This window comes from Vicia villosa, linkage group LG2 (assembly GCF_029867415.1).
Source record: "Vicia villosa cultivar HV-30 ecotype Madison, WI linkage group LG2, Vvil1.0, whole genome shotgun sequence".
NCBI classification, from domain to species: Eukaryota; Viridiplantae; Streptophyta; class Magnoliopsida; order Fabales; family Fabaceae; genus Vicia; species Vicia villosa.
In genome coordinates, this window is record NC_081181.1 from 128,092,917 (window position 1) to 128,165,005 (window position 72,089).

At 37.2% G+C, this 72,089-nt stretch overlaps 1 protein-coding gene across 2 annotated transcripts; it reads right to left on the reverse strand.

The window, feature by feature from the left end:
- Positions 1–22,120: 22,120 nt before the first annotated feature.
- Positions 22,121–23,757, reverse strand: LOC131652051 (agamous-like MADS-box protein TM6). 2 transcript variants are annotated; one of them, XM_058921826.1, is made up of 6 exons: positions 23,241–23,757; positions 23,103–23,164; positions 22,913–23,021; positions 22,756–22,797; positions 22,619–22,663; positions 22,121–22,522 (listed from the first exon to the last, which is right to left on the reverse strand). In XM_058921826.1, exons 1-6 carry the CDS (start codon positions 23,496–23,498, stop codon positions 22,340–22,342), a joined length of 699 nt encoding a protein of 232 aa, XP_058777809.1. In that variant the 5' UTR covers positions 23,499–23,757; the 3' UTR covers positions 22,121–22,339. The 2 variants fall into 2 exon arrangements, with proteins under 2 accessions (XP_058777809.1, XP_058777810.1); XM_058921827.1 differs by having other exon boundaries at positions 22,121–22,519; positions 23,241–23,753.
- Between the last annotated feature and the right edge of the window lie 48,332 nt (positions 23,758–72,089).

A 72,089-nucleotide genomic window follows, 5' to 3' on the forward strand; every position in this document is an offset into this window, starting at 1 on the left:
AAGCAGATCTAAATTTGCTGCTGACTCTGATGCACAGGTTAATTTGACTTATGAGCAATTCATTGCTATGATCACTAAAGTTAACATGGTTGGTGGATAGATATTGGTGCCTCTCGTCATGTTTGTTATGATCGTGTTATGTTCAAGACATACATGAATGCTGAAGATAAGAGAGTGTTGTTGGGGGATGTTCACACCACTAATGTTGCTGGAATTGGAGACGTGGAGCTAAAATTTACCTCCGGAAAGACTTTGATCCTCAAGGACGTCATGCACGTTCCTAAAATTTGGAAGTATCTTGTTTCTGGTTTACTTTAAAATAAGGTTTAGTGAAACTATAGGGTCTGGTTTGTACACCATCACTAAAAATAGTATTTTTTGTTGGGAAAGGGTACGCCACTCATGGCATGTTTAAGTTGAGTTTTGATTTCGGTCAAAAAAAAAGTTGAGTTTTGATTTGAATAAAATGTCTCCTTCTGTTTACTCTTTGGGTGATTTTAATATTTGTCATGCTAGACTTTGTCACATTAATAAGCGAGTTATTTCTAATGTAGTCAACTTAGGCCTAATTCCTAAATTAAATGTCAATGATTCAAATAAATGTGAATATTGTAGTCAGGCTAAAATAACTAGGACCTCGCATAAATCAATTATTAAGGAATTTGACCCCCTAGATGTGAATTAACTTTAACTAGAAATATTAAACGTTATTTTATCACTTTTATCGACGATTGTTCTGATTATACTTATGTATACTTAATAAAGAATAAAAATAAAATGTTTGACATGTTTAAGATGTATATATAACTAAAATTGAAAATCAACTTAGTAAAAAGATTAAGAGACTTCGTAGTGATAAGAAAATTGAATACAATTTTAAATTATTTATTGATTTTTATAAAACAAAACATAAAATTGTATATGAAACGCCTGCTATATATTCTCTTGAAATAAATTATAAAGCAGAAATTAATATTTTTACGATTAAAAAAAACACTGGTGGAAGTTTAAACCCCGATAAATATTTGTGATATATGCAAGTGCTTTAATAAAAAATTGGCAACAATTATATTGTATGTGGGGTTTTAAAGGTAATTTATGGGATATTGATCGAACCCTGTTTTATAGTTTAAGTTATATCTAATTGTGTTCTGGTTTCTATTTCAATGCAATTCATGCTCCTCTACTCTTAACTTCCAAAAAATACGAAAAAATGTCAACTACACAGTAATCCATAAGCTGTTCTAATAGAGAAATCTCAGGTTGCTTTGTCAACACATAAAAACTTCACTCTTTTCAACTCCTAAGCAATGTGTAGTATACACATCCTCGATATTAAACCATGAAATATTTTATAAAATAGATTATTATGCAGTGGTTGATGTAGATGATAGTTTTCTGAAATGATCCTTTGACATTACTCTTTTTCTACTTTACTATTTTACAACATGTTTTTTAATTTTCAAAAGCATAATCAATCCTAAAATTAAATAGATAACATAAATTGAAACGAACTTTCTTAATTATTATTCTATTACGGATCCAAAGTCAAAGAGATAATAGGGGATAATGGAGGATTACAGCGGATCATAACTTCCGATGCAGTGGAAAAATGACTGACCTGCAATATTAGCATTCTAACGTTCAAGTCAGTATGTGAGGAAAAAAAGTGAATGAAAATTGAATTTAAAATTGTATACCACAAACTAGCACGCTTTATATATATATATATATATATATATATATATATATATATATATATATATATATATATATATATATATATATATATATATATATATATATATATATATATATAGTCCCTTGGTCCCTGTAAGTTAGTGAGTTTTTGAATTTAGTCTCTGTATCTTTTTTTTGGGTCTGAATCCTTATATCTCATTTTCACGTTGGCGTTAGTCCCTGGGGTTAGAATTCTGTTAAAAAAAAGCTGACCGAACTAACGTTGCTGATGTGGAAATGATTTATATTTATTTTTTAGCTTAATACGTTGCACACGTGTATATATATTAGTTTCCCACCAAATATGTCAAATATTCAGAAATGTACATTTGCTTTTAGTCCCTGTAAATTAGGGTTATGTGTGTTGGATGAAATTAGAATTTCTGTGTCTGGGTTGGAGGAGACGAACGAATGAAGATGGAGAAATGCTCGACTTCATGATCAAGTAACGCAATCGCTTCAGTTCTTTGTTCTTTGTTATTTGTTCTTCGTTCTATAGGTGAGTTCACTGTGATTGTTCATTACGGGGGTAGATTTTTTAGGGACTGTATTGTATATTAGAGTGGGGGGAATGGGCATGCATTAGAAATCGATCCGGATAGATGGAGCTTATTTGAAGCAACGGGGATTGTGAAAGAGATAACTGGTCTTGAGCAGTCAGAATATTAGTTATGGTGGTATAACAATGATGCTGATAGGTATAGTAGAATGGCCAGTGATGTGAATGCTTACAATATATATCAACATGCTTTAGAAATGAAATTTGTAGTCAACATATATGTCGAGCTTAAAGGCAATGCAGTAGAAGTAAGCAATGATGTTGGTGGAGTTGAAGATGTTCAAGTAGGAAATGATATAGGTGGAGGTGATGATGTACAAGTAGGCAATGATGTAGGTGGAGGTGAACATGTTCAAGTAGGAAATGATGTTGGTGGAGGTGATGATGTTCAAGTAGGCAATGATGTTGAAGTATGTGATGAAACTGAGGATAGTGAGGACAGTGAGGATAATGACTTTGAAGCTGATGGTTTATCATTTGATGACAGCGATAATGAGAAGGCTCTTGGGTTTGATGACTGCTTTGATGAAGACTCAGCAAATAGCAAAAAATGTAGGGTCAAAGTTCCAGCAAAGAAGCACAAGCTTACTCCAAAGAAAGTTCAAATTAGTGTTGACAATGCAGTGTCAACAATTGGTGTGGATAAGGAGATGGAGACAAACTATGCTAGTGATGAGCTTGATAGTAGTGACCCTAATGCATCTGATAGAGAGAAGGACCCAAAATATCCAAGGTTTAAGAAGGAGGATCTGAGCAAGAATTACATATTCAAAGTGGGGTTGGAGTTTGTATCACTAAATGAGTTTAAAGAAGCAATTATTGAATGGTCTGTATTAAATGGGAGGGAGATCAAGTTTGTAAAAAATGACAAAGTCAGAGTAAGGGTAATTTGCAAGGGCAAATGTGGATTTTTAGCACTAGTAAGTAAAGTTGGGAATAAGCACACGTATAGAATGAAGAAGTGGGTTGGAAGTCACATGTGTGGTAGGGTATTGAATAATGTACCAAGTGGGTTGCTAAAACTGTGGCGGCTAGAATGGCATCTTCTGATGGTGTGAAGATTCGTGATATTGTCTCTGAAATAAGGAGTAACTTTGCTGTTGGTATAACTGTGAGCAAGGCATGGAAGGCTAAACAAATTGCAAAGGCATTGATTGAAGGTGATGCAGTGAATCACTACAACCTTTTATGGAGATACTCTGCAGAATTAAGGAGAGTTAACATGGGGAACACTTGTAAAATTGATCTGGCAAGAATTGCACCACACTCCAACCAAGGTTTGACAATTTCTATTTTTGCTTTGATGGGCTTAAGAAGGGATTCACAACATCTTGTAGGCCATTCATTGGTGTTGATAGATGTCATCTCAAGACCAAGTATAGAGAGACTCTTCTTATAGCAGTTGGTAGAGATCCAAATGACCAATACCATCCCATAGCATTTGGTGTATGTGAAACTGAGACAAAGGAGTCATGGAGGTGGTTTCTTACATTGATTTTGGAGGATATTGGTCAAGATAAGAGATGGGTTTTCATCTCTGACCAACAAAAGGTAATTTGAAATTTTTTAGATCTCATCCCTAACTATGTATCTCTTTTTGGATATGATCCTTGAATGAAGATTTTTTTGTATCTCATCCATGACTATTTATATATGGCTTGCAGGGTTTGATACTTGCCTTTGAAGAACTGTTTGAAAGGGTTGAACACAGACTTTGTCTTAGGCATTTATATGTCAATTTCAAAAAGAAGTTTGGGGGAGGGAAACAGATCAGAGACTTAATGATGGCAGCTGCAAAAGCCACATATATCCAAGCTTTGGAGGTGAAGATAAAAGAATTGAAGGAGCTAAATATTAAGGCTTGGGAGTGGTTGTCAGCCATACCTACTAAATCTTGGTGTAAACATGCATTTTCTTTTTATCCTAGATGTGATGTGCTTATGAATAATGTGTCTGAGGCTTTTAATAGCACTATATTAGTGGCTAGAGATTAACCAATATTAACTATGTGTGAATGGATAAGAAACTACCTCATGAATAGGAATGCAAGCTTAAGAGAAAGGGTTGAGAGATGGAAACATAGGATAATGCCTAGGCCTAGAATAAGGTTGGATAAAGAGGTGGAACATGCAGGGAATTGGATACCAAATTGATCTGGTGACAATTTGTGGCAAGTTGAACATATCCATACCAAGAATAGTTTCATTGTGGATACATCTAAAAAACATGTACTTGTAACTTTTGGGAATTAGTGGGCATCCCTTGTAGACATGCAGTAGCTGCACTAGGGTTTAAGAACCAAAGGCTTGAGGATTTTGTGGATGATTATTATTCCAAAGTTGCTTATGCGAAATGTTATAGCTATAGTGTAAGTCCAAATAATGGACAAGACATGTGGCCAGAGGTTGACATGGAAGAGATGTTGCCTCCATCATATAAAAGAGGACCTGGAAGGCCAAAAAAGCTAAGGAGGAAGGAACCTGATGAGGACCCTAATAAGGTGAGGACAAAAAAAAACTTACTGCTGCACAAGGTGTGGTGTACATGACCATAATGCAAGAAGTTGTACAAGTAAAGAAGCTTACCCTAAGGCTCAAAAAAAGAAAGGTACTGATGTTGTCTATAATTGGCATATGTTATTATTAAGGTTACTGATGTGTTATGTGATGAAGCTGAATTTTTTGTACAGAGAAAGCCAAAGAAGACTGATGTTCAAAGTCATCCAAGTAATTCTCAAACTGCAACAAATGACCAAAGTCAGGCTACCAATGCTGAAACTACAACAAATGACCAAAGTCAGGCTACCAATGCTGAAGCTTCAACACATGACCAAAGTCAGGCTACCAATGCCAAAACTGTAAGAGTTGAACCTCAACATAATGTAACACAAACTGATGTTGACCCTAAGTTTGAAATGCTTGTTGTAGATCCTGCAGCAGCATTTAAGGCAACTCAATCTCAACTAAAACTATTTGAAACTGGCCCTGATACGCATGCACAAACTGCAGCAACATCATCACTTGCAAGTGCACCTGCTGATGATGTACAAGTTTCTGCCCCAGACTATATTTTGACTGCACCTGCTGATGATGTGCCACTTGCAACTGTTTCTACTACTCCAACAGTTCATAAACCAGTTGAGTTTATTATAGATGCTAATCATAATTTGGAATAATTCTTTGGCGTGGTTGTATATCTAATATTCTATAATTTGCAGAAAAAGAAGACACCAAAACCAAAAGTTGCAAGAAAGTTGGAGTTAAGAAGAAGTGAGAGGACAAGGGTGCTTAAAACCAAAAAACTCAAAGGAGCAGGAAGTGATCCATCACAACCTATGGAACTGTCTTGATTAAGAAACTTTTTATGGAACTGTCTTGATGCCTTTTGACTTTGTTGGCCAATGTATGGCTTTGTTGACTTTATGTAATTTTGAGATATGTACCATCAAACTGGTTTATGCATGGTGTATCTTTGTTGTATTTTGAGACATAATTATATGCCATTTTTGGCTTTATGTAAGTTTGAGATATCAAACATCATTATGGTTTAAGTATTTGAGACATAATTATGTGCCATTTTTGTCTTTTTTGTGTTTTGTAAGCCTTTATGTTCTACATTAAAATGTACTACAAACAAACCATTTACAAACAAATATGTACTTCAAACAAATCATTAGTAAATAGGGATGAAATATAAATTTCTCCAAACATATAGGGGCGATAAACAAAACTATTTCAAGTACTGATTGAGTCAATAATTGATTCTAACAGGGACGAAATAAACACATTTATTCTTCCTCTAGGCACTAAAACAGAAAAATATTACAGACAACAAACAACTTGAATCTCACTACCATTTCTGGTAAACAAGGAACAAACACCATGAAAGAGTCAACAAAAGCTTGAGCAGTTTGGCCTTCTTCCTTTCGTTTTCCAACTTCAATTTCATCTTCTCTTTTTTCCTAGCTTCAACTTCTTTAATGATGCAACCTAGTTCCTGAACTACCACTACGCCAAATATGATTTTTAGCAGCACCCCTACGAGAGCGCTTTTAGGGAAAAGCGCTCTTACAGATTTCGCTAAAAACAAAACAAAAAAACAAGGGAAAAAAGCGCTGGTAAATGGTGGGGGTACGAGAGCGCTTTCTAGAAAGCGTTGGTAAAGGGGGGGGTACGAGAGCGCTTTCAAAAAGCGCTGGTAAAGGTGGGGGTACGAGAGCGCTTTCTAAAAGCGCTGGTATAGGGCATTTTAAGAAAGCGCTTTCAAAAGCGCTGCTATAAGTGTAGGATACGAAAGCGCTTTTATTCTAAAAGCGCTGGTATAGGGGGGGATAAAAAGGCGCTTTTGAAAAGCGCTCTCGTAGCTAATTTAAAATTAAAATTTCTAAAACAAAATTAACAAAACACGCTATTTTCCTTCAGTACTGTTCTTCTCTAAGCTAACGAAACCCATATCTCCCTTCGCAACACTGCTACTGTTCATCACTATTTCTCGCCCAAAATCGCCGTCGTAGAGCCTTACAATCATCTCCTTCTCTTCACTGCAACCACATTCATCCTACAATCATCTTCTTCTCTTCTCCACCGTAGCTCAGCAACAAAGTTCACACGCGAAGATAACAAATCTTGTTCGCCACCGTAGCTGAGCAACCCATATCTTCCCATTCTGCATAGCTGAGTTCGAATCGATTTTGATTTTCACATCAGGTATCTTTGATTTCTAATGAATCTTGTTCGGTTAGCTGGGTTTTATATATGCTCGAATTTTGAATACAATCATTGCAATTGGCGTTAGGGTTTGTTTAATCAGAAAAGGTTTTATCAGTCATTGCAATTGGCGTTAGGGTTTGTCAAATAGCAATGGTACAAGGCTATAGTGTTGCGAAATTTGAACAAATCATTGTTGCTTTCTGATACGGATGTTGTTGAAACTAATGAATGGGTTTTCTGTAAATTGAGTTGGAATAAATTTAGTTTTCTGGTTATGGTAATCTTTCCTCCCCCTCAAAATCTCACGCATCATTTGTTACTGTAGGGAGAACTTGTATCATAGTTAATGTTTTTGAAGTAGTAGTTACTTCCTTCCATGTAACTTATGAGATAGACTAAGGATTACCAGTTCCAGCGAAACTAAGCTTCACTTGTCACATTTGCAGTAGAAAAATATATAAAAGGGCATGATTGTTATTTTGAGGAAAGAAATAGAGGAGAAATATAAAACCCACCAAAGCATATATTAAGCAGCCAGTGTTTTTACTTATTCTATGTGGACTTTACTTTTCTAATTTATAATATGCTCTTGTAGAATTTGTTAGATAATTTTAAATGATGAGTTGTCATATTAACTTGGAATATACTTGAGAGTTGAGAGATGTACAAAGGAAATGGATATAATCTTAACTTTCTTTATGCATTCATTCTGCTGAAGTTATCAAAAGTAAATAATTTAATTAAAAAGTTTACCAAAAAGAAAAATATCACGAACAAGTAGAGTTAAATATCAATCAAAAAGAAGAGTTAGAAGTGAAAAACAATAGTTACCAACTTATCTGCCTTGGATGTGTCATACTGGTTTCATTGGTTTTAACCATTTGATATAGGTACCTGTGGTCTCCCTTATTGTTTTATTTTTGTGTTGCAAATGTTAGGAGTTCCTAAATAGTTTATTCAGTAAATTCCTAAATTGTTGAATCTGGCTTATTAGTAAATTTCTTTCTCAAATTACTGGTATTATGATGAATTTTGCAGTATAGAAACTAACTTTAATATGTTCAATCTAGATTGGGTTTTTTTTGATATTGTGTTAGTAGTGGTGTATTTAACTGCATCGTGTGTGTTTAATTTTACAGTTACTTTGAAGGCTCTGGTTTCTACTTGTACAACGCCGATTCAAACCTACCCGTCTCTCACATCATGTCCAACTCAGGTTACTAGCCCTTTCTTCTTGCTCATAGTTTGTTGTTTTCTGCTTATAGTTTATTGTTTATGGTTCTATTTAATTTCAATTTAGTGTCTCTCAACCAGTTTTTTGGTTTGTGGACTTATATTACCTTGAAATAAGGTAATGTCTTCTTTAAGAAATTGGGGGTAGGCTGAAATAAGGTACTGTCTTCTTTTAGAGACTCAAACAATCGAGACAACTGTAACTTCCTATCTTTAGCTAACTACCAACTTAACCAATATGAAAGCTATAGGATCTCATTAAGTATTGCTTAAGTGTTGCTTATTCACAGTAGTATATTTTTGTACTATAGTTGCATAACATTCTATTTCAAGACTTGAGTGGTTTGACAAGATTTATTTCTATTATTCACACTTTATAGGATCTCATTAGGTATTCTGATCAAGACATAATGATGATAGCTATTTCTTATCTTGACAGAATTCCTTAGTACCTGATAGAGAAACCACGAAGCAAAAGCATTTGTTTAGCTTAATTAAGACATGGATAAAACATGGATGAATTCAAACTGATTGTCGAAAGAGTACGAGAAAGGGGTATGGGAATTCGTTAAGTTTGCGGTTGCGCACTCCGAAGACCCGATTCGAATGCCGTGTCCTTGCTTGGGTTGCTGTTATGGGGGTAAGGTTGACGGGAATAAGTTGGCATCGCATTTACTACGGTTTGAAATTGATAGAAGTTATACATGTTGGACAATGCATGGTGAGAAAAGTAACGGGAATGTTGAGTCGAGGTGTAATACGAAGTATGCTTCAAACGACGATTGCACAGACACATATGATTATGATCGAGTCGAAGAGATTACAGAAGCGCTTGAAGAAGATCTTGAGGATTGTCCCAAAATGTTCGAGAGGTTGGTAAGCGATGCAGAGAAACCGTTGTATGAGGGTTGTACAAAATTTACAAGATTGTCTGCGGTGTTAAAGTTGTACAACTTAAAGGTGGACAATGGATGGTCGGATAAAAGTTTCACAGAGTTATTAGCCCTTATGAAATATATGCTACCAGATGATAATGTTCTTCCCAATCGAACGTATGAGGCCAAAAAGATGTTGTCCTCTATTGGCATGAGCTATGATAAGATACATGCATGTCCAAACGATTGCGTTTTGTTTCGAAACGAGTATGCAGCGTTGAATGAGTGTCCTAAATGCGGTGCCCCTCGATATAAGAAAAGGTTGTCTCCGGCAAAAGTCTTATGGTATTTTCCTATAATTCCGAGATTTAGACGCATGTATCATAGTGAAACCGATTCAAGACACTTGACTTGGCATGCAGATGAAAGAATTATTGATGGAAAGTTGCGACATCCGGCAGACTCACCACAATGGATGAAAGTTGATACTGATTATCCTGAATTTGGAAAAGAAGCAAGAAACCTTCGCTTGTCATTGTCTACTGATGGAATGAACCCGCATGGTATTCAAAGTATCTCGCATAGCACATGGCCTGTGATTCTTATGATTTATAACCTACCTCCGTGGCTATGTATGTAGCGTAAGTACATGATGTTATCTATGCTAATTTCTGGGCCTAAACAACCAGGGAATGACATAGACGTATACTTGGCACCCTTAATCGAAGATTTAAAGTTTTTGTGGGAGAACGGTGTAGAGGTTTACGATGGGTATAGGAAAGAAAGTTTCAACTTGAGGGCGATGTTGTTTGGAACAATTAATGATTTTCCAGCATACGGAAATCTATCCGGGTACAGCAATAAAGGTCAAAAGGCGTGTCCTGTTTGTGAAGATGAAACCGATACGACACGATTGGAGCTTTGTCAGAAGAATGTCTTTCTCGGCCATCGTAGATTCTTAAATTCTAATCATCACTACCGTGGGTGGAGAAAAGCATTCAATGGAAAGGCCGAACATCGTACAACCCCGCCTTTTTTGTTAGGTGATCAAATTTTTGAAAAGGTGAAAGATGTGAGCACTCAGTTTGGCAAGCCTTTTGCACATTTACTTGTCAAAGGTGGGTGGAAGAAGAAGTCAATTTTTTTTTGAACTTCCATATTGGAAGTCGTTGTACATAAGACATTTCCTGGATGTTATGCATATTAAAAAAATGTATTTGACAGCGTCATAGGTACGTTACTCAATATACAAGGAAAGTCTAAGGATGGCCTTAACATAAGGAAGGACATGGTAAACATGGGAATGAGAACTGAATTGGGACCCGTGACGAAAGGAAGACGAACATATCTGCCACCTGCTGTTTACACTCTATCTAGAAAGGAGAAGAAAACATTGTGTAAGTTCCTTAGTGAAGTTAAAGTTCCAGACGGCTACTCTTAAGATATTAGAAGACTTGTGTCCATGAAAGACCTCAAGTTAAAGAGTTTGAAGACGCATGATTGCCATGTTATAATGGAACATTTTTTACCAATAGGTATGCGTTATATTCTGCCAGAAAAAGTAAGAAGCGCAATAACTAAGCTGTGTTTCTTCTTCAGGTCAATTTGCAGTAAGGTGGTCGATCTCGCGATCTTACCAACATTGCAAAAAGAGATAGTTGTTACTTTATGTGATCTTGAAATGTATTTTCCTCCCTCGTTTTTTGACATAATGGTTCATCTAGTCGTTCATCTTGTGAAAGAGACTAAATTGTGCGGACCAGCTTATATGAGATGGATGTACCCTGCTGAACGTTATATGAAAATATTAAAAGGGTACGTGAAAAACAGAAGTCGACCAGAGGGTTGTATTGCCGAACGATACGTTGTTGAAGAAGCGGTTGAGTTTTGTACTGAATATTTGTCAAATGTTCAATCAATTGGACTCCCCAAATCTCATATTGTCGAAAAAAAAGAAGGAAAAAGGCTAATTGGAAATAAAGTTGTGACAGTATCAATGGTCGAACGGGATCAAGCGCACTTGTATGTTCTGCACAATGAGATTGAGGTTGAGCCGTATGTTGAAATGCACAAGGTTGTTCTCCGAGATTTAAATCCGAATAGAAATGAGAACTGGATAGTACGAGAGCACAATCGAAGTTTCATACCGTGGTTTAGGGAACATATTTATTAAAAGTATCGTTCAGATCCTGCTTCAGTAACAGAAAGGTTGAGATGTTTAGCCTATGGTCCAAGTATAATTGTGTTTTCTTATAGCGCATACGCAATTAATGGATACACATTTTATACCAAAGAACAGGATGATAAAAGTACTATGCAAAATAGTGGTGTTACCTTGGTAGCTGAAGCAATGCACATATCAAGTGCGAATGACTTAAATCCGAAATTTGCAAATTTGTCATATTTTGGGGTTATCGAGCGCATTTTGGTGTTTGATTACGCAAAGTTTCAAATTCCTGTATTTGGTTGCAAGTGGGTTGAAAATAATAGTGGCATACGAATGGATAAGTCAGGATTTTTGCAAGTGGATCTCAACAGGGTGGGGTACAAAGATGAGCCTTTCATTCTAGCCTCTCAAGCTAAACAAGTGTTCTATGTCAATGATCCGACAAGTACGAAATGGTCTATAGTGCTTTATCAAACAAAATAGTTGATGAAAACATTGGAGATCAAGGTGATATTGGTGTTGGCATTGAATCTTGTACAAGAAACGATCAAGATGAGAACGAATCTTGTACTATAAATGATCATAATGAGGGTATTTGGATCAATCCAACCGTCTGCGTTGTTAAGAGACGCGTAGCACACAATCCTACCAAGAAAAGAAAGAGACGTTAGTGAAAAAGGTAATAGTATACATATTCCGACTAATGTGCGTTATTCAATTTGTACCGATTGTTATATATTCAATTTGTATAGTTTTTTCAATTTGTATTCCGATTGTTACAATACTTATTCAATTTTGGTGCATATTTTCGTTTTGTACATAACTTTTGAACCATGTATCCGTTTGTCGACTTCTTTACATGTAACTATACTATCTTGACAATTCCGGAGCTGCTCATTCACTTATCTTTACATTTCGGGACTGTTTTTTTATCGGTTTTGGTTCTGCCCGTGATCAAAAGTCGGGCTTAGGGTCTGAATTTCGGAAAACCGACTTCATTTTTGAGTCCGTGAGGACGTTTTACCATAGCCATGTAAATTTCGTTCAATTCCGACAACTTTCTTTTTTTGACGCTTATTCTGATTTCACCGATTTCGATTCCGATTTACTTGTACATGCATGGTTTGACTTCCATTTGACTTGTATAGATTGTTAGCTTATTAATAGTGTACTAATGTGCTTTAGTTTGTTTGATACAGGTTCAATGGCTAGTAATCAAGAAAACCCACAAGAGAACCCACAAGATAAGCCACAAGAAAACTCACAAGATATAGATGCTCCGGATACATCATCAAAAGAAATTGCACGAGGTGTGTCCCTTATGAAGGGAATCATTCGACATAGAGACCAAGGATTGATATATAATTTGGAATGAAATTCTGATAACCAACCAATTGGTCCTAATTCTGCAAAATTGACAAGCTATATTGGTACACTTGTTCGTTTGCATATTCCAGTCTCCGTAGCTAAATGGAATCTGAAAAGCAAAGAGTTGGACGAGAAAAAAGACATGATTTGGGACGAGCTTAAGGTATCATATATGGTTGTTGTTATTATCTTGACGATAATTTGATTAAATTACTTATACTAACACACTCTATGCGTATGTTTGTTTGCAGAGGTCTTTTACCATACCAGATGAGCGTAAACGCTTCATTCTTAGTTTGGCCGAAAAAAGATATAGAGGGTGGAAAGCTTATCTAACAAACAGCTATCTTAAGGATAAAGAAGGAAACTTTCTTGAAGAGGCCCCGGGACGTCCAAAAAAGTATGAGATGTTCATTAATGATAATGATTGGGCTAAGTTTGTAGAGCAAAGAGATGTATCTTTTCGGAAAAGGAGTGCCACAAATAGTGCGAGAGCATCAAAAGCCGCGTATCCATACAAAAAAAGGCGTTTGGGATATGCACGCTTAGAGGAAAAAATTGTAAGTAAATAGAAATGCGTTTTAATTAATTGTCTAAATGTGTTTTATTTGACGATTTTATTTGTGTCAATGCATAGTTAGAGGAGACGAAAAGTGAGGAAACCTCACTTCCAGTACATGTGTTGTGGAAGGAAGCTCGTGTGGGCAAGAATCAAGTTGTCGATCCCGATGTTCAAAGAGTTTATGCTGAATATGTAAGTATAACACTGTGTCTTTAATTAAATCAAATGTTTTTTAATATATAAATGATTTTTTATCTCAACTAATAATTATTGAAATGTAAATGAATTACAGGAGACCTTGTCGCAATCGGTATCCACCGGTGAGGACCAGGATGATAGGAGCGTACTTAGTAGAGCACTAGATGCTCCTGAGTATCCCGGTCGGGTGAGGGGTAAAGGTCATGGTGTAACTCCAACCTCTTTTTACAAGCATCCTAGGAGAAGATCAAATCCTACCAATGAAGAAGTGTTGCAAAAATTGCAGGAATTGCAAGCACAAGTCTCTGAATTGCAAAGAGATTAAGATATGTATATGAGAGAAAAGTGCAACACTTCATCGGTGAAAGAAACTAGTGATAAGGCTAGTATCAACTGTCAAAGGAAATTTCCCGAGGTAATTATAAATTTTTTTCCTTACAAATTGTTCTATTTTATTAATGATAATGACTTTATATTTACTATTGGTTTAGGGCATTTCATCTTGCCAACTATACTTATCGTCACCGAATTATCGCCTAGTTGGCAAGGGAAAATTGCACAACACTTTGGGAGATTTACTTCACCATAGACCGCTCCCGGATGGACACCTGAAAGTATCGGTGGATGTTGTATTAGATCATGATGCGATGCTACCGGTACCTGACATGGTCTCAGAGACGACATTGCTGCGAGATGCAATAGGATCATTTGTTGCATGGCCCTCAGAGCTCATTACCATTAGTGATGAGGTATATTGAAAACGATTATGAATCATTTAGTTTTGGAATGTCAATTCTGCACCGTTTATTAATTATTTTTTACATTTTAATTTTAGACTGCTCATACAAAACCCGCAATTAAGGGTAAAGGGATTTTACAGGAGGAGGAGTCTGTTGCATCACTAAAAGAGGTACATTTAAAGTGTTAATATATAATCTGAATCTAAAACTGCATGATTTTATATTTTACCTAACTTATATGATTTTTAGGCATCTGCTCGGGGGTCACAACAAGTGACGCAGCCAGTTCGTAGCGTACCACCCACTGGTCCTCCGAAGCCAGCGGCAAAAAAAGGCAGTGCTTTTGTGCCTCGATACCGGACGACGCTCGGAACAATTGTTGATATGTCCGATTTGAAGGATGGTGCTTTACGTGAAATCAATATGGATGAAGGTGTCTTCGGTATTGAATTCATGTCAAATATTGGAATTGATGACTTGGAAGAGATTTTTACGCATGAACAACTAGGCGTCGGTAATATGCACTCATACATCCGGTAATATTCACTCATCCGATATATTATTTAATTAGTCCCACAATTTATTTACACATTTCAATGAAAATAATCTAATGTTTATTATGTTTTTATTTAAGGTTGTTGTATGACAGAGTGTTGCGCGGGACTCCATTGTCAAACAGATTCCGTTTCGTGTCTTCCGCCCATTGCAGCGGAATGGCAATTGCTTCGGAACCGGAATCAGTTAGACAGCGCTTAGTCGATAGATTCATGTCCACCGGCAATACAGAAAGTATGCATCTTTGGGCGTATAATACCCGACCAGTAGGGTTAGTTTCTCATTCTTGGTTCATCTAATCTCTGTTTCTTTTGTGTATAGCAAAATTTTCATATAACCTATTGTTTTAATTTATAGAGCACACTGGTTGTTGCTTGCTATCAACCCTATAAGAGAAGTGGTGTATTATCTGAATTCGGTAAATGGTGACTGGACCAATTATCCGGCTATGAAGGAAATCATTGATTTGTAAGTGGGATCGTTCTAAATATTCGTGTATATTTATATATTTAATTATTTGTGAGATTGATCTAAACATATGCTTTTATATATTTGTTAGATCAATACAAGTGTTCCGAAGTCAACGAGACGCATAGGTATCCCGGACTAAATCAAACAACATTACTTGGATCAAAGTGCAGGTACATTATTTTTCACAATTTTGCTTATAAAATTAATGCTACTTGATAAAACAAGACAACTATAAAATCTTATTTGTTTTTCTATGTAGTGTCCGCAACAGCGAAACAGTTCAGATTGCGGATACTATGTTTTGAGGTTTATGAAAGAAATCCTTCAGGCGAATCAATTAGAGACTCCGCTCACGGTATGAATTTATAACTTAAGATAATTTCATATAATTTATTACATTTAACTAAATCATTCATATTATGTTTTTGTTTTGTAGTACTTTGACGAATTCCGTGCTGCTTCGTACCCGAGACTTAAGTTGGAAGAAATCAAAGAGGATTTGTGTCAATTTTATATTCAACAACTTTTCATGTAGGATTTGTGTCGATTTGAAGTATAATATTGTTGATGTTACTGATTTAGTTTGTAATGATGTATATATATAATTTTGGATATTATAATGGTATTATATTAGTATATATATTGTCCTACCTATGGTTGAAAATATATCGTCGAAAATATATTACAGGTCGAAAATATTACAGGTTGAAAACATATTACAGGTCGAAAATATTACAGGTCGACTGGGAGGCTTAAATTACAGGCTGCACATTAAAATACCTCATTTAGCAACGACGGCGCTTTTAAAAAGCGCTCTTAAAGGTCCACCTACGAAAGCGCTTTTTAGTAAAAGCGCTGCCAAAGATTAAAAAAAAAGCATAAAAAAAAAAACGCAACCTACGAAAGCGCTTTTCCAAAAGCGCTCTTATAGGGGGGCTATCAGAGCGCTTTTTCTAGAAAAAGCGCTCTCATAGGGGGGATACCAGAGCGCTTTTCTGGAAAAAGCGCTCTTATAGGGTGAGCTACCAGAGCGCTTTTTCCAGAAAAGCGCTCTTATAGGGGGGTCTACCAGAGCGCTTTTTCCAGAAAAGCGCTCTTATAGGGGGGGTCTACCAGAGCGCTTTCAGAAGCGCTTTTGTTACCTACGCCAACGCTGGCTTTCACAGCGCTTTTAAGCGCTTTTAAAGCCCAAAATAAGCGCTTTCGTAGGCCTTCCGTGTTGTAGTGTACCTCTGAGCAATTGCATCCAATTAATTTTCTGGGTTCAGTTGATGTGCTGCGTTCAAGTTCATCATCCCATATGAATAGCTTGCAACCTAATCCCAAATTTGAACATTTTTCAGAATCTTCTTTTAGGGTTTTCGGTTGAATTTGAGATGAACATCCTCATTGATTTATTGCAACCACAAATTGGGATTTGAGTCTCAGTGTAATTACCTATGCTCGATGTTGCCATTCAAAATTTGAGAAGATGAGGAAATCTCTAAAAAGATAGGAAGAAGATAGAAGGAAGATGAGAAAATGAGCCCTTTTTGATTTCTTCCTCCTTATAATGGCCACATCACTAGGTTTCCACGTATTAAGCTAAAAAATAAATATAAATCATGTCCACATCAGTAACGTTAGCCCAGTCAACTTTTTTTAACAGAATTCTAACCCCAGGGACTAACACCAACATGAAAATGAGATATAATGATTCAGACCCAAAAAAAAAGATACAGGGACTAAATTCAAAAACTCGCTAACTTACAGGGACCAAGGGACTATTTAAGCCATATAATGGAGAGTTTATAACAACTTGCTATTTGTTAGACGTGTAGTGCGGGGAGCCGTTGAATGTATCTGAGACATAGATCGTCTATGTTCTCCGGTAGGGTAATTCTCATGCGTTACGAGTTGCAACTCCTTCCTAGTAATCGGTCAAGGACCATTATAGTCGGTCCAGAACAATTTCCCTCTAAGCCCTTGTTTTTGCATGATAGCGTAAGGGTTCGACTATCGACGCTCATTTAGCTGCTCTTAAAAGTCAAGAGAAGACGTTACGATTTCTTAAGAATCCGCATATTTAATGTGACTCATGCTTCTAATGTCTTTTTAGAGGTATCCTCATAATGACCCTTGGGAACTAGAACATTTGAGTGTTGGGTGTAAGTGACTTGAAGCGTTGATAATGTCTATTATGCCATCACATGATTTGTGAAGAGTCGGTTTCTCATTCTTTTTGGAGTGTCTTTCTTGTTTCTTTACTATCTCTTTTCCTTGGGTATTTTCATTTTCTGTGCTTGGAGAAAATTACATATATCATGTGTCAAAATTCAAAGGAAGATGTTCGTGCTTCATGGACAAACTGTGTTTACTCTTCAACTATTTATGTCTTTGCCTCAAAGGGTAATCTTGATGGGGGCCTTTCTTGATGTCGGTCCATCTTTGAATTGGGGTGTCTTGACCCTTGGTGAAAATGAAAGAATATACAATGAGTATGGTGTTCGCGTCATTCCTTTCTATGAGTGCATTTTCTCGATCCTAGATCTTCGACTACCCTTTAATGGCTTTGAAGTGGAAGTTGTAACACCCCCAATTCCACACTAAACAAATAAGGCATACATTTGCATAAATCAGAGTAAAGAAGCATGCATCTCACGAGGGTGTTACACATATTTCAAAATAAAACAAACACTTTATCTTTAAACATGCAATGGTCATGTCCAAATAACACGGGATATAAAACAACATGCAAAATCACAACGAAATAATCATCTCATCAAATATATGGTAAAATCGGATGATTCCCATACATCATCCACCATGTCTCTACATCTCGGCTCAAGGCCACTTATCAACAAAATGACATAATCAAATATGGAATAGGGGTGTAATCGGATCAGCTTGGACCGGTTTTTGGTCAAAAAAAGGTCCGAACCAATGATATTATCATTGGTTTGGTTTGGTTCGGTTTTCAACATTTTTCAAAAATGGAACCGAACCAAACTAACCGGTTTGGTTCGGATTGGTTTGGTTTGGTTGATCGGTTTACAATGTTTATTTTTTAAAACATTATATTCATCAATATATTCTCCATTATCGGATTTTTTGGTGTATTTTATGCTATTATTTTTTAAAATAATACATTTCATGTTATTTATTTCATGCTATATTTTTTTAAACAAATTACAAGTTGTGCTAATTCCATACGAAATAGTGACATGATTTTCATTGCATCATGAAATAAGTTCACTATCAAATATAAAAGTTAACACTTAGCATAAGAATGTTGGAAAGGGATTTCAAAGCTTAACATATAGAATATGACAAAACACGCATCCATTAACATGTTTCACACCTCAAACACGCAACAAAACTATTTTGTAACAAGACTTGAATGAATTTTGTTGAAGAAGAAGAAAAAGGTACAAAAATATATGAAAATTAACAAAGAGAACTTGAACACGAAGAAGACAACCATAACATATTAGAATGACGGTAGTGAAAGGAACAATGGTTGTGGGCAACAAGAGCAGCAGTTCTGTGAAAGCATATTTTTTGTTGTTAGAACAAGAAATGTTCTGATCAATATTCTTAGTTTTGATGATAACATTATATATGAATTTTGGTTTTAGCCTCTAATAAAGTTTTTTTAAACGCCCCCTTATGTTATGTAGACTCCCTTATACAACCCCCAATTGTCTGGTGGAATGGAATATTTTCCTACATTTTAACGCATGGCATTTTGTTTTATATGTATTATACACATGTTAATTTGGTTTATTATTTGAATTAGCTTAGATGGCATAATACAATATATACTTCTCAAATACCCCCTTCAAAAATTAGGGTTCATGTTAAGTTCCAAAAATCTACGAAGACGAAGACGTGCAGCAATCGAGACTATGAAGATGAAGACACACTGAATATTACGGTCATAATCGAGGAAGAAGACCAATACGATTCTTAGTAGCGACTAATGTCTCAGGTAACTTGATTTATGAACTTCAACAATGGTAATCGTAAATATTTGTGTTTCTGGGTTTTATGTTGAGTGAAATATTGCATGTTTGATATGTGGGTATGATTTATTCCCATGTTTCGTAACATTTTAGTGTTACATTTCACCATGGGGGTGAATTCGTTAGGGTAAATCAGGATGGCATTATTTATAGAGGGAGGTTGATACGACTGTAAATGGGATTCATGTTGCAAATTGGACAATGGATAGCATTGGTAAGGTGGTGAGTAGGTTGGGGTATAAGGATGGTAGTTTTAGGTTATGGACAAAAGTCTTAGAAATTGAAGAAGGATATATGTTTCTAAAAAGGGATGATGATGCTTCCGATTATGCTTCTTACTTTAGTGCAATGAATGTTATTGGAGATTTATTTGTGGAACATTTGCTGGGAAGCATGGACCCTGATGATAGGGAACCTAACTGTGTTAATGAGGAAAAGGAATTGGATGGTTTAGAAGAGGAGGTTGTTGAAGGTTTAGAAGAGGAGATTGTTGAAGGATTAGACGACAGTGAAGATGATAGAGCTACTGCTCTTGTTAATGGATTTTAAGGAATAGATGTAACATTGCCTATCAATGAAGATGCAAGTCTTAGTGGGCTTTTGTGTAAGCCCAATAAAAGTATGGATGAAGATGGTTACTACAGTGATGAATTGAATAGTTCTGACCCAGATGATTCTTGTGATGATGAAAGGCCTAAGTATGAGAGGTTTAGGAAAGAGCATCTCAATAAGGACTTTAAATTCAAGTAGGGCATGTAATTTAATTCTCTTAAAGATTTTAGGTAAGCAATCCGTGAGTGGTCGGTACTAAATGGGAGAGAAATAAATTTTGTGAAAAATGAGGCCCATAGGGTAAGGATAGTGTGTAAGGCTAAATATGGGTTTTTAGTCTTATGTTCTAAGGTGGGACAGTAACAAACCTTTGCTATAAAAACACTTGTAGACACCCACACATGTGATAGGGTTTTGAACAAGAAGTCTGCAAGATCAAAGTGGGAGGCCAAGCATGTGGTAAAGAGGATGCAAACATCTGATATACACTACAATGCCTACTAAAGCAAATTCAAAAATGCCTACTCTGATGCAGATTGAGACTGATATGCCAACTGGTGGTGGGCAGACTGAACTGAGACTGCAGAGCCCTCAATACCAACTATTATAAGTCAAACATGATCTTGTATGGTTGACTCAAGCAAAAAGCAATCAAGAAAGAAGGAAGGAAAAAAAAACAGTCATGGGGAGAAGGCAAAGTGAGAGGGTAAAATTGAATTGGTTCAAAAAACCAATTACAGGTCAGGAAAGTTCTAGTGACCAGCCAACTACCATACCATAAATAGAAGAGAAACCATGTTCAAAAGATGTCAAGCTTGGAGTTTCAACAAGGTCTTTGAAGAAATGGAAGACCAAGAAAATGAGAGATTAACTTTCATGTTATGTTTTGTTGTAATAAACCTATGTATCGTACTTTGTACATCTGTAATGTTCCTATGTTCCTTTTGTAATATGTTCATTTTGTAGTATGTTCATATTGTAACAAAATTATGCACCAAGTGGACTTGTATCAGACATATGCACCAAGTGTGCTTCTAATATCATTATGCACCAATGTTTCCTTTTTTAATCTAAATTGCATTTCACTTTCATTTTGTACTTCTACTTTCAAGGTTATATTGAAATGGTACATAATATTACAACTGGAATGACATTTCATTCATAACATAACTTAACATTTCATTAAGAACAAACCAATTACAAACATCTCATTCAGAACTTAACATTTCATTCATAACAAACCGATTACAAACATCAATTACATCCATGACAGACCAATTACATTTCTCATGGATCACATAACAACTACACTAACTTAACCACAATTGCAAACACAATCCATGATAGACCAAGGACAAACATCAACCAAATTTTTTTTCTCTTTTCCATTACAATCTTTCTCTTGAGTTTTTAAAATTTGTTAAGCCTTCCTACTCTGCAATAAATCTCATCAACAATCTCTTTCGCGAATTCTTTCAAATAAGCCTTGTTCATTTCACACTGGGGACATCGGGACAGATTATTTCCGTTCACTTCAAGCTCTCTGACGAAATCGTCTCACAAGAACAGATCACAACCATTATGCAATTTAAATGTTCTATGATTAACACATGAAATCGAAAAATGTAAGTTCACAATGATTACATGATTATAAATGATTAACTCACCATGGTATTCATACATTTCCAAAATTTTCTACCTGGGTTTTCAACTGACTTGGAGACCCACATTTTCATGGTTGAGTTGCACCCGCATATTGACAGACTCTTTCCAACATCAATCGTTGAGGAAGACTTGCTTCCACCCATCTCAAATGACGGTGGACGACGACGAGGATGAAGGGGATGGCGGACAAAGATGAAGGGGATGACGGACGAAGATGAAAGGGATGATGGCAATAGATGAAGGGGATAAGAATGAAGGCAGGGAGAATGGGGGAATAAAAACCCTGGATTTGAAGAATTATTTGAACTAATGTCATGATGTCATGAAATGGGGAATACAAATAAAACAAATTGCCACAAGTGAAAATGTAGACAAATATTCCATTCCACCTAACAATTGGGGGGTTATATGAGGGAATCTACATAACTTATAACATAAGGGGCGTTAAAAAAAAACTTTACCAGAAACTAAACTCACTAACATTATAGAGAGTTTATAAGCCATTATTGCATTAAGTTAACTCATAAGTACAAACTCTAGAAGAATCTCTTATTTATTGATGCATCCCACTGCCACAACACATGCACTCTGCACTCAATTCTTGTCCTTGATGCTAAACTTCTCTTTAATATTACCTGTCAGAAACTTACCTATCCATGAAAAAATATCTTGTAGTATAAACACATTTCACAAACCAACCAAAAATTATATAGCAAGCAATATACATAACTTACTCACACATCAACATAAACTTATAGATAAAATTAAATACATTCATTCAGTTTTTCTTACCACACTTCTGGCAAATAAATTCAACACAATAAGCTAGATGGAGAGTTTGGAACCAACTTTAAGTTTTAAGCAATAATATTACAAACCAATTAACAAGTACTAGCTAGCTGATTACAAACTAATCTTGGTTCCATCAATTAATATACTAATCAAGCGAGGCGCAAATCGTCTTTAAATCCGCCTTCTCCTCCATGGTGGTGAGGAATATTCATATGAGAATGGTGTTGACAGAATGCATACAAGGTGGAAGCACCATTGGCCAATGCAACTGCTGATTCCTCATCTCCTTCATCATGGAAAAGAAACTGTGGATGGATCACACACTTTTCCTTCTTGGTGTTATTCCATTCACAAAAAAGTGAAACAAAAAATCATTAGAAATCAGCACTAATAATCAACTTTTTTAGCTTATGAGAAAAAGTTCTTACTAGTTCAAGAAGTAGGTTTCCATTCATCTGCTCCAAACTTCTAACCTGCATATTAGTTAATTTGTTTCATCAAATTCACAAAAACAAACACAACAAGAATCATAGATTTGGAAAAGCTAAACTGAAATATTGCTAACCTTTTTCCTACATGTATCAGTCCTAGTTTTGATCACATGAAACTGTGAAACAGTAAGCAAATTAAATTCACATCAAATTTCATAGCTAAGTATTGTTATAAAGTGTTATGAAGCTTCAAAATTTCAAGATCCATAAGATTAAGCATTATTATTATACCTTCCTCTCGCGAATTTTGGCAATGGAAGAAACCATATCTTCTTCAAGACTTCTCAGTTGCTGGAAACTCAGATCATCCAATTCCAAACCACCTTCACCTATTCTATGCCTTTTCAAAGATTTTTCATAAATCAAAAGTAGCAAAAAAATTAATCAATAGCATATATAGTTGCATCAACCATTAATTTACCTGATCTGTCTTCTAAGTTTATTGTTAATATCCTTCAGTTTCTTCAAGTTCTCAAGCATTTTCTGCAACCACAAACCACACAAATTCTCACAATAATGAAAACTTCAAAAAACAAACCACAAAGCACAAAATCTTTACCTCATAGTGAGAACGCCACAGATCAATATCCCCCAAAGTCTTCTGATACTGATCAATGATCTTCTTTGTACTGAGACCAGGGGTGATGTATTCATGCATCTTGTTGTTTTTGGAGAACATGATGAGTGAGACCTTAGCATCACAAAGAACACTGAGTTCATGAGCTTTCTTGAATATACCATTCCTTCTCTTTGAGTATGTCACTTGCCTGTTTGTTGGATTCTCAATCAACTTTATCTCTATCTTCCCACGACCCATTTTCAATGAGTACTTGCTATGTTTCTTCTCTTCTCTTCACTACTTTTCTCTTTCCCTTTTTCAAAGAGAGAGACTATAGAACTAGATTTCAATGAAAGTAAAGATTATTATTATTATGATCTGAGTCTATAGTTATCAGTAGTAGTACTATATCACTGAGTGGTGTGACTCGTAAACATTATTATAAAAAAGAAGGGTTTCTTAAAATGGAAATGTGGTGTATGCTGAGAAAGGAAAAGTAGGGCTGGAATGTAACTGCAAATAGATTCTAAATTGGTGTGAAAGTGAAAGTAGTGTGTGATTTGAAGCAAACTCCAACACTGTTATTATTGGACAGCTGCCACAATCTAATTACTTTCTATCTACCTCTATTTATTAGGCCAAGTACACTGTACAATAAATAACCTTCATCATCATATATATATATATATATATATATATATATATATATATATATATATATATATATATATATATATATATATATATATATATATATATATATATATATATATATATATATATATATATATATATATATTTTGTTTACATGTTAACTAAATGTTGTTTTGATTAGTCTTCATGTGTTAGGTTGCTTGCACTTGCACCCTTGGAGGATACACATAGTTATGATTATTTATGGAACCTAAATCAAGGTTTAGATGGTGCATGCTTATGTTTAGATGATTATGTTGGTTAAAGGGATAATCTTGGTTTACTTGAATTGATTGTGTACTTGAGGTTGAGGGCTATTGGTTTTGTTTGTTTGTCGTTACTCATTTACTCAAAGAAACCTAACTACTATATTGGTTAATTGCCTGCTTTGTTTCAGTCATGATGATGACAGTCTCCACTGGATGTTTTATTTACTCCAAACATAGTACTAGTATCATAAATTAACCATCAACAATGTGCTTTTACAAGTTAGTGAGATTTACTAGTGATGATGAATTATTGAATTAGTGTGACTCATTTATCTCTAGCGTCTATCTCTCTCAGGTAAATGAAGCAAACTCGGAAATGGATCACTTGCTGCCTCTTTCTGCAGCTATCCCCCCACTGCCTTATCTGATGGCTAATAATTAATATGAATTTGATAAAGTTGTTTTGAAAAGAGAGATAGAATATAAATAAATGGCGAAGATAAGAGCAGGATGGCAACAGGAGAGAGTAAATTTGAGAGGATCTAGATCCAGCAAACTCATAATGAAGCAAATGTTGGATTTGGATTTCCTTCCTATGTGGAGAAAAGCGCAAATATGAATAATTTATTTGTCTCACTTATTTAAGTGGAGAGTGTTAATTTATGGTGAAGAGAGATAGAGAAAAAATAAGGATTCAAAAGAGAGAAACTCATTCCCGTTTTTTCTACATCAGTCTCACTAAATCGACGATCCCCGATTTGTTCACCGTCGGATCGAGCTGAAATTTTGTAGGAATATTCTCAACTCATGTATCTCACTTTTGACCTTTCAGAATTTGAAAATAAGGTCTGAAGGAAGAGATATGTGCCTTGCATTGACTATTAACCGCTCAGAGGAAAGGCGGCGATCATATGTCGCTTTCAGGAAGGTATCGCCTCGCCCCCAATGCTTTCCTATCACCCAATCATGGAAAATGTGGGATAAGATGTTTATGGGGCAAAGAGAAGTCAAGGTCAGCAGCTGACCCACGACCCCCTTGAAAATAGGGATTCAATGGTCCATCATTAATTGAATGGACGGTAACCTTTCACAAGGAAACCTTAGGCCCAAAGCTTGTATAAATACCTTTCCCCAACGAGAGAAAGGACATAATTCACATGCTTGTACATAAGCACCAAACATATACACAGAGCCTGTCATCTCACGAGAATAGGTCCTTTAAACCTCCATAAACACCACCGTACAGAACTTCTCGTCGTCGTGGGTAAGCCCTAACCACACAATTTGTTATACACCTACTAAGGCCTCTGAGTGCCTCTTTCCTTGTAGGGGTAACTTGTACACTTGTACTTTTTTACCAAAATGGTGGTGCCTACCGTAGGGCCTGTAACATCCCGAAAATTCTTATTTAATTAATTTAATCAAGTTTTAAATTAATTATGGGAAATTAACATTTTGTTGAATTATGTGGAAAAATAATAAATTGTTAAGTTATTGGGCCATGCGGTGGAATTAGTAAAGTGGGGGTGTAATTGTGTAAGAGCCCACTTCTAATTTTATGTTTTTCATAAAATAAAGGAAAACAAGAGGAGAAGGGAAAAATTAGAACGTGAAAACCAGAAGCTGTGAGAAGAGGAAGTGAAGAACGTGAAGGAGAACCAAAGAGGAAGAGGAACCAATTCAAGAATTTGGCTAAGGTAAGGGGGGACTTGTCTAATTATCATCTATTATCGGGTTAGGGGTTGATAATACTGAATAGATGTGGAATTCGGGTCGATTGAGTCATATGATAGGTTTAGGGATTGAGTCAATTGTATGATGTTTGATCTCTATGTTTGAATCTATGATGTTTGCGTTGTTATGGTCTCAATTTATGTGTAATTAGAGTATTATGAGATGTATTTTGTGTTGTTTGTGCATTCTATTCCCCTAGGTTCGTACTGGTATGAATTGGGTGAGTTTGGAATGTGTAGAATGCTGTTTTCTGCAGGTTGGGGTTTCTGAAATCGCCGGTTCGCGCCGCGTGCATAGGGTTGGCGCCGCGAACAGGTGGGCAGAATGCCAAGAAGTTGTGATACGCTCAGGTCGCGCCGCGTACCTGTGTTCGCGCCGCGAAGGCGTAACTTTTTCTCGCTTCGCGCCGCGTGTAGATGTTTGCGCCGCGAACAGCTTGGCAGAGAGCCAAGGAATTCTTGGAATGCTCAGTTCGCGCCGCGAACTGATGATGGCGCTGCGTGCTGTTGGTTTTGAGATATTTTTGAAAGTTCAAAGATGCATAACGTTTTAACTGTTGGTCCGTTTGATGCGCCGTTTTGAGCTAAACGAACCTTGTAGGATAATCTATATGATGATGATTGAATGGTTTTTAGAATGATGAAAATACATGTATGTTATTCTTATTGAATATGATGATTGGTGCAAATACGTGTATGTTTTGTATATGATGATGATGGAATTGTGATTGAATGATGTTAATATATATGAACATACTTGAATGATGATGGTGATTTTGATGATTGATGATGATGATGGTATAAGTATGTTGTATATGTTGCATTCATTCATGTTCATTGATGATACTGTATCCATAAGGGTGTGTTGGATCAATGAAGGGCATGATTCCCATTGTGTGGAATCTGTGCTGGCAGGGCCGTATCTTGGACGATGTTGGATCGGTCATGGGTTATTCCCATTTGATGATGTTGGTACCACATGCATAGTGTCAGTTCATACATATGCATAATTTATAACATGATTGGATGCATTCCAGTGTTGTAAATGTTGATGATGTGTTGATTGTTGTTTGATTGTTTTGAATGTCTGTTTATGAAACAATTGGGTGAATGATACAACTGTGATGTGTTATTGCTTTATAACCTTATAACATTTGTTAATTATGATGAGACTCACCCTTACATGTTGTCATTTTCAGATTGAGGATAGCGGCTGTTCGACTCGGTGAGGATTAGCTCATGAGTCAGTGGTTTAGTAGCGTCAGGTGTCATGCTCTGATAGTTGTAACACTGGGGACGCGATTGTTTAGAGTTTATGATTATGACTCTAGTTATGTTTTGATGTTTTGAAGGATGAGTTTTAAAGATGTTAAACTTAGTCCGTTTTTGATAAATTTCCGCTGTGTGAACATGAAACGTTTTAATTTATGATGATTACCTCAGTGAATGCATGACATGACTGAATGATGTTTGTTTATTATGAATTGTGGCACCCTTATTTTATGTACTCTGAATAATTGTTTTAAAATTGCCGCGGGGTTAGTAAGGGGTGTTACAATAGTGGTATCAGAGCATAGTCGGTCGTTATGACCAAAGTCTTAGTGTCAGTTTTGTTTCCTGTGTATGCGACTAGTAAGAGTTAACTGTCGATACTTCTGTTCTTATTAAATTGGTTGTTATTTAAGCAGAACAATGGCTGGAAGAGGAGGAAGAAACGACGATGCTATTGCTGAGGCTCTGGGCATGATTGCTGGTGTGCTGGGAGGAAATGCCAATGGAGTTGCGATTGGTGCTGACAGGCAGCTGAACAGTTTTCAGAGGAACAATCCTCCATTGTTCAAGGGCACGCATGATCCTGAAGGTGCTCAGAAGTGGCTTAAGGAGATCGAGAGAATCTTCAGAGTCATCGATTGTGCTGAGGATCTGAAGGTGAGGTATGGTACTCACATGTTGTCTGAAGAAGCTGACGACTGGTGGACGACTACCAGGACTGAATTGGAAGCTGATGGTGTGGCTATTTCTTGGGCCGTGTTCAAGAGAGAATTTTTGAGAAGGTACTTTCCTGAAGACGTAAGAGGTCGGAAGGAAATTGAATTTCTGGAACTAGTTCAAGGTAGCATGACAGTACCAGAGTATGCTTCGAAGTTCGTTGAGTTGGCGAAGTACTACGTTCACTACAACAACGATGAAGCTAGTGAATTCTCAAAATGCATCAAGTTCGAGAACGGTCTCCGTGATGAGATTAAGCAGGGTATCAGATATCAGAGAATCCGGAGATTTGTAGACTTGGTGGACTGTAGTAGGATCTTCGAGGAAGATAATCTCAAGCTGAAGTCATCTCACTCTCGCGAGTTAGTTGACAGGAAAGGGAAGAAGCCTATAGATAAGGGTAAGCCATATGGCAGAGGTAATCCAAAGACTGGTGGTTGGAAGAAGCCTAGTGGGGGAGACTCCAGTGCTTTTGTCAGGTGCTATAACTGTGGTGAGGTCGGGAACCGTAGGAACGAGTGCAAGCTGAATCAGAAGAAGTGCTTCAAGTGTGAAGAAGTGGGTCATGTTGCCGCTGATTGTAAGAAAAAGATTGTGACTTGTTACAATTGTGGTGAAGAGGGTCACATTAGCCCACAGTGTCCTAAACCGAAGAAGAACCAAGCTGGAGGAAAGGTCTTTGCTTTGTCTGGATCAGAAACCACTCCGGAGGATAGATTAATTAAAGGTACGTGTTTTATTCATGGCACACCTTTAGTTGCGATTATTGATACTGGAGCAACTCATTCTTTTATTTCTTTGGATTGTGCTAAGAGGTTGAATTTGGAAATATCTGAAATAAATGGAAATATGGTTATTGATACTCCAGCGTCGGGTTCAGTAACTACTTCGTCTGCATGCTTGAATTGCCCGGTTGATATTTTTGGTACGGAATTCGGGATGGACTTAGTGTGCCTTCCGTTGAAACAACTCGATGTGATCCTGGGGATGAACTGGTTAGAATTTAACCGTGTTGTCATACCCCAAAATTTGCCCTCCTGATTTTATTCCTACGGGTTTTTGCTTTGCATATTATTTGCGTAACTGTGCATTTATTCATGCATACGTTCATTTTATGAAATTTTCTATTCCAGTGTACAAAAAGAAGAAGCCCAATCTTACATCCTAGAAGGCCCATAAATCAACTTCTTTTTATTTTATGATTTTATTTATTTATTTAATTATTGATTTTTATTCATTTAGAAATCAAATTAAATTTAAATAAATTGTAATTAAATGGAAAAGGTAATATGAGACATTTTACCAATATTCAATCAAGTCTATGATACGTGAGAATATTCAAGAAAGATTGGCTTGATTAAATACAAAATTGGAAGCTTTGTATATTTCTCCCAAAATCAATTCCAATCTATTGATTTGCAAAGATTTGATTCACTTCAGCAAACCTAATTCAGACTTATATATATGCATAAGGATTTCTGATCAAAGGAGGAGAGGATGGCCGCTGAGAACCACGACTTCACACTTGCAAAAAATCGTGATTTCGGGTGAGGATACACGTCAAGTTTAAGACGGATTCAAGCCAAACAAGGCCTTTCAATCGACTCTCTGAAGCTTCCTGGGCGTAATCGAATTCTCATCATCGATCTGACTGCACACGAACGTACCCAGACATTCACGTTTTTTAGCTTCAAATTTTTTATCTGAATTCATTCATACGCTTATCATAAATCAAGTTTGGATATATGTTTGTGTTTAGAACTCTATTTACAAGCTTTCTGTGCCGTTTGATTTGAGCCTCATTGCAGGTTTCGTGAAACACCATGGCTAGGTTTCAAGAGTTATGAAATTAGGGATTTTGATTAGCGGCAATTTTAAGACAAATCAACAAGCCTAATGGATTCGCGAGGCTTTCTATAGTTAATTTGAATTATTTTTATGTGTTTATTGACACCAATTTGCAGGTTTGGTCATGGTGGTTCTATAGCAACGCTTTGCAACCGTAGGCAAAAGTGTTGCCTAATATTCAGAAAACTCAGCGAAGAAGATGAAGACCCAAGGCGCGTGTTCGGTTCAATTTTAATTTTTTGGAATTATTTTATTTTTTTTTCATATATTATTTGTACCAGGTAGCCTCTTGACAGCAAACAGCACATGGCTTGATGGTAAAAGGAAGCGCGTAAGGACCTCATGCAGGAGGGAGCGGGTTCGATTCACGCCCTCCACACTATTTTGTTTCTTGTTTCTTTGATTCCTTATAGTTGCAGATCCAGCGCATCTCATCCTAGGCGCACTCATGATGCACCCTCAGCCTCAACCACAGGATCTTCATGAAATCAAATCCTACGCCTCTAAAGACGCAGACATACCATGGTCCTTCCCAGGCCCACCACACCAGAATATTCAGCTAAGTTTTCTGATTTCCTTTTTATTTTAATTACATAATTTAGTTTTTTTATTTTTGTTTTGATTATTTGTTTTAAAACCCTTTTAAACAAATTTCTTTTTTACATAAAACTTAATTTCTTTTTTCTAAAAACATAATAAATAATAAAAATATATTTATTTGTTTTAATTGTATTTTAATTGTTTTTTTAGTTAATTTAAATTGTTTAAATTGTTTAGTTGATTATTAATTTTATCCATTGATTAAAAATACACGTTAGGGTTAGATATTTAATCAAAATTTTATTTTCTCCGATTTAATTAATTAGGTTAAAAAACCAATAATTAATTAAATCGATTTTATATTCTATTAACCATGGTTAACTTGTGCCATAATCAGGATTTGCAAAGATCATGCCTACACTAAAAATATTTCTTTGTACATTTTCAGGGCAATCATCAGATACCTTCCGACTATGCGCCACGTCAAATTAAAAGCTAAGTTTTAGTCTTTAATTATTTAAATATTTTCCTGCCTTTTATTTAATTAGGATTTATTTTTAATGACAATGAACTGCCTATACACTCACACCTTGATGTTTCTTCTTTCAGTTCTCAATGGTCAGAGTTAATGCTTCAGGCAAACCTTTGCCCACCAACCCTGTCAGGGCAAATGCCAAGCTAAGTATTCTTCACTCATTTACTTTTAACTTCTTTATTTTTGTTTTATGGTTAATAGAATTCGCCTTCGAATCTGGTAATGCACTCACCCTTCTTTGTTTGCCATTTTTCCTTTTCAGGGTTTGTCGAATGCCAAAGCTACGCCGTTGGTAACCCTAAACCTCATTTTATTTTATGGCTTTTATTATTACTTGTGTCAAACCCTATTAAGGGATCCGCTGGTTTCATTGTCCCCTCCCCCATATTGCTATTGCTATTGTTGTTGCTTCATATTAAACTACGTGGTTAGTAATTTAGGGAGTGCAAGCCTTGTTAACTGAATTAGAATCACCTAATTATAAGATAATATAATTGAATATAACCACGTGATTGTTGCACACACGCACACTTTTGGGGTAACCTCTCTGTTGCCTTGTTGCCTGTTGCCTTGTTGCCTGTTGCCTTGTGTTTTTTTGCAGAATAAGCCATGTCCCTCGAATACGAGGATACCTCAGCCATGCTGCCTCGATAAATAAAGGTCATACGACCCTAATGATGCTGCCTTCGATACACTATATGACCTCGACCCTCGGAAGTTGCCTACGGAAAAGGCTGAGGTATCCTCTGGTTGCCTACGAATAAGGCTGTTCTGGTCTTTCCCTTAGACTACCTGCCTCTCTATGGTATGGGTCAGTCTTATGGCGAAGGATATTTCGATGACCCGTTTACCTCCAAATGAAAGGCTTCCTGCCCTCTATGGCAAGGATAGACTCTTTCATTCTGAAAGGCTAAAAAGAGACCTATCATCTGAGTTTAAGGTAATTGCCCCTAATTGCCTTGCCATGCTCTATTTTCTATATTCTTTCTCAAAATTCTTCAAAAACTGGCTACGCTCATTTACGAGCTAAAGTCCATTTTTTCCTCTTTCATCTACATTTTCTGAAAACGAGCAAGCAAAGCAATTAAGAGCCCATGGAAAACCATGGATGCAAAGGGTGCCTTACACCTTCCCTTTGCATAAATTACCCCCCGAACTCAGTTTTCTTTAAAAAGGTTTTTTTCTGTTTCTTTTAGCCTTTCTAACTTGTTTGGATAAAATAAAAGTCGGTGGCGACTCTTGCTTACCGCGACATTTCGATCGATAAAAAGTCAGTTCACCGTATTACAGAACTGGCGACTCTGCTGGGGATTTAATTCAATAAAAGAGGGGTCACCTTAAAAGTTTAGGATTCACCTTAAATGTTTTCTATTGTTTTCTTTGTTTGCTTTAATTTTGCAGGGCTGTTTTGGGTATTTTGCAGTGTGAAAGATCCTAACCCGGATCTGAGTACCTTAGGTATATGGCATGAGATCAAGGAGACTGCACAGCGTATACTGATGTGGTTGATCTGATGGCCATCGTTAGTGTGACACATTGGTTTGTCCTGGTGTTCCTTGGGATCCGACCTGAGGAAATGCTTGGCTGCCGCGTGGTGTCATTAAGCACTAATTTGCCCTTAGAACCTTAGTCGAACTTGACTTTGGCCTATTAGAAAGTAGCGAGATGGCTGGCTTTGGTTCCGACCGAAGTTGGTTGATACTCGAAGCTACACTCATATGGACTGGACTTTCAGGACCTTTTCGGTTGGCGATTCGATTGCCGAACTGAGATAAGCGCCTTCGAGAAAGGTCAATGATATGAGCTCCCTAGAACCCGATCTTTATATAGGACAGGTTTGAACCAACTAAACTTCAGGGGGAGGGTACATACCTCTGGACCACGTGCAAGCCTAACCTTAAGGCAAAATTGTGTGACTTGCGTGACTTGTGTGACTTATTTGTGTTTACCACTAACCTTCGTTTCCTCGCAGGTTTTGTTAAAAGGTCTTGTTTGTCCCTACTATCTCACACTATGCCAAATGAACTTCATTCGCATAACATCATGACATCATGACATCATAAGCATAACATGATTTAGCTAACCCTTTCAAGGATCTTAGGAATTTAGGGCGCGCAATTTCAGGTGCTCTTATCAAGGACTAAATTCCTATCAAGGGGCAAGAGGATTTACTTTCCTCTGGCCACATACCTTCCAATTCAAAGACACAGTGCTAATCAAGGGGCAAGAGAATTTATTTTCCTCTAGCCATATACTTTCAAATTCAGAAGTATCCCGAATCAGAGGCGATGACCCACTCGATATGGTGAGTTTGATTCTCAAAGAAGGATGTTCAAAGACAAGAGTCAGAATTCTTCAGACAAAGACGCGCCCAAATCATTTTCTAATGTTACTAACTAAATGCCTAAAGATCCTTGAAAATATTGCATTTGCATTCATAACATCGCATAACAGGTATCTCATCCTCTCTTGTTGTTTACTTCAGCATAAGTGGAGTTCGAGCAATTAGTCAAACACCTCCAGGCTCGGAATACCCGATCCCAGACTTTGATTCTGAACTCACCTAAGGGGCAAGAAGAATTGAAGGCACTCCTATTCTTGGGGTACAATTACAATGCGAGATGCGCTTATTATTCGAATAATCCTGGTTATGGTGTAAAGGATTGTAGGCCGCTGAAGCGTGCGATTAAAGATTTAATCATGACACTCAAATCAGAAAAGACCACGACAATGAAGTCACGACAACTGAGTCACGACAACAAAGTCACGACAATTGAGTCACGATAATGGAATCACGACAACTGAGTCACGATAATGGAATCATGACAACTGAGTCACGACAACAAAGTCACGACAACCGAGTCACGATAATGGAATCACGACAACTGAGTCACGATAATGGAATCATGACAACTGAGTCACGATAATGAAGTCACGACAACTGAGTCACGACAACAAAGTCACAACAACTGAGTCACGATATTGGAATCACGACAACTGAGTCACGATAATGGAATCATGACAACTGAGTAACGATAATGGAATCACGACAACTGAGTCACAACAATCAATTCATTCATAGGATCCAGACGCTCAGGGCAATCGAGCCAACGAATTCTAACACCTACACTCCTGACTATAATCCCAATGCGAGGTGCGCGTACCATTCCAACATTCTTGGACATTACACAAACAATTGCTGGACATTAAAGAATAAGATTCAAGATCTGATCAATGACGGAGAAATCAAATCCAACCCTCCTAAAACCCCTGTGGTGATCACCGCTCCTATGCCTAAGTCATGACAAGACTGATTGACGTCTAGACGGACAAACTTTTGGATCATTAGATCTACTTTCATTTGCAAGTTTCTTTTCTGTTTGTTTAAACATTTGACTCATGATAGACATTATCTGTTTTAATAATCATCATTAGTGCATTGCATATATTTGTCTTGAATAAATTATTTCGCTATCACTCATTTTAAAATATGTCTCTACTTTGCATATGTTTTGTGATACTCGACTCCTACTAAAGCTGTATGCCTTTTGAGGGAGGATGACGAAAACGATACCACAACCTCATACAGTATGCTTTTGAGCGGACTATGCTGACGATGTACAGGCATTGTTTCAATTCCTAAACAGTGGAGATATAAGGATGATAATCCCTCGTCAACCCCTTTGAGCCTAAGGAGTAGAAGTTTCTTTCTTGTACTAATTAAAACCCTTGATCATAACCTGGGGCAGGGTAGTTCTCAGTTAATTTGGTTGTGCATTCTATTTTAAGAGAATCATTCAGTACACCTTTCAACAAAGGTTTCAATCACAAGCGTTCATCCGCACACATACAAGAAGTGTTGGAGATGTCAATCAAAAGCCAATAATGGCTCATCAATCATTAAGCAAGGCAGTCAATATCTTTCAAAAAAAGAGAAAAAATGGAAAAAAACATACATACAAAGAAAAGCCTGCTAAGTCAAAAATCAAAAAGAAGACTTAGGCAAAAATCAAGGCGTCCCGCTGATTGTTAACTCAAAAGAGACAGTTCAGTCAAAAGTTAGGGATATCAAAAAGATGAAAAAAAAGAAGTCAATAAATTCTTGAACAACTCAAAGTTGTGACTACCAAAAGGAAGAAGTGACTGCCATCTCAAAAGTTCTCTCTGCTTGTGAACCATCATCATTATCAAAGGTGCAAATCCAAAAGTCTCTTGGAACCTGAATGCATAAGTCGAGTCAACTGAGCTTAGGATTGAAGATCATCACGAAGAAGGGTGGGTACAATCAAATTTTGAGCCTTTATCCTTTGTTTCTTAAACCGTGAACCAAGCCACGTTACAACCCTTGAAAGTCCTAATTGAAGCATGGTTAGTTCGAAAGCATACTGTCACCAAAAAGGTATCCCGACTCCTTAAGGTTTACTACAAATGTTAAGTTGATATCCTATTTTTTTACAAACATCATGTTTTTATAAATATCATGATTTTACATCTCCAGTTTTAATGTTTTTCAAAAACTCAAGACAGACGTATGCGTTGCATCTCATGAATTCCTTATTAAACATATTCTACTACATAATTTCAAAATGTTAGCATCAGAATAAACTTGCACAGGGTATGGCTAATGACTGAAAGTTATCCCGACAAACAAAATTACTCCAAGAAGCCATGTCTCTTACGTATGCAAGGGGCATGACATGTTTTGTCCAGTCAATCTGGGGCAATCAAGTCAAGATTCCGAGAATCTCTCATGGATGCTCGAACAATCAGGGACATGCATCCAAGTATATCTAAAGCTACTTCCCAATCAATGTGAGATATTGTCATGAGCCTATGATTATTGGGGGCATACCGCCCATAGTGAACATCTCATAAAGTCCTCGCGAGGCACATCTTTTCAAAGTTCCTGCTAACTGGGGCAAATCTATGCAAGTCCAGTTCAACATCTTGATCAATACTCAGTGGCGTGTCCTGAAATAAGTAGTAAGTTACTATGATACTGGGGGCAACTTTCAAGACACCCACATCTCCCCACAGAGCCACGGTCATAAGATCATATCCCCACAGAGTAATCATTAAGAAGATATCTTCAAACATATTCGTCCCGACAAAGACATGGCTCCCCAACAGATATTACATCTTCAACACTACCGGTCATCCAACATTTTGCTCCTCTCCAACATGGTTTATTAATATCTCTGAATCAGGGTACATCAAACTACTGATCATCCCTAAGCAGAAACCATAAATCCCCAGCTGAGCATCTTCAAGACAAGATCGGACAATAAAAATCACAAGGATACAGAGATTTATTTTCTCAATCAAGACAACATAAATCATATTCACATATCATAAATCATAAACATATTCATACAACTGCATACATGTTCATACATAATACATAATGCATCGCGACAAGTGCGTACGTAACATGCGAGGTTCTCATTTATTTCGAGAATCCCGTCACATAAACGCATTACATGCATCATGACATGGCATAAAAAACTAACTTTACCTCTTTCAGGTTACTGCTACAGTCACATAAACATTATCTACCTTCAGATCTAAGTCGATACCTTGGACGGTTCCTTAATGATCTACCTTTGGAGTTAAGTCGATACCTTGGACGGTTCCTTAACAATCTACCTTTAGATCTAAGTCGATACCTTGGACGGTTCCTTAATGATCTACCTTTGGAGTTAAGTCGATACCTTGGACGGTTCCTTAATGATCCACCTTCGGAGTTAAGTCGATACCTTGGACGGTTCCTTAACAACCTACCTTCAGATCTAAGTCGATACCTTGGACGGTTCCTTAGTGATCTACCTGGGGAGTTAAGTCGATACCTTGGACGGTTCCTTAATGATCCACCTTCAGAGTTAAGTCGATACCTTGGACGGTTCCTTAACGATCTACCTTTAGATCTAAGTCGATACCTTGGACGGTTCCTTAGTGATCTACCTGGGGAGTTAAGTCGATACCTTGGACGGTTCCTTAATGATCCACCTTCAGAGTTAAGTCGATACCTTGGACGGTTCCTTAACGATCTACCTTTAGATCTAAGTCGATACCTTGGACGGTTCCTTAGTGATCTACCTGGGGAGTTAAGTCGATACCTTGGACGGTTCCTTAATGATCCACCTTCAGAGTTAAGTCGATACCTTGGACGGTTCCTTAACGATCTACCTTTAGATCTAAGTCGATACCTTGGACGGTTCCTTAGTGATCTACCTGGGGAGTTAAGTCGATACCTTGGACGGTTCCTTAATGATCTACCTTCAGATTTAAACAATCAACTTTTCAAAGTCTAAAAGCAGCAACCTCGGACGGTTCCGTAAAACACTCAAACAACTACTTCTCGAACACCCCCATCATACACCTGGATGGCATCTTCAAGACCATCTTCGACAAAAGCCCCTACTTCAGCTAGGGCAAATTTCTTGGTATTCTAGTGTTCAATCATCTTCCACCTTCAGACACCGACTGGCATACAAACCACTCTCCATCTTCAGGTTTAAGATAATTGAACAGGGGCAGCTGTCATACCCCAAAATTTGCCCTCCTGATTTTATTCCTACGGGTTTTTGCTTTGCATATTATTTGCGTAACTGTGCATTTATTCATGCATACGTTCATTTTATGAACTTTTCTATTCCAGTGTACAAAAAGAAGAAGCCCAATCTTACATCCTAGAAGGCTTATAAATCAACTTCTTTTTATTTTATGATTTTATTTATTTATTTAATTATTGATTTTTATTCATTTAGAAATCAAATTAAATTTAAATAAATTGTAATTAAATGGAAAAGGTAATATGAGACATTTTACCAATATTCAATCAAGTCTATGATACGTGAGAATATTCAAGAAAGATTGGCTTGATTAAATACAAAATTGGAAGCTTTGTATATTTCTCCCAAAATCAATTCCAATCTATTGATTTGCAAAGATTTGATTCACTTCAGCAAACCTAATTCAGACTTATATATATGCATAAGGATTTCTGATCAAAGGAGGAGAGGATGGCCGCTGAGAACCACGACTTCACACTTGCAAAAAATCGTGATTTCGGGTGAGGATACACGTCAAGTTTAAGACGGATTCAAGCCAAACAAGGCCTTTCAATCGACTCTCTGAAGCTTCCTGGGCGTAATCGAATTCTCATCATCGATCTGACTGCACACGAACGTACCCAGACGTTCACGTTTTTTAGCTTCAAATTTTTGATCTGAATTCATTCATACGCTTATCATAAATCAAGTTTGGATATATGTTTGTGTTTAGAACTCTATTTACAAGCTTTCTGTGTCGTTTGATTTGAGCCTCATTGCAGGTTTCGTGAAACACCATGGCTAGGTTTCAAGAGTTATGAAATTAGGGATTTTGATTAGGGGCAATTTTAAGACAAATCAACAAGCCTAATGGATTCGCGAGGCTTTCTATAGTTAATTTGAATTATTTTTATGTGTTTATTGACACCAATTTGCAGGTTTGGTCATGGTGGTTCTATAGCAACGCTTTGCAACCGTAGGCAAAAGTGTTGCCTAATATTCAGAAAACTCAGCGAAGAAGATGAAGACCCAAGGCGCGTGTTCGGTTCAATTTTAATTTTTTGGAATTATTTTTTTTTTTTCATATATTATTTGTACCAGGTAGCCTCTTGACAGCAAACAGCACATGGCTTGATGGTAAAAGGAAGCGCGTAAGGACCTCATGCAGGAGGGAGCGGGTTCGATTCACGCCCTCCACACTATTTTGTTTCTTGTTTCTTTGATTCCTTATAGTTGCAGATCCAGCGCATCTCAGCCTAGGCGCACTCATGATGCACCCTCAGCCTCAACCACAGGATCTTCATGAAATCAAATCCTACGCCTCTAAAGACGCAGACATACCATGGTCCTTCCCAGGCCCACCACACCAGAATATTCAGCTAAGTTTTCTAATTTCCTATTTATTTTAATTACATAATTTAGTTTTTTTTTTATTTTTGTTTTGATTATTTGTTTTAAAACCCTTTTAAACAAATTTCTTTTTTACATAAAACTTAATTTCTTTTTTCTAAAAACATAATAAATAATAAAAATATATTTATTTGTTTTAATTGTATTTTAATTGTTTTTTTAGTTAATTTAAATTGTTTAAATTGTTTAGTAGATTATTAATTTTATCCATTGATTAAAAATACACGTTAGGGTTAGATATTTAATCAAAATTTTATTTTCTCCGATTTAATTAATTAGGTTAAAAAACCAATAATTAATTAAATCGATTTTATATTCTATTAACCATGGTTAACTTGTGCCATAATCAGGATTTGCAAAGATCATGCCTACACTAAAAATATTTCTTTGTACATTTTCAGGGCAATCATCAGATACCTTCCGACTATGCGCCACGTCAAATTAAAAGCTAAGTTTTAGTCTTTAATTATTTAAATATTTTCATGCCTTTTATTTAATTATATACCTTCCGACTATGAGCCATTACCTGCAAAAACAAAGGTAAACTCTTTGATCCTTGAAGTGTTTGGTGCAAAAATGATATGCTTATGATGCAAACATGTGGCACACAAAGACAAATCAAACAATAGCCTTAGGTTTAAAGGCTTGCATGGAGCTGATAGGTGATACCCTCCCCACTGAAGTTGAGTTGGTTAAAACCTGTCCTAGAATAGTATTCGGGTTCTATGATCCTTGGAAGTAACATCTCAATGCGGCGCTCGAGCGGCCGATCAAAACATTCCTCGAGGATAACTAACTTCGATCAATTTCAAAGCTAGCCACTTAATAGGCCACAAGTCAAGTTCAACTAAAAAGGTTCTAAGACAAATTAGTGTTTAATGACATTTCGGAAGCCTAATATACTCCTTGATCGTTTTCAAGGGACATCAGTATAAACCAAAGTATCGCACTAACGATGACTACCAGATCAACCGTATCGGTACATGCCGTACAGTTTCCTTGGTCTATTGTCATATACTTAAGGTATCTCGAGATTCGGGTTAGAATCTTTCACACAAGCAAAATACCCAAACAAACCTTTGAAAAAGAGAGCAATCAAGTCAAACAATTGAAAACATCGACCTATTCTCTTAAGGTAACCCCTTTTGAAAACATTTTGTTTTTTTTTTTGAAAGTATGTCCCCAGCAGAGTCGCCAGTTCTGTGGACCTCCGTTTTTTAATACCGGGCCATACCTCTGCTCTGGAGAGATACGTGAACTGACTCTTTTTTATCGCTTAATGCTTTCGCATTTTGAAAATTCACAGAGTCGCCACCGACCTTTTATTTTATCCAATTAAGGAAAGGTTTATAAAAGAAACAGAAAAAAGACCTTTAAGAAATTCTGGGTAAGGGGGTAGGTTATACAAAGGGAAGGTGTTAGCACCCTTTGTATCCATGGTTATCCATGGGCTCTTAAGTTTGCTTAGCTCAATTGTTTTTCGGTTACTTTTCAATTGCTCTGAAATTGCTCATATGTGGTTCCAAATACTTTTGTAAATTGAATTTTGTAATGATCCGTGTGTGGATGTATACAAAATGCTTGTTTATCTTTCGAAAGATGTTTTGAAAAGAACGTTAACTTTGTAATAATCCGTGTTTGGATGTATACAAAGTATTGTCTTTTTGGAAAGTTTTGTTTTGAAAAACAACAGTGTATGAGAATTTTGTTTGTTTTGATTTGAGCAAGCAAACTAGGAGGTCTACCCTGAGTTGTAAGGTCTTTATCCTATTTCCTTTAAAAATCTATCCTTTCACCGGATACAAACGCAAGGTTCGATTTTGTACTCAAAATAGTAGAATTTTGACTTTGATTTTGAAAAGAATGAGAAGGGTTTACCTTAAGAGGTGCAAGTGTGATTGTGATTGTATTCAGATATTTTATCTTTGAAGTTAGTGATCTAACGGTTCAATTTTATCTTTGACATACACGCAGTTTATATTTGCTGGAAATTAAAATGCGGAAAGTAAATCTACGCTATTACATCGTTTGTGCAGGAAATGTAAACTAGCCTATTTACATGAATTTGACATCCTATACATTTATCTAGGAATTTAAATTGCAAGAAAAATAAAAGGGCATGTTTTTGGATTTTTTTATGATTTATTTTAATTATAATTAATGCATGATTAATTAAATTAAAATGAAGAAAAAAGATGAAAAAAGATTTAAACCTAGAATTTAAGTTTAAAATATGTACAAAATATTTGTCAATTAATTATGAAACAAAACTAATTTTTTTGGAATTTTTGAAATTGATTTAAGTTAATTAAAACATAATTATGCAAATAATTATACAAATAATTAAAACTTAAAGATAAAATTATTCAAAATATGTACAAAATTAGTTTATAATATATAAACAATATTTAACATGAAGAACAATTTTTTTATGATTTTTTGATTGGTTAGAATAATTAAAAAGCAAATATATAAATATATACTAATTAATTATGCAAAATATTGAAATTTTGAAGAAAAATAAAATATTTTTATTTCAGAAAATAATATATTATTTTAGAAGTCTAAAAATATTTTTTGTGTATTTTTTGGATTTTTAAAACTATTTTTAATTAATTTTGTAAAGAAAATCAAAATAAAATAGAAAATAAAAGGATACATGATCCTGTGTGGTATGCATGTGAGTCCATGGTATGGATTGCTTGATCTGGTGCGTTGGATGAGCCATTAAATGAGATCAGATGGCCCAGATGGTGAGGGAACATCACTTATGACGCGCCTGCAAACACTGAAACCAAGGGTTATATTTAAAAAAACGCGCGCGTCAGAACCAATAGGGGGTGACACGTCTTCATCTTCAACCTCCAGACAAGACTTTTAATAGCGCTTTTATGAGAAAAGCGCTGTAATTGGTTCTTCCTAAACCTGCAAAATAGCGAATAGGGTCAAACGTAACAATAAATTTGGCGCGACCTATCCATTTGATTCGTCTGATCCATACGAACTCAATGGTACCACTTAGAACCTCTAATTTTGCCTATTTCAGAAAGCCCTAATTTTGAGATTATGAACCCTAGAATGGTAACTTCGTGTGTAAGCGTCTAAAACTCAATTAAAGTTCCAGAAATGATCTACACACCACACCAAGTTCAAATATATGTCTACATCGTGCTAGATATGCGTGTGTTATGAGCTATGAGTCAGTTTTAGTTTGAACAAATCGTGACCTGTAGTGCTTGATTCAATGAGTTTCAAAGCTTGCAAATGATCTGGATAGGTTCAGTGAAGTTCAAGGAACGTGTTTGAGTGTTTATTTTGTACTGAAACAAGCTTAAACTTAGAATTCGAATTTCAAAATTCTTTGAATATTTTAAGATGTTACAAGTGTGTTACAAGCAAGAGTTTGATTCTGAATTCGTCTCCCTTTCATTACTGAAGTATTGGAGTCTATTTATAAGCATTGTAGTGCTTAAAAACTAAGCTAAAAGCATTAAGTGCTTTTGTTGAATTCTTGACTTTTTCAACACTTATGGCTTTGCATTCAAGCTACCATGGCTTGACTTTCAACTCTCCTTCTGCTGTACTTTGGCTTGGGGCAGAGTTTAGTTGATTCCCTTGATGAGTCATGCTTAGAAATTAAGCCATCCATTATCCTTCCATTTTTACTTTTTATTTAATCTTAAAATAAGATAAAATCAAGCAAAAAATGAATAAAAATGGTGTGGGCCTTGTCTTGGTCGTGGGAGGCCCATAATAACATGGCAAAGATGTTTGAACCATGAAAACTTGGCCCCATTTGGAAAAAATACATTTTTGAGCAATGTTGGTTTCATGCATTTTCCCAAAATTTAGCCAACTTCAACAAGGTGTAAATCCCTCAATTTTTGTCATATGAAGGAGATCTTGCACTTTTTGGAAACCTCAAAGAGTCCTTTAACCAATGTCTTTGGTCTCATGTCAAAATTATTTTTGATGCTCCTTGTGTGTCCTTGTGAAAAAAGTGTCTTTTTGTTGACTTTGAAAATGACCTGTAATGTCTTTGATCATATTTTTCAAATGGTGAATCCAATGACCATGGGATCAATGGCATTTGAAAGATAATTGAATTTCCTTCAAAATGAGCTTTGGTTTGAATTTTTTGGATGAAGGATGAGAGAGTTATGATCAGTCAAAGTTGAGTTGACTTTTCAAGCAAAAACCCTAATTTTGAATCTTAGGGTTTTGTTGATTTTTGATCTTTCCTTGATGAATTATGATCATCCAATGATCAAATGATGAATCCTTTGACAAAATATGGACTTTGACAAAAAAATTCATTTTTGACTGTCTGTTGACTTTTTGGTCAAACGGGTCGTCTGTTGACTGTTTGAGCTGCTGACGGTGCGTCTGAGTGAATTGAAGTTTGAAAATTTGTATGATGGTACTTTGAGATATATGGATGTGTATGAAATCCATTTGAGCTCTCAAAAACTTGTTGCTCCTGTAAAAACAAGAAAACCCCTGATTAGGGACTGTTTGTGTAGGAGACAATTAAGCGTACCTGATTTTTGTGCAGTGTTGAGTTTCTGCTAATCGCGTGATATTCAGAAGACTTCTAGCACAAAGATCTTGGAATTTTGAATTGTGAAAGATTGATTTGATTGATGGTACAAAACGCTGAGAATTGTACTGCCAGCAGTTTGGCTGTCAACTGACTGTTCAGGTAGCAGTTAGAGTGAAAAATCAACAGTCAAAGTTAATTTTCTTTTTTTGTTGTTTTTGTTTTTGTTTTATGTGAAAAATGAAAGTTTATTTACATGACTTGTTAAAAAACACAGACATAATAAATAACTAATATACTGTTACCAGTACAGTCTGAGTTTCCTGATTCTGCGCCTGCAAAAAGATTTAACTCTGTACCAATTGTGTCAGTACTATTTATCTGTAAATAAATAAATAGCATGTGTGAAGTAATAAACAGTATTTGGCGTTTGCGTAAGAATAAATTCCACTGCAAGCCAAATTACTGTATAAGAAAAATTCTAAAAACTAAGTGTTTCATATGTTAGGATATTTGTTGAAACAATCCATAATTATATGAGACTCTTAATTTTCAGATTGGAGTTTTCTTGAAAAAAGATGTGGGCAAATTTTGGGGTATAACAGTTGCCCCTATTCAATCTTCTTAAACCTGAAGAGATTGTCTGAAATCTGAAGGTAGAAGATGATTGAATATTTAGATGCCCTGAAAATTTGCACTTACCTTGATCAGAAGAGATGTTGGAAGTTGCATTTGAATGTCGTCTGCGAAACGTTGTTGGCAGATTGAAACATTACCTGAGATGGGCTTTCAGATGCCACCTGGTAAATGTGTTGATGGTTTGTTCATCAGAATGAATTCATTGATTATATCTTGATGAAGGATTTGAAAGTCTTTGTGTTGATTGTTTCGGAACCGTCCAAGATTACCGCTTTAAGTCTTGGAGGATAATCGTTATGGAACTTGTCCAAAGTTTTTCTGATTTAGCTTTTGAAAGTTGATCTTTGTGAACCTTCTGAGGTATCGCTTTAGATCTGCAATGCTAAATCGTTCTGGAACCGTCTGAGGTATCGCTTTAGATCTGCAATGTTAGATCGTTTTGGAACCGTCTGAGGTATCGCCTTAGATCTGTGATGCTAGATCGTTTTGGAACCGTCTGAGGTATCGCTTTAGATCTTTGATGCTAGATCGTTCTGGAACCGTCTGAGGTATCGCTTTAGATCTGCAATGTTAGATCGTTCTGGAACCGTCTGAGGTATCGCTTTAGATCTGCAATGTTAGATCATTCTGGAACCGTCTGAGGTATCGCTTTAGATCTGCGATGTCTGTTTTTGAGTTGGTAAGTGATCAGAATGAATCTTCGGCTTGATTATATCTGAGAGAACTGGTCATGGAATTCAGGTGAACACTGCATGTGATTGAGAACATCTTTGTTGAAGATATCCGTCTACCTGAAAAATCAAGTTAGTGATATGCAATGTTTATGATGCATGTAAATGTGAGATATTCCCGGAGAAATATGCATGTGATGTTGTGTATGAATATGCGTATGAATATGCGCATGATGCATGATGTATAAATATGATATATGAATGTGAATATGAGATGTATGAATGTGAGATGTCGAGCTTCTATTTGGGAAAATAAATTTCCGCCAGTCATCTAGACATGACTATATTGTGATCGTTTGATGATCTTTTGTCTTGTTTGAGTACCCTCGGCTGGGGAAATTCTTTGAGAACCACGGTACTCTGTTGAATGACCTTTGACTATCACTTGGGAATGAAAGGTAGCTGAAAGTTCTGATGCCCTTTCAAATGGGAATGAGGAAGATGCATAATCCTCCGATGCACTATCTGACCAAGTCCGGGTGCGGGGATCACACCTTCTGAAGATAGTAATCTGGAACAACCCTGCTGGGGTATAAGACTTCTTTTGAAGAGAAAATCTTTTTGAGGAATTTGCTGAGAAACGCGCTTCTCTTGGGGATTTTCTTCTGATGGAATGATGTCCAGATAATTGGGACATTTCCTGAATGCTATTCCTGTTTTTCCTGGTAAACATCAATCATATTCAAATGCACATGTTCATTCAAAATTATCATTGGGACGTTTACGTATTTAAAACAGAAAAAAGTGAAAATAGTGATTTTTGAGCCTAAGCTGCATTGATTTTTGAAAAAGAGCCATGATAGGCTGGTTAGCACAGGGAGACAACAATCCTAGAAGTAGGAAATTGTCAGAAAGTTTTGGAAAATATTTATAGAGATAAATAGCTATGTGAAAACAATCCAGTCAAGTTTCAACTCTGCTATTGCCAATCTGTCTTCGAGTATCTCATCCCTCACTTGTTGGAAGAAAGTGATTGGACTGATCGGTGTCTTTGAGGTGTTGAATCTTGATGGTGAGTAGGAAGCTGAACGGAACATAGTTGTATGCTTCATTCCCTAACTTTTGCCTAGGCTGCCCTTTCAGGTTTTCAGCCTACCGGGATAGTATTTGTTTAGTCTCTAATTTTTGCCTGGACCGCCCTTTCGGGTTTTCAATCCACCGAGACGCTCATTTTTTTTGCCTAAGTTGCCCTTTCAGGTTTTCAACTTAGCGAGCTGTTTTTTTTCTTTTTAAGAGAAGTATTTTTTGACTATGTCAGCATTCACAGGGTGTGGGAAATCCTCGCCATCCATGGTGGTAAGCAACATGGCGCCGCCGGAGAATATTTTCTTGATTATGAATGGTCCCTCGTAGGTGGGAGTCCATTTGCCTCTGGGGTCACCTTGTGGTAAGATGATGCGTTTGACAACCAAGCCACCAGTTTGGTATGCTTGACTTTTGACTTTTTTGTTGAAGGCTTTGATCATACGCTTTTGATATAGCTGACCATGACAAATAGCTGCGAGCCTTTTCTCATCAATCAAGTTTATCTGGTCCAACCGTGTTTGAACCCAATCGTCTTCGTCTAGATTGGCTTCTTTCATAATCCTTAGGGAAGGAATCTGAATTTCAATTGGAAGAACTGCCTCCATACCATAGACTAAGGAGAATGGAGTTGCCCCTGTTGAAGTACGCGCAGATGTGCGATAACCATGAAGAGCAAAAGGTAACATCTCATGCCAGTCTTTGTAGGTTACTGTCATTTTTTGTATGATTTTCTTGATGTTCTTGTTGGCAGCTTCCACCGCGCCGTTCATCTTTGGTCGATATGGAGAAGAATTATGATGTTTGATCTTGAACTGTGTGCAAAGTTCAGTAATCATTCTGTTGTTTAGATTTGTGCCATTGTCCGTGATAATCCGTTCAGGGATGCCGTACCGACAAATGAGATTGTATTTGATGAACCGGGCCACCACATTCTTGGTAACAGAAGCAAATGAAGCTGCTTCTACCCACTTTGTGAAGTAGTCAATAGCAACCAGGATAAAGCGATGTCCGTTGGAGGCAGTAGGTTTGATTTCTCCAATCATATCAATACCCCACATTGCAAAAGGCCAAGGAGCCGTCAGGACGCTTAATGGAACTGGAGGTACATGTACTTTGTCAGCATATATCTGGCATTTGTGACATGTTCGGGAGTGATGATGGCAGTCTGTTTCCATGGTAGACCAGTAATAACCTGCTCTCAGGATCTTTTTAGCCATTGTATGTCCACTGGAATGAGTACCGAAGGTACCATTGTGTATTTCTTCCATGATCTGTTCTGTTTCCTTCTTGTTTACACAGCGAAGTAAAGTCGAGTCATGGTTGCGTTTGTATAGGGTTCCATTGCTTAGAAAGAATTTGGCAGCAAATCTCCTTAGAAACTTTCTGTCATTAATGGATGCCCCTTCAGGGTACTCCTGAGCTTCGAGATATCTTTTTACTTCATGGAACCATGGCTTTTCCTCGGTTCCCTCGGCATTGATCTCATTGCAATAAGATGGTTCATCTTGCCTGTAAATGGTGATCATAGGCGCCTCGTTGTCCCACCTGACTTTGAACATGGATGACATGGTAGCTAAAGCATCAGCTAGTTGATTTTCCTCGCGTGGGATGTGTTCGAAAGTGATTTCTTCGAAGTAAGGAATCAAACTCAGCACATATTCTTTGTAGGGAATTAGATTCGGGTGCTTCGTGTCCCATTCCCCTTTGACTTGGTAGATTACCAAGGCCGAGTCTCCGTAGACTTCCAGGAATTTGATTCTTAGATCGATTGCAGCTTTAAGACCCAGAATACAGGCTTCGTATTCGGCTATATTGTTAGTGCAATTGAAGCATAATCTGGCAGTGAACGGTGTATAACCTCCTGCGGGGGAAATGATCACAGCTCCGATGCCATTGCCAAGTGCATTAGAAGCTCCGTCAAAAACCATAGTCCACCGGGATCCTGGCTCGGATCCTTCTTCTGGTCCTGGTTGTTTGTAGTCATTGACTAGCATAATGTCTTCGTCTGGGAAGTCAAAGTTCAATGCTTGATAATCATCCACTGCTTGATGAGCCAGATGATCAGCTACCACACTTCCTTTGATTGCTTTTTGTGAAGTGTATTGAATGTCATATTCTGTTAAGATCATTTGCCATCTCGCTATTCTTCCAGAGAGAGCAGGTTTTTCGAACACGTATTTGATGGGATCCATCTTGGAGATTAGGAAAGTGGTGTGATTTAGCATGTACTGTCTTAGCTGGCGAGCTGCCCAAGCTAAGGCACAACAAGTTTTTTTCGAGTAGTGAGTATCTTGTTTCACAATCGGTAAACTTTTTGCTAAGATAGTAGATTGCGTGCTCCTTTCGGCCGGATTCGTCATGTTGTCCTAGTACACACCCCATTGAGTCTTCTAACACAGTTAGGTACATTATCAGAGGTCTGCCTTCCACGGGTGGCAACAAGATTGGAGGTTTTTGGAGATATTCTTTGATTTTGTCAAAGGCTAACTGGCATTTGTCATTCCACCTTTCCACTTGATCTTTCTTCAACAGTTTGAAGATCGGCACACAAGTAGTAGTCATGTGGGCAATAAATCGGGCGATGTAATTTAGACGTCCCAAGAATCCTCTGACTTGTTTCTCGGTACGAGGTATAGGCATTTCTTGAATGGCTTTAACCTTGGCGGGATCAACCTCGATACCTTTGCTGCTGACGATGAAACCTAAGAGTTTGCCGGATCTTACTCCAAAGGTACACTTATTTGGGTTCAGTCGCAACTTGTATTTCTTGAGTCTGTCAAACAACTTGTGTAAATGACCCAGATGTTCTTCCTCGGTGTTGGATTTTGCAATCATGTCATCGACATACACCTCTATTTCTTGATGAATCATATCATGAAATAGCGCTACCATTGCACGTTGATAGGTTGCTCCTGCGTTTTTCAGACCAAAGGGCATTACTTTGTAACAAAAGGTTCCCCAGGGTGTTGTGAAGGTTGTTTTTTCCATGTCTTCGGGTGCCATCTTGATTTGATTGTACCCTGAGAATCCGTCCATAAAGGAGAATACCTTGCATTGTGCGGTATTGTCAACCAGTACATCGATGTGTGGTAAAGGGAAATCATCTTTGGGGCTTGCCCGGTTCAGATCTCTGTAGTCCACGCACATTCTGACTTTCCCGTCTTTTTTAGGTACAGGCACGATGTTAGCTATCCAAGGAGGATAACTTACAACTTTTAGGAATCCGGCATTGAACTGTTTTTCAACCTCGTCTTTGATCTTTTTTGACATATCAGGCCTACTCCTTCGTAGTTTCTGTTTGACTGGAATGCTACCTTCTTTGATTGGCAGGCGATGAACTACAATGTCCGTGTCAAGGCCTGGCATATCCTCATAGGACCAGGCGAATATCTTGATGTAGTCTCGCAGCATTTGAATCAGTCTTTGCTTGATGCTGTGTTCTAAATCAGCCCCTATTTTGACTTCTTTCTTTTCTTCGTTGCTGCCCAAGTTGATGACCTCAATTGGCTCCTCGTGAGGCTGTATGGCCTTGTCTTCTTGTTCTAGCAGCCTTGCAATTTCTCTTGGCACTTCACAATCTTCCTCACTTTCGTCCTCAGTTTGGTAGATCGGACTTTCAAAGTCATGACGGGCAATAGCAGAATCGTTGTTGACTGGATCCAGAGTGTATGTGAATCTGCATGTTAGTTATGTGAGTATGTGTGAAGAAAAAACATAGTTATTTGAAAGCGAAGAAAGAAAGAAAAAAGGATCACAAAATTTAAATATGCAAGCGTCCCATGATTTTATTGAATGCGCATGATCATGATATGATAAGCCCTTATAGAAGGACCGGTGTGCTAAGGCACACGGCTTTCAAGCTCATGGTTCGATTGTTCAGGAACCATTTTTATCTTTGCACAATATACACAAAGAAAACAGGAAATGGCATTTACTCCTGATCAAAGGAGATCACATCCTCAGCTTTCCAGTTGTTCAATCCACTGTTGTGAGCAGGGGGTACCCAGCTGTTCCAGTTGTAGTTGTCTTCTTCATCTTCCCCAGCATTGATTTCATTAGTGGGAAAATGAGCCGGTGATCCTTCGGGATAAGGGATATACTCTGCTGGATACGAGAGCCCAGGCTGAGATATCTCTGTTGGCTGAGCGAGATGCTCGATAAGGCCGTCCCATGAAGTCGGAATGATGTTTTGAATAGAGACTTGTGCATCCTGATGAGGAGTGTATGCTGACAGAAAGCAACCCTCGTTATTTGGTATTTCCCTGGCTTCTTCGAAAGCGAAATTGTCATCGTACTGTTCATCCCATCCAGTTGGGACAATGTCCTCCATAGCAATTTGTGAGCTTGGAGGAGCGGAATATTTCACCATATAGTCATATTTGCCGCTGGGTTCTCCTAGCGTGTCCCATACTTCTTTGGGTGGATTTTGATATTGCTCAGTGACGGGACTTGTGAAACTTTCGTCATTTCCAATTTGATCACCCCATCCAGTCGGGGTAATGTCTTCCAAAGCAATATAAGAATTCTGAGGTGCGGCATACTGATAGTTATACCCGCCATTTGGTTCTCCCACAGCATCCCACATTCCCATGGAAATGGGTGGAATCTCATCTGGATATGGCTGAATGATATGGTTCAAGAACACTCCTTCATCTTCAATAGCGTTTACTTCTTGGCTGACGAAGTGTGACATTAATCCTCCAGAACGAGGACCTTGATCATTCTTTTGATTTTCGCTATCATAGCCCAGGCCTAGCTTGTCAGACTTGTAAGGTATATCGGGAAGCTGTCCCCATACTGTGCAATCACCCTGTTCAATCATGGCTTTGGCATCTTTGAGAGAAGCCATAGTTGTGGTTGGAGTAGCAGGAATATGCTTGGTGGTAGAGACATCTGGGGAGACCACCTCAAATGATTGGCATGGAGTTTCGATGAATTCGTCCTCCAACTCAACATATTTGGAATTGCTTAGGTGACTAACCACATATTCCTCTTCGCCATAGACTGTGACAATCTTTCCTTTTACTGGATATTTTAACTTCTGATGCAGGGTAGAAGTTACAGCGTTTGCCCCGTGTATCCAAGGACGTCCAAGCAAACAGGATTATGCTGGGTGAATTTCCATTACGTAAAAGATAGAATCAAAGATCTGAGAACCCACTCTGATTGGGAGATTCACTTTTTCGTATACCGTTCTGGTTGATCCGTCAAAGGCTCTTACCACAACATCACTTGGTTGTAACACAATGCCTTCGAAGTCAAGCTTTTCTAGTACTGTTTTCGGTAACACGTTCAAAGAAGAATCGTTATCTACTAGCACATGAGATAGAGTGGTGCCATTACATTCAATGGAGATATGTAAGGCTTTGTTGTGATTTTTTCCAGCAGAGGTTAGATCCACATCGGAGAAACCGAGACCATTGCTCACGGTTAGATTGGCAACACAATTCTCAAATTGGTCGATTGAGATCTCTTGAGGCACATGCGCAGCTTTCAGGAACTTCATCAGAGCTTTGGCATGAGCTTCTGAATATTTTAGCAGAGATAGCATTGAGATTTTTGAAGCAGTGTGCCCCAGTTGCTCAACAATATTGTAATCACTTTTGCAGATGATTTTCAATATTTCCTCCATTTCTTGCTTTGATGGATCCTCAGCAGTGATCTCCACCGGGGTTTGAACTTGTTTAACTTGTGGCTCTTTGCCTCGAGCGTTGACATTTTGATTAGGAACTGGGACTCGGACTGGACCAGCAGCAACATTTGGAGAAATTTCTGGTGAAAAGATTCTTCCACTTCTCGTGATCTTGCTGGTACCCACAATATTACCCACAGTTGGAGTAGTTAACTTTGCGGCCTCTTCAGTCGAGGTACTCTGCTTAACTCCATGAACGTAAACATTAGTGTCGTATCCCCATAGGACAGCTTTGTCTGAGGAGTATGGAAATGGAGTTGGACTAGCAATGACTACTGATGCCACTTTGAGTGTAGCAGAAATTTTGAATGGAGCCTTGGCAGAGATTTTGAATGGTAAGCTGGAGATCACTGAGGCATCCTCTATTCTCATCCCGTTTGCAAAGACTTCGCACAGCACGTCCATAGAAGGGAGCCTCTCAAACATAATGATACGGCGATCGATCCATTTTTGAATTCCCATCCTCATATTTTTACAACCATTGGGCAGGCAGAAGCAGTAAAAGCAGTCGGGGTCACATCCTGAGAAGTAACCAGCTCGGATTAACTTTCCTTTGACTTCGCAGAGTGGAGTTGATAATTCGTTCACATCATAGATGTAAACAGTGTCCAGGATAGCGTTAACAGTTTTGTCATGCTTTGGCATAGGTGCAGTAATGACATTTGGAGTTTCTGGAGGATCGAACTCAATTTCACCAGCATCTATCATATCTTGTATTTTATTTTTCAGGGCCCAGCAGTGATCTGCGTCATGTCCTAGACAGTTTGAGTGATAGGCACATGTCGCATCAGGGTGATAATTCGGAGAGGAAGTGTTGACATTCTTTGGAGGACCTTTTAATGTGATCAGATCTGCTTTTAGCAAGTGCTGCAATGCCTGAGAGATTGGCATGTTGATTCTGGTGAAATTTCTTCTTGGTGCATCTGGTCGATGCGTATATTTTGGCTGTTGATCTTTTTGAGGTGCAGATGCGGAGATCAGAACTGCCCCTACAGATTGATGCTGCTCACTTTTGCGACTTTTCTGAATTTGTGTTGCATTGACCTCATTCCTCCCGCTGATGGGCCTTTTTGTAGTACCAGAGGAGGAACTTATTTGAATTTTTCCATTTTGAATGCCACTTTCGACACGTTCTCCGGTCAGTATCAGGTCAGTGAAACCTGATGATGAGCTTCCCAGCAAATGGCTATAGAAAGGGCCAGTTAAAGTGCCCATGAACATGTCGACTAGTTCGCGATCAGATAAGGGTGGTTGAACCCTTCCAGCCATATCTCTCCACTTTTGTGCATATCCTTTGAAACTTTCTTTTGGTCCCATAGACATGCCCCTTAGTTGAGTACGGGTTGGTGCAAGATCAGCATTGTATTGGTACTGTTTGTAAAAAGCAGCAGCTAATTCTTCCCAAGTATGAACCTTGGTATTTTCCAGCTGGTAGTACCATTCGAGTTGTGTACCCGACAGACTTTCTTGGAAGAAGTGAATCCACAATTTGTTATCTGTTGTATGAGGTTGTATCTTCCTCACATAGGATCTCAGATGTAGTTTCGGGCAAGAAACTCCATCATATTTTGCAAAGACAGGAACTTTGAATTTTGGAGGGATAACAACATCCGAGATGAGCCCCAGATCATTGAAATCTAAGCCAGGTATTTTTTGTATCTCCATAGCTTTCATACGGTCTTCCAGCTGTTGGTATTTTTCATTATCCGGTTCGTCCCCAGAATGATCATCTTCTTCGTTTGAAGAGAGAGAGGGTTTAGCAGAACCCTGGTTGCTTTGATTGTCTTCTTGTTCATCATCACCGACTGTTTCAGGGATCGGTGGCTTTTTGAACTTTTTGACTGGAATTTTGATTTTCCTTTTCAGGTGACTCAAGCCTACAGATCCTTTGGGCTTCTTTTTCTTCTTGATTATCAGGGCTTTCGGTTCTTGTTGCCCCTTTGCCAGTTCCAGAATTGCCATTTGAACTTGGGCATTCTGTGCTTCGAGATTCTTGATGCTTGTCTCGGATTCCATCTCTTATGACTGAAATAAACAGCGAGAAGATGAGAAATCCGGCATGTGAACCTGTTATGCAATGTGTATGACTGGATGCCATGTGTATGCAATGTATGAAATGTATATGCAATGTATGAAATGTATATGCAATGCATGAAGTGAAATGTGTGTGCAATGTTTCAAGGATCTTAGAGTTTAGATTTGTTAAAGGAGAAACAAACGTTAGCTAATCAATTTATTTCTTTTTTTTTTTGCTTCTTTTTTCTTTGCCTCATTTGGGCTTACAAGACAGAAATAAAATAAATGATCCTTCAGGTCTCCCGTGGACGCTTTCTCTTTGCCCCCAGGAATGTGTTGATCTGCTGTTCTTCTTGAAGCTGTCCGGTGAGCTCCAATATCCTTCTCTCATAGTCTTGACAGTATGCTTTGAAGGTGTCTCTTTCCTCTTTGAGTTGAACCCAAGATTTTTGCAACTCTTCTAGGTCAGTTGGCATATCCGGGTGTAGAATAACTTGAGGTTCATATCCTTCGACCTCTGGTTCAATAGTCACAGGTAGAACAGCGGGATATGGCATAAGGAGTTTCTGAGCATGAGTGCGGACCCATCTGAGGTAAGGTTCCATAGGAATAAAATTCCATTGCCCCAGAGTTTTGCTTTCTATTCTATAGACACTGTTCCATGCATGTATGAACCTTCGTCGGTGTCTATGAGAATCATTCTCGTAATCAAACACAATGCCATGGATAATCATGTCATGAGGACCGTTGCTCCTTGCATATCCGAATTGGCGTAGAGCTAAAGAGGGATTGTAAGTGATGCCTCCTTTGATGCCAAGGAGTGGCACATTAGGGTACTCTCCACAATGATCAATGATAGTAATGTCTCTTTGAAAGAAGTTGTTCCACCGGATATCTGAATGAGACAAAGACATAATCCTGCGAGACCAATGCATTCTTTGTTCATTTCTCAACACTGATCGGGGAAGATGAAATGTAAACCACCTAGCCAGTAGTGGTATACAGCACATGAGAGTTCCTCGTTTCTTCATGGTACGAGTGTGTAGAGAATGTAGAATGTCTCCCAGCAATGTTGGTACCGGGTTACGGATTAGGAAAAGGTTGATGATGTGTACACTTATGAACTGGTCGGGATTAGGGAATAAAACCAACCCATAGATCAAAAGGGCCATAACCTCCTCAAAAGCTGGATAACTTTTGTTTTCTAGCAGTAGTCGAGCCTTTTCCAATAATAACTTGGTAAGCAAACCCTTAACTCCACTCTTTGTTTCCCAATTGGACTCGATTTCTGATTTCCGCAGATGTAAAGCAGCAGCAATGACTTCAGGTTTTGGAATCCTTTCTAAACCAGTGAAAGGTAATTGATTTCGAACAGGTAATCCCATTAGTTCAGAGAATTCTTCCAAAGTGGGTACCAACTGGTAATCAGGAAAGGTAAAGCAATGATGTTCGGGGTCAAAGAACTGGAACAGGACCCGTATCATGTCTTCTTCAAATTTTGAGGTAACCAAATGGAGTAGGTGACCATGCCTTTCGGTGAATTGAACATTCCTGGGGAATTCTGACACTAAGTCTTTTAGTTCAGATGGTACCGTTGAAATGTTGATTCGGATGTAATCTTTGGTGGCGGGAGCCATTACCTGCAAAAACAAAGGTAAACTCTTTGATCCTTGAAGTGTTTGGTGCAAAAATGATATGCTTATGATGCAAACATGTGGCACACAAAGACAAATCAAACAATAGCCTTAGGTTTAAAGGCTTGCATGGAGCTGATAGGTGATACCCTCCCCACTGAAGTTGAGTTGGTTAAAACCTGTCCTAGAATAGTATTCGGGTTCTATGATCCTTGGAAGTAACATCTCAATGCGGCGCTCGAGCGGCCGATCAAAACATTCCTCGAGGATAACTAACTTCGATCAATTTCAAAGCTAGCCACTTAATAGGCCACAAGTCAAGTTCAACTAAAAAGGTTCTAAGACAAATTAGTGTTTAATGACATTTCGGAAGCCTAATATACTCCTTGATCGTTTTCAAGGGACATCAGTATAAACCAAAGTATCGCACTAACGATGACTACCAGATCAACCGTATCGGTACATGCCGTACAGTTTCCTTGGTCTATTGTCATATACTTAAGGTATCTCGAGATTCGGGTTAGAATCTTTCACACAAGCAAAATACCCAAACAAACCTTTGAAAAAGAGAGCAATCAAGTCAAACAATTGAAAACATCGACCTATTCTCTTAAGGTAACCCCTTTTGAAAACATTTTGTTTTTTTTTTTGAAAGTATGTCCCCAGCAGAGTCGCCAGTTCTGTGGACCTCCGTTTTTTAATACCGGGCCATACCTCTGCTCTGGAGAGATACGTGAACTGACTCTTTTTTATCGCTTAATGCTTTCGCATTTTGAAAATTCACAGAGTCGCCACCGACCTTTTATTTTATCCAATTAAGGAAAGGTTTATAAAAGAAACAGAAAAAAGACCTTTAAGAAATTCTGGGTAAGGGGGTAGGTTATACAAAGGGAAGGTGTTAGCACCCTTTGTATCCATGGTTATCCATGGGCTCTTAAGTTTGCTTAGCTCAATTGTTTTTCGGTTACTTTTCAATTGCTCTGAAATTGCTCATATGTGGTTCCAAATACTTTTGTAAATTGAATTTTGTAATGATCCGTGTGTGGATGTATACAAAATGCTTGTTTATCTTTCGAAAGATGTTTTGAAAAGAACGTTAACTTTGTAATAATCCGTGTTTGGATGTATACAAAGTATTGTCTTTTTGGAAAGTTTTGTTTTGAAAAACAACAGTGTATGAGAATTTTGTTTGTTTTGATTTGAGCAAGCAAACTAGGAGGTCTACCCTGAGTTGTAAGGTCTTTATCCTATTTCCTTTAAAAATCTATCCTTTCACCGGATACAAACGCAAGGTTCGATTTTGTACTCAAAATAGTAGAATTTTGACTTTGATTTTGAAAAGAATGAGAAGGGTTTACCTTAAGAGGTGCAAGTGTGATTGTGATTGTATTCAGATATTTTATCTTTGAAGTTAGTGATCTAACGGTTCAATTTTATCTTTGACATACACGCAGTTTATATTTGCTGGAAATTAAAATGCGGAAATGTAAAGTGCGGAAAGTAAATCTACGCTATTACATCGATTGTGCAGGAAATGTAAACTAGCCTATTTACATGAATTTGACATCCTATACATTTATCTAGGAATTTAAATTGCAAGAAAAATAAAAGGGCGTGTTTTTGGATTTTTTATGATTTATTTTAATTATAATTAATGCATGATTAATTAAATTAAAATGAAGAAAAAATATTTAAACCTAGAATTTAAGTTTAAAATATGTACAAAATATTTGTCAATTAATTATGAAACAAAACTAATTTTTTTGGAATTTTTGAAATTGATTTAAGTTAATTAAAACATAATTATGCAAATAATTATACAAATAATTAAAACTTAAAGATAAAATTATTCAAAATATGTACAAAATTAGTTTATAATATATAAACAATATTTAACATGAAGAACAATTTTTTTATGATTTTTTGATTGGTTAGAAAATTAAAAAGCAAATATATAAATATATACTAATTAATTATGCAAAATATTGAAATTTTGAAGAAAAATAAAATATTTTTATTTCAGAAAATAATATATTATTTTAGAAGTCTAAAAATATTTTTTGTGTATTTTTTGGATTTTTAAAACTATTTTTAATTAATTTTGTAAAGAAAATCAAAATAAAATAGAAAATAAAAGGATACATGATCCTGTGTGGTATGCATGTGAGTCCATGGTATGGATTGCTTGATCTGGTGCGTTGGATGAGCCATTAAATGAGATCAGATGGCCCAGATGGTGAGGGAACATCACTTATGACGCGCCTGCAAACACTGAAACCAAGGGTTATATTTAAAAAAACGCGCGCGTCAGAACCAATAGGGGGGTGACACGTCTTCATCTTCAACCTCCAGACAAGACTTTTAATAGCGCTTTTATGAGAAAAGCGCTGTAATTGGTTCTTCCTAAACCTGCAAAATAGCGAATAGGGTCAAACGTAACAATAAATTTGGCGCGACCTATCCATTTGATTCGTCTGATCCATACGAACTCAATGGTACCACTTAGAACCTCTAATTTTGCCTATTTCAGAAAGCCCTAATTTTGAGATTATGAACCCTAGAATGGTAACTTCGTGTGTAAGCGTCTAAAACTCAATTAAAGTTCCAGAAATGATCTACACACCACACCAAGTTCAAATATATGTCTACATCGTGCTAGATATGCGTGTGTTATGAGCTATGAGTCAGTTTTAGTTTAAACAAATCGTGACCTGTAGTGCTTGATTCAATGAGTTTCAAAGCTTGCAAATGATCTGGATAGGTTCAGTGAAGTTCAAGGAACGTGTTTGAGTGTTTATTTTGTACTGAAACAAGCTTAAACTTAGAATTCGAATTTCAAAATTCTTTGAATATTTTAAGATGTTACAAGTGTGTTACAAGCAAGAGTTTGATTCTGAATTCGTCTCCCTTTCATTACTGAAGTATTGGAGTCTATTTATAAGCATTGTAGTGCTTAAAAACTAAGCTAAAAGCATTAAGTGCTTTTGTTGAATTCTTGACTTTTTCAACACTTATGGCTTTGCATTCAAGCTACCATGGCTTGACTTTCAACTCTCCTTCTGCTGTACTTTGGCTTGGGGCAGAGTTTAGTTGATTCCCTTGATGAGTCATGCTTAGAAATTAAGCCATCCATTATCCTTCCATTTTTACTTTTTATTTAATCTTAAAATAAGATAAAATCAAGCAAAAAATGAATAAAAATGGTGTGGGCCTTGTCTTGGTCGTGGGAGGCCCATAATAACATGGCAAAAGTGTTTGAACCATGAAAACTTGGCCCCATTTGGAAAAAATACATTTTTGAGCAATGTTGGTTTCATGCATTTTCCCAAAATTTAGCCAACTTCAACAAGGTGTAAATCCCTCAATTTTTGTCATATGAAGGAGATCTTGCACTTTTTGGAAACCTCAAAGAGTCCTTTAACCAATGTCTTTGGTCTCATGTCAAAATGATTTTTGATGCTCCTTGTGTGTCCTTGTGAAAAAAGTGTCTTTTTGTTGACTTTGAAAATGACCTGTAATGTCTTTGATCATATTTTTCAAATGGTGAATCCAATGACCATGGGATCAATGGCATTTGAAAGATAATTGAATTTCCTTCAAAATGAGCTTTGGTTTGAATTTTTTGGATGAAGGATGAGAGAGTTATGATCAGTCAAAGTTGAGTTGACTTTTCAAGCAAAAACCCTAATTTTGAATCTTAGGGTTTTGTTGATTTTTGATCTTTCCTTGATGAATTATGATCATCCAATGATCAAATGATGAATCCTTTGACAAAATATGGACTTTGACAAAAAAATTCATTTTTGACTGTCTGTTGACTTTTTGGTCAAACGGGTCGTCTGTTGACTGTTTGAGCTGCTGACGGTGCGTCTGAGTGAATTGAAGTTTGAAAATTTGTATGATGGTACTTTGAGATATATGGATGTGTATGAAATCCATTTGAGCTCTCAAAAACTTGTTGCTCCTGTAAAAACAAGAAAAACCCTGATTAGGGACTGTTTGTGTAGGAGACAGTTAAGCGTACCTGATTTTTGTGCAGTGCTGAGTTTCTGCTAATCGCGTGATATTCAGAAGACTTCTAGCACAAAGATCTTGGAATTTTGAATTGTGAAAGATTGATTTGATTGATGGTACAAAACGCTGAGAATTGTACTGCCAGCAGTTTGGCTGTCAACTGACTGTTCAGGTAGCAGTTAGAGTGAAAAATCAACAGTCAAAGTTAATTTTCTTTTTTTGTTGTTTTTGTTTTTGTTTTATGTGAAAAATGAAAGTTTATTTACATGACTTGTTAAAAAACACAGACATAATAAATAACTAATATACTGTTACCAGTACAGTCTGAGTTTCCTGATTCTGCGCCTGCAAAAAGATTTAACTCTGTACCAATTGTGTCAGTACTATTTATCTGTAAATAAATAAATAGCATGTGTGAAGTAATAAACAGTATTTGGCGTTTGCGTAAGAATAAATTCCACTGCAAGCCAAATTACTGTATAAGAAAAATTCTAAAAACTAAGTGTTTCATATGTTAGGATATTTGTTGAAACAATCCATAATTATATGAGACTCTTAATTTTCAGATTGGAGTTTTCTTGAAAAAAGATGTGGGCAAATTTTGGGGTATAACACTCATTTACAAGCTAAAGTCCATTTTATCCTCTTTCATCTACATTTTCTGAAAACGAGCAAGCAAAGCAATTAAGAGCCCATGGAAAACCATGGATGCAAAGGGTGCCTTACACCTTCCCTTTGCATAAATTACCCCCCGAACTCAGTTTTCTTTAAAAAGGTTTTTTTCTGTTTCTTTTAGCCTTTCTAACTTGTTTGGATAAAATAAAAGTCGGTGGCGACTCTTGCTTACCGCGCCATTTCGATCGATAAAAAGTCAGTTCACCGTATTACACGTGTTCACATCAACTGTTTTTCGAAGACAGTGATCTTTCCTGAAGAAGTTCATTCTGATGATCTGGAGATGACGGCTAGACAAGTGGATGAAGCTATCAAGGATGGTGCAACAGTGTTTATGTTATTTGCATTGACAAATTCGAAGGAAAGAGTAGTAAGTAGCGAACTACCAGTGGTGTGTGAATTCCCAGAAGTTTTTCCAGAAGATGTGAATGAATTACCACCGGAAAGAGAAGTGGAGTTTTCTATTGATTTAATTCCGGGAACTAGCCCAGTGTCAATGGCACCGTATCGTATGTCACCGTCTGAGTTGACTGAACTGAAGAAGCAGTTGGAAGAATTACTTGAGAAGAAGTTCATTCGTCCCAGCGTTTCTCCGTGGGGTGCACATGTGTTGCTAGTGAAGAAGAAGGAGGGTTCAATGAGGTTGTGTGTGGATTACAGACAACTGAACAAGGTTACTATCAAGAATCGGTATCCCTTGCCGAGGATTGATGATTTGATGGATCAACTAGTTGGAGCATGTGTGTTTAGCAAAATAGATTTGAGGTCTGGGTATCACCAGATTCGTGTGAAAGACGATGATATTCAGAAGACCGCTTTCAGAACAAGGTATGGACATTATGAGTATTCGGTAATGCCGTTTGGAGTTACTAACGCACCTGGTGTATTTATGGAGTATATGAATAGGATATTTCATCCTTATCTCGATAAGTTCGTAGTGGTGTTTATAGATGATATCCTAATATATTCTAAGAGTGAGGAAGAACATGCAGAACATCTCAGAATTGTGTTGGAGTTGTTAAAAGAGAAGCAACTTTTTGCCAAACTGTCGAAGTGTGAATTTTGGTTAGAAGAGGTCAGTTTTCTTGGACATGTAATTTCTAAGAATGGTATTGTTGTCGATCCTACTAAGATAGAGGCTGTATCTCAGTGGGAAGCGCCGAAGTCAGTGTCAGAGATTCGTAGTTTTCTTGGTCTTGCAGGATATTACAGGAAGTTCATTGAAGGATTTTCAAAGTTAGCATTGTCGTTAACTAAATTAACCAGAAAGAGTCAGGCTTTTATTTGGGATGTAAAATGCGAGGAAGGATTCCAAGAGCTGAAGAAGAGGTTGACTAGTGCTCCTATTTTGATTTTGCCGAATCCGACAGAATCATTTGTGGTTTATTGTGATGCTTCGTTGATGGGTTTAGGTGGTGTACTGATGCAGAACCAACAAGTGGTCGCGTACGCGTCGAGACAACTCAAAGTGCATGAAAGGAATTATCCGACTCATGATTTGGAGTTGGCAGCGGTGGTTTTTGTCTTGAAGTTGTGGCGACATTATTTGTATGGGTCGATATTTGAGGTGTTCAGTGATCATAAGAGTCTGAAATATCTCTTTGACCAGAAAGAACTGAATATGAGGCAGAGAAGGTGGTTAGAATTCCTTAAAAACTATGATTTTAGTTTGAATTACCATCCGGGTAAGGCAAACGTAGTTGCTGATGCTTTAAGTAGGAAGACTTTGCATATGTCTAAGCTAATGGTGAAAGAATTGGATTTGATTGAACAATTCAGAGACTTGAGTTTGGTATGTGAAGGTACTCCTACTAGTGTTAAGTTGGGAATGCTGAAGCTGGCCAGTGGTATTCTTGAAGAGATCAGAGAGGGCCAGAAGGCTGATGTCGAATTAGTCGACAAGTTGACTTTGATTAACCAAGGCAAGAGCGGTGAATTCAGAGTTGACGAGAATGGTATACTGAGGTTTGGAGACAGAGTTTGTGTTCCTGATGTTGCTGAACTCCGAAGAAATATTTTAGAAGAAGGACACCGTAGTGGATTAAGTATTCATCCTGGTGCTACCAAGATGTATCATGATTTGAGAAAGCTATTTTGGTGGCCTGGAATGAAGAAAGAAATTGCTGAGTTTGTGTATTCGTTTTTGACTTGTCAGAAGTCAAAGGTTGAACATCAGAAGCCATCTGGATTTATGCAACCGATGTTTATTCCTGAGTGGAAATGGGATAGCATATCGATGGATTTTGTTTCGGGTTTGCCGAGAATCGTTAAGAATTGTGAAGCTATCTGGGTTGTGGTGGACAGATTGACGAAGTCTGCACATTTCATACCGGTAAGAATGGATTATCCGATGGAAAAGCTGGCTCAATTATATATTGAGAGGATAGTCAGTCTACATGGTATTCCTTCGAGTATCGTGTCAGACAGAGATCCGAGATTTACGTCTAGATTCTGGGAAGGTTTGCAGAAGGCTTTGGGTACTAAGCTGAGACTGAGTTCTGCTTATCATCCGCAGACGGATGGACAGACTGAGAGGACAATTCAGTCGTTAGAAGATTTGTTACGTGCTTGTGTGTTAGAAAAAGGAAGTGCTTGGGATAGTTATCTTCCTTTGATTGAATTTACCTACAACAACAGTTTTCATTCGAGTATAGGTATGGCTCCGTTTGAGGCATTGTATGGTAGGAGATGTAGAACTCCATTGTGTTGGTACGAAGCTGGTGAGAGTGCTGTGATTGGACCAGAAATTGTACAACAGACTACGGAGAAGATTAAGATGATTCAAGAGAAGATGAAAGCTTCTCAGAGTCGTCAAAAGAGTTATTATGATAAAAGGAGGAAGACACTTGAGTTTCAAGAGGGAGATCATGTGTTTATGAAGGTTACTCCTATGACGGGTATTGGTCGAGCTTTGAAGTCAAAGAAGTTGACTTCGCGTTTTATTGGACCATTCCAAATTTCAGAAAGAGTGGGAGAAGTGGCATATCGTATTGCGTTACCTCCAATGCTTGCCAACTTGCATGATGTATTTCACGTGTCTCAATTGAGGAAATACATTTCGGATCCGTCCCACGTGATCCAAGTGGATGATGTGCAGGTTAAAGACAACTTAACGGTTGAAACGTTACCTGTGAGGATTGAAGATAGAAGACTGAAGCAATTGCGGGGCAAGGAAATAGCTTTAGTCAGAGTAGCTTGGGGAGGACCAGCTGATGGAAACGTCACTTGGGAGTTGGAAAGCCAGATGAAAGATTCCTATCCGGAACTATTTGCTTGAGGTATGTTTTCGAGGACGAAAACTCTTTAGTGGGGGAGAGTTGTAACATCCCGAAAATTCTTATTTAATTAATTTAATCAAGTTTTAAATTAATTATGGGAAATTAACATTTTGTTGAATTATGTGGAAAAATAATAAATTGTTAAGTTATTGGGCCATGCGGTGGAATTAGTAAAGTGGGGGTGTAATTGTGTAAGAGCCCACTTCTAATTTTATGTTTTTCATAAAATAAAGGAAAACAAGAGGAGAAGGGAAAAATTAGAACGTGAAAACCAGAAGCTGTGAGAAGAGGAACTGAAGAACGTGAAGGAGAACCAAAGAGGAAGAGGAACCAATTCAAGAATTTGGCTAAGGTAAGGGGGGACTTGTCTAATTATCATCTATTATCGGGTTAGGGGTTGATAATACTGAATAGATGTGGAATTCGGGTCGATTGAGTCATATGATAGGTTTAGGGATTGAGTCAATTGTATGATGTTTGATCTCTATGTTTGAATCTATGATGTTTGCGTTGTTATGGTCTCAATTGATGTGTAATTAGAGTATTATGAGATGTATTTTGTGTTGTTTGTGCATTCTATTCCCCTAGGTTCGTACTGGTATGAATTGGGTGAGTTTGGAATGTGTAGAATGCTGTTTTCTGCAGGTTGGGGTTTCTGAAATCGCCGGTTCGCGCCGCGTGCATAGGGTTGGCGCCGCGAACAAGTGGGCAGAATGCCAAGAAGTTGTGATACGCTCAGGTCGCGCCGCGTACCTGTGTTCGCGCCGCGAAGGCGTAACTTTTTCTCGCTTCGCGCCGCGTGTAGATGTTTGCGCCGCGAACAGCTTGGCAGAGAGCCAAGGAATTCTTGGAACGCTCAGTCCGCGCCGCGAACTGATGATGGCGCCGCGTGCTGTTGGTTTTGAGATATTTTTGAAAGTTCAAAGATGCATAACTTTTTAACTGTTGGTCCGTTTGATGCGCCGTTTCGAGCTAAACGAACCTTGTAGGATAATCTATATGATGATGATTGAATGGTTTTTAGAATGATGAAAATACATGTATGCTATTGTTATTGAATATGATGATTGGTGATAATACGTGTATGTTTTGTATATGATGATGATGGAATTGTGATTGAATGATGTTAATATATATGAACATACTTGAATGATGATGGTGATGTTGATGATTGATGATGATGATGGTATAAGTATGTTGTATATGTTGCATTCATTCATGTTCATTGATGATACTGTATCCATAAGGGTGTGTTGGATCAGTGAAGGGCATGATTCCCATTGTGTGGAATCTGTGCTGGCAGGGCCGTATCTTGGACGACGTTGGATCGGTCATGGGTTATTCCCATTTGATGATGTTGGTACCACATGCATAGTGTCAGTTCATACATATGCATAATTTATAACATGATTGGAGGCATTCCAGTGTTGTAAATGTTGATGATGTGTTGATTGTTGTTTGATTGTTTTGAATGCCTGTTTATGAAACAATTGGGTGAATGATACAACTGTGATGTGTTATTGCTTTATAACCTTATAACATTTGTTAATTATGATGAGACTCACCCTTACATGTTGTCATTTTCAGATTGAGGATAGCGGCTGTTCGACTCGGTGAGGATTAGCTCATGAGTCAGTGGTTTAGTAGCGTCAGGTGTCATGCTCTGATAGTTGTAACACTGGGGACGCGATTGTTTAGAGTTTATGATTATGACTCTAGTTATGTTTTGATGTTTTGAAGGATAAGTTTTAAAGATGTTAAACTTAGTCCGTTTTTGATAAATTTCCGCTGTGTGAACATGAAACGTTTTAATTTATGATGATTACCTCAGTGAATGCATGACATGACTGAATGATGTTTGTTTATTATGAATTGTGGCACCCTTATTTCATGTACTATGAATAATTGTTTTAAAATTGCCGCGGGGTTAGTAAGGGGTGTTACAGGGCCCTGGTAAAACTAAGCTGAGTCACACCTCTTTCACTCTAACTCCTTCCATCTTCCCTCCAAAGAAGGCCGACAAAACTCTAAGTTCCAACACAAATACCATAGCCAGAGGTTTCGCATGTGGAGGAAGCTCTAGCTCCTCCCGAAGGAAATATGAACTGCAGATGCTTGCAGCAAATGTAATATCTCCTGGTTTCCCTCGAGGCGTGCGAGGGAAAATAAGAGTTAACATCATCTTTTTCACAGAGGACATCATCAGAGTTAATCCTCACAATAATGACCCCCTGGTCATTATTGTGCAACATGGTAACTAGGATATCAAGAGAGTCTTAATAGATCCTTGCAGCTCCATTGACGTCCTGTTCTGGGACATTTTCCAAAAAAACAACTCAATCCTAACGCCGTTAAAGTGTTCAGTGGCTCGTTAAGAGGATTGTCAAGAGAACAGGTACAAGTAAGGGGCCATGTGACCTTGGAGACTCTAGTGGCTAGGGAGTAAACTCTAAGGCCATTGATGTTTGCTACCTTATTATATATGCCTTGTTGCCATATAACATCATCTTTGGGTGAGCTATCATCAACGCACTAGTGGCGGTCATTTCCACCCTGTATTTAGTCCAGAAGCATCTACTGCCTAGAGGGAGAGTTGGTACAATCCAAGTAAACCAACAGATTGCTCAAGATTGTTACCCAAGTAGCTGGCGACACAGAGGGAAGAGCTCGTCCTTGTTGGTGCCCCCATTTCTAATGTTCTAGATACTGACCTCGAGTGTTGGGATCCTAGATTGGGTTCGGAAGTTGAAAGGCTCGCGCTCACGGAGAACTTGAAGGAAATTCAAATAGGCCCTTTCTCCCATCAGGCCACAAAGATAAACACTTCATCTAATGAGGTGGAAAAATGTGAGCTAGTCGACCAACTCATTAAGAATGTCGAATTGTTCGCTTGCGCTCTCTCTTATATGCCTGGAATAGACACCAAAGTGGTGAGTCATCGCCTCACCATCCACCCTTCTACCAAACTTGTGGAATAGAGGAAGCAAAAAGTTGATGAGGCGAAGAGTGCCACCATTGATGAAGAGGTGCAAAAAATATCTGACGCCAGGTTCATCACCGAAACAAAATACCCTACCTAGCTAGGCAACGTGGTTCTAGTAAGGAAAGATAAAAACATATGGTGCATATGTGTAGACTTCAACAATCTGAATGCCGCATATTCTAAACACTCGTAACCTTTATAGAACATCGACCGCCTTATCGATAGATCCTCACGCTACCACACATTGAGTTGTATAGATGATACTCGAGATATAACCAGATTTGGATGGACCCTTGGACGCTCCCAAAAAAATCTTTATGTCTAATCATGACAACCACTACTACAATGTCACCGTTTGGCTTTAAGAACATTGGTGCCACCTACCAGCGACTCATGGACGTTGTGTTCATCCATCAGATAGGGTGGAACCTAGAGGTCTACGTTGACGACATGATAGTGAAAACTATCAAAGGGCATAACTATGCATAAGATTTAGAGGAATGCCTACAGTTAGTCATGAAATACGACATGCGCCTGAATCCCGCCAAGTGCTCTTTTACCGTTCAGGTTGGGAATTTCCTAGGGTTCATGCTGAAGAGAAGAGGCATTGAGGCCAATATGGATAAGTTTCAGACAACTTACAGGTCGCATTTCTGCCCTATCTCCCTTCCTTTCATGCGTAAGTGACAAAGCTTTTATTTTCTTTGTCGCCTTGAAGAAGGAAGAGTTATTTGAATGGATCACCGAGTGCGAAAAGGCTTTCTATAAGGTAAAGGCCTTCCTCACATCACTCCTCATTCTCACATACCTGATAGAGGAGTCGCCACTAATCCTCTATCTCTTGGTCATATCAAGTGATGAGCTCAGTCCTTGTCCAGAAGACCGACAAGGCTGAAATACCTGTGTATTTCGTAAGCAAGGTGTTCATATAGGCTAAGGCACATTATTGGAAGATTGAGAAAGTAAATCTATCTGTCCTCATCATAGAAAGGAAGTTGAGACCTTACTTTCAGGGTCACAAAATCTTTATGAAGACCAATTATCATGTTCATCAAGTCTTGAAGCAGTCAGATTTGGCAGGAAGGATGGTATCTTAGGCGGTGGAACTCTCGGAATATGACATCTAATATCTCTCAAGAGGAAGCATCAAATCACAAGCTATAGAAGATTTTGTGGCAAAATGTAGCTCACCTATAGACAAAGAGACACCCCTAAATTGGGCATTATCTGTAAATAGAGCCTCCAAAAAGAAAGGAAGTGGCGCTAGGATAGTCTCGGAGGGGTCTGTCAATATATTCATCGAGTAAGAATTGAAGTTTTAGTTCAGTGCCAACAACAATCAGGTGGAGTACGAGGCCCTTATCACCAGCATGGTTCTTTCCTTAGAGATGGCAGCCTCCGGACTGAAGGCCAAAAGAGACTGCCAATAAGTCTCCAGCCAAGTCTCCAAGAAGTACCAGGAAAAAGAACCCTTGGTGATAAAATATATGCAAGAGGTACGAAGTTTATCCTCTCGTTTTACTTCTTTTGAAATAGAACGTGTTTCCCGCGAACAAAACTTCAGAGCAGACCTTGTGTCCAAGCTTGCCACATCAAAGACAACAGGGTTTAACAAAATAGCTATTCGAGTGACTCTCACCTCTACTATCATCGAATCGGGCGAGGTATACTCCATGGAAGTTGTCCTAGAGTCTAGCTAGATGTCGTTCATACTGTGTTACCTATAGAAGAACGAAGTTCCACTAGACGAGGGGGAAGCAAGGAGAATTCAAAAATAGATTGCCAAGAACACCCTCCTCTTTGGGAAACATAATAGAATGGGGAAGGCTTCTCCCATGCTATGGTGCCTAGGCGAGCATGAAACAGCTCTGCAATGGTCACTCACATTAGCGGAAAAGCCCTCTATGATGAATAATAGCATCGCCTTCGTGAAGAAGCGCGACCAACTCCATATACATGATGGCCTTCACCACACCCTAGCTAAACTTTTTCAATCAATATCTTCGCCTTGGACTTTTTTACCAGTGGGGCATGGATATCCTGGGTCCATAACCCCTGGCGTCAAGCCAACTAAAATTCTTAATTGTTGGATTTGATTATTTTTCCAAAAGGATAAAGGCGGAAGTTGTAGCTAAAATCACAGCTCAAAGAGCTCACCGTTTTGATTGGCAAAAAATTATGTGCATGTATGGACTTCCCATAGTTATCCTCTATGACAATGCAAACCAGTTCTCTAGTGTTATGGTCATTGACTTTTGTAGAGATTTGGAAGCGCATACAAAGTTCACAAGATTGTGCAATTTAGATTCATTCGAGTGAAAGCTTTGAACAACGGGGGTTTCTATCAATGGAGTAACAGTAACCGAAGGATCACTTGGGTAATCTTGGATCACGATACGTTCGCAATTTAGATTCAGACGAGTGAAAGCTTTGAAGAAAAGGATTATGTCAAAGGAGTAATGGTAATCGGGGGGATCAAATTGGAAGTATCGGGTTACTTGGTCTAGCACAAGATCAAGGGAAGAGAAGAATATAAAATCAACATCAACCATAGGGTTTGGAGGGTTGAATTGCTTCTTTTCCTCTTGTAAAATTATATTTGAAAAGATTAATTTTCATTATTTCAATTCCTTTAGAATTGGGGGCAAACATACCCATAGTGAGGCTGATTGGGAAACTTCCTAAACAAATTCTTGTGTCCCTCTCTCTCTCTCTCTCGTTTATGTTTACGTGCAAATTGTTAAACCATTGATTGTGTGATTGATGCATAGATAGTTTTTCTTTGTCTAATACTTCCAACAATTTTTTTATTTGATTACAATCTATGTGATTGTAATTGGTTTCTCATATCAACAAAATTCAAAGAAAAATCTGTTTTGAATTGATTGCTTACAAAGTGTACGACAAATTGCTTGAGTTGATTTTTGTGTGTTAATTCATAGGAAATTGGTTACTACTGTGTGATTTATATTCAAAAGCAAATTATTGAAAAAATATCGGTTTCCTTTCTCATCTTACGTACTCATTCTATCGGTTAACTCATATCTAGTATTTTCGATGATGGTTCGGGATAGACGATAGTCTATCTTGGATTGTTTTTGCAAGCCATAGTTAAAACTTTTTAAAACATAAATTTTTATTAAGAAAATTTCATTTACGAGCTATTCACACCCCTTTAAATCATAGCCTATCGTCTAACAATCATTGATATTTGGGATTGTTTAGGAGATTCATTTATTGAATTCAATGTTTCTTTGAAGATTTGATTAATATTTTAGAGGTTCACAAGGTTTGTGGTGTTGTGGCTGGTTTTGACAATTCCAGTGGAAAAGAATGAGGTTCTTCTCTTCAGGTTCTTTTTGGTAGTGTTGTGTGGAAGCCTACAGACAAGGTGAGAGTTCTCCTCAATCTTCGAACATACCAATGCCCAAGATACCGATAGGATCGAGTAAAGATTGCTACAGAATGGAGACTTTGGAGCAAGTTATTAGGGATGGAAGATCCAAGACGATTTCAGTGAAGATTTTACAAAGAGTTCAGTTCATAAACTATGCACACGTCAAGGATCCAGAAAGAAGAATTTTATATTTTTAGCATTAATTTGGATATTGTGATTGTACTAAACTCATGTAATTTTGACGCAAATCATAGTGGAAGACCAAAAAATTTTAATGGGCAACTAATGGAGCGTAGGTTAACCTTAGCAAGGATGATAGTTAAACCACTATAAATCTCGGTGTACATTTCTCTCTCTCTCTCTCTCTCTCTCTCTCTCTCTCTCTCTCTCTCTCTCTCTCTCTATATATATATATATATATATATATATATATATATATATATATATATATATATATATATATATATATATATTAATTCCACATAAATTGCATGTTAGGATTTACTTTATTGCTTTCTAGAATTGTATGTCATTAGGATTTCTTGTGGTAGCAACTTATTCTTATAACGTAGGTTTTGTTAGAATCAGATATTTAAGTTTGTCTTGTTAAATATTAAGCTAAAAATAGTTATTCTAGAATCCACGTAGTATTGATAGTGTAAAATCACACATCTTGTGTAATTTTGACATATATTCAATACATCACAAGTGCTGCTTATGGATCATATACCATAAATAAATAGAGTGTTTGTTTATTTATGCAGTAAGAAAGAAAGTTGCAGTATGGATCAACCTCATCTAGTGTGACTATGATTGAGGATAACACCGGATTGGTCAATGCAGATGATGGACAAAAGCAATTTGGAAAAGGAAGCGGAAATGGTAAATATGGCCAAGGAAGAGGAATTGTCAAGGTATGCACCTATTGTGGCAAGATATGTCATTTTTTATGGTTGTTACAAGAAGCATGAGTATTCACCTAACTTTGGATGAGGGAATTCGGATGTGAATCAAGTTGAAGGTGATGAATCAGAGGAAAAATCAACAATATGATCCATCAATGGCAATGGCAGCATGACATTATGTCATACCCTAAAATTTGCCCTCATATATATCTAAGAACGCCACTTTATTACGAATAAAAGTAATGGTCTCTTGGTAAGAGTGTAAGGTTTGTAGGTGCAAGGTCCCAGGTTCAAATTCCACGTCTGACATTTTCTCTCTATTTGTTACTAACTTTATTTCTGTTTTAAATTATTTTCAAAAAATCACAAAATTATATTTTTCTATTATTTTTAATTAATTTCGTATTTAATTAATTATGCATTTTAAAATATTATTTTTTCACTTTTTTCATTTTTAATCATAGAAATTGTCAAAAAAAATCATATAATGAAAAAATTTGTTTTTTTCTTCTAAGATAGTTTTTTTATTTTATTGTTTTTTTTTACATGTTTTTTATTTTATTTTATTTTTATTTCTAGGAAAATTAGCTAAATATGTCAATAATTAAAATCAAATCAAATTTGATTTAAATATTTGATTATATTGGTTAATAGATTGATGGTTACTTTTTTATTTTATTTGACCTAATTCTTACATTATAAATAGAACTAACAATTATCAACTTTTCAATTCACTCTCTCACAACTAAACCCCTTTTTTTAACACCTTCAATCTCATTCTCCATTCCTAATTTCTACACTATACTAACATTTTTTTACACACTTTTCTTCAATCTCTTTTCTTTCAAGAATCTCTTCAATATCTTTTGTTGTTTTTTTTCTTGGTTCATGGACAATGATTTCCTATGAGGTCTCCTCTTTTATTTTTTTAGAAAAAAACCTTTTCTAAATCTTTTTATCAAAACTAAAAACAAACATTTTCTATCAAAACCAAAATCATATATACCTGAGGCCTGTTTTTTTAAAAATCATTGTTTTGGCCATTGTTGCTACATTTTAGTTTAAATTTATGTTTTTACAATCATAATCCTTTTTTTAACCCCTTGGAGATTTTTGCCCTTTTAGCCATGATGTAACTTTTTGAACTTTTCTTTATTTCTTAGGGAAATTGTAGATTATATGAGGTCAAACCCTTTTTATAATATTTTTTATTTTATTATTATAACTATTATCATTACTAACTTTTTTTATTATAATTATTATTATTAGTAATATTTTTGTTAATTGTTTCTATTATGATTATCATTATTATATTATTGTTATTATTACTATTATACTATTATTATTTTTATTATATTATTATTATTACTATTATTATTTTTATTCTTGTTCTTATTATGATCCTATTTTTGCAGGTACTTTCTTTGGCTAAAGATGAGCGGTGCACGAATATGAGTTTACCATTGTTAGGGCATAAAGCTTTTGCCTCTTCCAAAATCTCATTGGCATCCCATGGACCTCCAGCCACACCATTCAGATCAAATCCTGATTTTTCTTTAATTCATTTTTCTAATTATTAGTTTATTGTTTTATTATTTAAATTTTCACTAAAACCTTAATCTTTTTTTATCAAACCATAAAATTCATGTTATTTTCATAAATCACTCTAAAAATATTTTTTTATAAAATTAATTTGTTTTTTATTAAATTAATATTTAGAGTAATATTTATTTTTAGGTTTAAATAATTAATTTTTTAAATTTAGGTTAATTCAACAATAACATTTTTAAACTTAGGTTAATTTAATCAAA

What these genes read in the sequence shown, in the direction of transcription:
- LOC131652051 (XM_058921826.1), bottom strand. Translation starts at nt 23,498, where the DNA reads ATGGGTCGTGGGAAGATAGAGATAAAGTTGATTGAGAATCCAACAAAC. An exon ending in TGTGGCGTTCTCACTATGAG is followed by an intron (nt 23,165 to 23,240) that starts GTAAAGATTTTG and finishes TTGTGGTTGCAG; the next exon opens with AAAATGCTTGAGAACTTGAA. An exon ending in CTGATACATGTAGGAAAAAG is followed by an intron (nt 22,664 to 22,755) that starts GTTAGCAATATT and finishes ACTAATATGCAG; the next exon opens with GTTAGAAGTTTGGAGCAGAT.